The sequence below is a fragment of the Brassica napus genome, chromosome A4, assembly GCF_020379485.1.
Source record: "Brassica napus cultivar Da-Ae chromosome A4, Da-Ae, whole genome shotgun sequence".
Classification (NCBI taxonomy): Eukaryota; Viridiplantae; Streptophyta; class Magnoliopsida; order Brassicales; family Brassicaceae; genus Brassica; species Brassica napus.
Window position 1 is genome coordinate 2,488,597 of NC_063437.1, and position 53,609 is coordinate 2,542,205.

At 33.6% G+C, this 53,609-nt stretch overlaps 6 protein-coding genes, 1 long non-coding RNA gene and 1 pseudogene across 10 annotated transcripts; 3 read left to right on the top strand and 5 right to left on the bottom strand.

The window, feature by feature from the left end:
* Positions 1 to 241: 241 nt before the first annotated feature.
* On the top strand, positions 242 to 4,697 carry LOC106445378 (jasmonate-induced oxygenase 3). Of its 2 annotated transcripts, XM_022717937.2 has the most exons (4): positions 242 to 843; positions 1,480 to 1,816; positions 4,159 to 4,170; positions 4,246 to 4,697. In XM_022717937.2, exons 1-4 carry the CDS (start codon positions 329 to 331, stop codon positions 4,492 to 4,494), a joined length of 1,113 nt encoding a protein of 370 aa, XP_022573658.1. In that variant the 5' UTR covers positions 242 to 328; the 3' UTR covers positions 4,495 to 4,697. The 2 variants fall into 2 exon arrangements, with proteins under 2 accessions (XP_022573658.1, XP_013742374.1); XM_013886920.3 differs by lacking the exon at positions 4,159 to 4,170 and having other exon boundaries at positions 255 to 843.
* Positions 4,698 to 15,867: 11,170 nt separating this feature from the next.
* Positions 15,868 to 17,659, bottom strand: LOC106409200. Of its 2 annotated transcripts, XR_001281971.3 has the most exons (3): positions 17,334 to 17,659; positions 17,184 to 17,254; positions 15,868 to 16,979 (listed from the first exon to the last, which is right to left on the bottom strand). It is a non-coding gene; the product is annotated as an uncharacterized LOC106409200 (long non-coding RNA). The 2 variants fall into 2 exon arrangements; XR_007339157.1 differs by having other exon boundaries at positions 15,868 to 17,254; positions 17,334 to 17,653.
* A 657-nt stretch (positions 17,660 to 18,316) lies between these two features.
* On the top strand, positions 18,317 to 20,477 carry LOC106447942. Its single transcript, XM_022718578.2, has 6 exons — positions 18,317 to 18,493; positions 18,701 to 18,904; positions 18,978 to 19,271; positions 19,351 to 19,527; positions 19,633 to 19,923; positions 20,018 to 20,477. The coding sequence occupies exons 1-6, from the start codon at positions 18,448 to 18,450 to the stop codon at positions 20,248 to 20,250; spliced, it is 1,245 nt and encodes a 414-aa protein (XP_022574299.2). The 5' UTR covers positions 18,317 to 18,447; the 3' UTR covers positions 20,251 to 20,477.
* Positions 20,478 to 27,152: 6,675 nt separating this feature from the next.
* Positions 27,153 to 30,716, top strand: LOC106445377 (protein LONG AFTER FAR-RED 3). Its single transcript, XM_013886919.3, has 15 exons — positions 27,153 to 27,311; positions 27,404 to 27,567; positions 27,671 to 27,772; positions 27,866 to 27,938; positions 28,341 to 28,447; positions 28,516 to 28,639; positions 28,769 to 28,963; positions 29,055 to 29,140; positions 29,252 to 29,359; positions 29,468 to 29,563; positions 29,641 to 29,739; positions 29,814 to 29,888; positions 29,976 to 30,107; positions 30,199 to 30,314; positions 30,385 to 30,716. Exons 1-15 carry the CDS (start codon positions 27,233 to 27,235, stop codon positions 30,557 to 30,559), a joined length of 1,731 nt encoding a protein of 576 aa, XP_013742373.1. The 5' UTR covers positions 27,153 to 27,232; the 3' UTR covers positions 30,560 to 30,716.
* An 811-nt stretch (positions 30,717 to 31,527) lies between these two features.
* LOC106445372 (sedoheptulose-1,7-bisphosphatase, chloroplastic-like) lies at positions 31,528 to 33,715 on the bottom strand. 2 transcript variants are annotated; one of them, XM_013886914.3, is made up of 7 exons: positions 33,457 to 33,715; positions 33,195 to 33,320; positions 32,925 to 33,110; positions 32,534 to 32,837; positions 32,359 to 32,459; positions 32,205 to 32,276; positions 31,528 to 31,958 (listed from the first exon to the last, which is right to left on the bottom strand). In XM_013886914.3, the coding sequence occupies exons 1-7, from the start codon at positions 33,571 to 33,573 to the stop codon at positions 31,680 to 31,682; spliced, it is 1,185 nt and encodes a 394-aa protein (XP_013742368.1). In that variant the 5' UTR covers positions 33,574 to 33,715; the 3' UTR covers positions 31,528 to 31,679. The 2 variants fall into 2 exon arrangements, with proteins under 2 accessions (XP_013742368.1, XP_013742367.1); XM_013886913.3 differs by having other exon boundaries at positions 33,195 to 33,323; positions 33,457 to 33,691.
* Positions 33,716 to 34,204: 489 nt separating this feature from the next.
* LOC106445374 lies at positions 34,205 to 36,451 on the bottom strand (annotated as a pseudogene).
* An 839-nt stretch (positions 36,452 to 37,290) lies between these two features.
* Positions 37,291 to 38,608, bottom strand: LOC106445376 (60S ribosomal protein L35a-1-like). Its single transcript, XM_013886918.3, has 5 exons — positions 38,485 to 38,608; positions 38,341 to 38,376; positions 37,899 to 38,127; positions 37,747 to 37,790; positions 37,291 to 37,487 (listed from the first exon to the last, which is right to left on the bottom strand). The coding sequence occupies exons 1-4, from the start codon at positions 38,511 to 38,513 to the stop codon at positions 37,749 to 37,751; spliced, it is 336 nt and encodes a 111-aa protein (XP_013742372.1). The 5' UTR covers positions 38,514 to 38,608; the 3' UTR covers positions 37,291 to 37,487; positions 37,747 to 37,748.
* Positions 38,609 to 40,096: 1,488 nt separating this feature from the next.
* Positions 40,097 to 42,725, bottom strand: LOC106445371 (proline transporter 2). Its single transcript, XM_013886912.3, has 6 exons — positions 42,366 to 42,725; positions 41,633 to 41,952; positions 41,362 to 41,551; positions 41,164 to 41,288; positions 40,865 to 41,080; positions 40,097 to 40,616 (listed from the first exon to the last, which is right to left on the bottom strand). Exons 1-6 carry the CDS (start codon positions 42,454 to 42,456, stop codon positions 40,239 to 40,241), a joined length of 1,320 nt encoding a protein of 439 aa, XP_013742366.2. The 5' UTR covers positions 42,457 to 42,725; the 3' UTR covers positions 40,097 to 40,238.
* Between the last annotated feature and the right edge of the window lie 10,884 nt (positions 42,726 to 53,609).

Here is a 53,609-nt window from a genome sequence, read left to right on the forward strand (position 1 = left end):
AACATTTTCTTTGGTCCTAAGGAAATAATAAAATACGTTGCATAACATTTAATCATATTTACCTTTTCAACTTTTTGCAATGTTTCGATAAGATGAGTTTTCAACCGTTGGGCGAATATTATAATTGATTATTATTATTATTATTATTATTATTTTGTAACTGTTGATAATTTCTTCATATTTATTATAATTAAGTTTTATAAAAGCATTAACTATGCATGCTTCTAGCTCTCTCCTTTCTGTCTATATATAACTTCCTTAATACACCTCCTTTTATCCTCACCCTCCTCCTTTCATCTCTTTGGGCCCCTTAAAAATAACCAAAGCCATGAACATATTCCAAGACTGGCCTGAGCCTATTGTCCGTGTTCAATCCTTATCCGAAAGCAACCTCCAAGCCATACCAAACCGCTACGTCAAGCCTCTGTCTCAACGTCCAAACTTACTCTCTGAAAACTACCATACCAAAAACAACCCTCACACCGCCGCCATACCAATCATTGACTTAGGCGGCATATACACAAACGACATAACTCTACAGGCCAAAACGTTTGACGAGATCTCGAAAGCTTGTAGAGAATTGGGATTCTTTCAAGTGGTGAACCATGGGATGAGTCCTCAGCTCATGGAACGAGCTAAAGAAATATGGAGAGAGTTCTTTCATCTTCCCATGGAGCTTAAGAACATGCATGCTAATTCGCCAAAAACTTACGAGGGATATGGAAGCCGACTTGGCGTAGAGAAGGGTGCTATTCTAGATTGGAGCGACTACTATTATCTTCATTATCAGCCTTTGTCTTTGAAGGATTACACCAAGTGGCCATCTTTGCCTCTTCATTGCCGGTATATTATATTCAGAAATTCTTACTTAAGCATTTGAAAAGCTTTAATTCACGTTCGATAAGTTCATCGCTTTTGTTAAATTAAACTTTGTAATCCTATGTATATAACTTTGTAATCCTACATATATATAACTATTACGTCGAGCTACATCGGATCCTGAAATTTTAGGAGTTATAGATAATTTAGTAAAAAGATAATATTTAAAGTAAGAAAATTTGAGGGCGTATATTTATTGAAAATATTTCTTAAAACTTAAGGACCATAAACTGATATTTCAGTTGCCGATTCACCCAGAAGTAGTCTATATATCAAACCTAAGATTTTTTCATTTATTAGAATTATCTTCTTCTTCTTTGTTTAACGTCTGAGAAATTCTCTTTGTTATACAAAACAAACATCTAATTAAAAAAACCAACGTACTAGTACAAATTGATATCTCACTTTGGAAGATAAATCAAGTATTGAATCAGTTTAAAAAACATACTAGTACTGTTCAGTGGGTTATATAATCCACGACGAGAACATGTTAATAAAATACTAGTTTCTGGGTCAAACTATTTATTTTAAAATATATTTTCAAAACTAGTGACATGATAAAACAACTTTCTGCTTGTTATAATAATTCAAATTATGTAGAGAAACTTTGGAGGATTACTGCAAGGAAATGGTGAAATTGTGCGAGAACTTGATGATGATATTATCGAGAAACTTAGGATTACAAGAAGATAGACTTCAAAATGCGTTTGGTGGTAAAGATGAAGCAGGAGGATGCTTGAGGGTTAATTACTACCCAAAATGCCCTCAGCCGGAGTTGACTCTAGGCCTCTCACCGCACTCTGATCCCGGAGGATTGACCATTCTATTGCCGGACGAACATGTCGCTGGCCTTCAGGTCCGTGGATCCGACGATGCTTGGATCACAGTTGAACCAGCTCCCCATGCTCTCATCGTTAACATTGGTGACCAAATTCAAGTGAGTATCTATGATGTTTATTTCATTATTACTTCTTTTATATAACCGGGTCATTTGAACCGCAACTCGAACTAATATCAGATTATTTTGTTTGTAACTTTGCATGCTAACCATAATCTATCTTTTCACTATTAACTAAATGATAATAGTATCTTGTACAAGTCTTTCAACTATAAATAAAAATAAAATTAAACTATGCAGTAATTTTAAATTTTTTTTATTAAACCATTCACAACTTCACACTTAGTTTTAGAATTAACTCATAATTATTTGAGAAATTCTCATACAAAAGATTTATCTTGTTCCCTCTCTTATCTTTTCTTGTTCTCTTCATTTTTTATTCTAATGGAAAATTAATAAAAAGCCTTGGTGAGATATTCTTATTTTTAAGAAGTATGTGATTTTCATTAGAGAAATAATGATACAGGGATACATATAGTTTTGAAAAACAAAGCCTAATGTATCTAGAGATATTCCCATTAATAATTCTCTATAAAAGAACCAAATGGAAGAAGATGCCCCCGGGGGGGGGGGGGGGGGGGGGGGGGGGGGGGAGGGGTTTGATTTCGTCTTCCTTTTTTATTTATTTTTGAACAAAGATTTCGTCTTCCTTTTTTCCTTGAAGTTGTTAGTTTTGAACTTTTGATAAAGTACGTGCATGAATCTATGTACTTCTTCTTTTCAGTCTTACTAAAGTTAATATAAAATTGATGGGACTGGTGAAGCCACGTCGTTGCCCATCAATTTAATTCAACATGTGCCTCTGTAATAGAAAAAGATAAAGTCCAGAAACAAGAAAAAACAATTTCAACGACGTGTTCTGTGCTCACTAATATTCACATATTTCAAACGTGCCGAAACCAAAACGTCTACCAAGTCAAGCAGTATTGTCCTTTTAAAAAAAATAAATCGTTAAGTTTCAGTTTGACCCATAGTCTCTTTCTTTCTCTCTCTTTTTTTTTCTTCATATGTACAATTCGTCTGCACTATTTTCAAAAAACTCCGCCAATAATTTAGACATATATCTATACTATTATGTGAGAAGTGAATTTGTTTACTTGTCATATTCTTCATGATTTTAGTTAATTTGATTACTTGTCATCTTTTCCATGATTTTAGGATAAGTTATTAGTTTAATTCATATTATTATTTATTTTTTATTAGATATATATATATATATATTTATATTTATCATGATATTTAAGATAATTAATAACCATTAAACTATTCTATTGATATATATGTATATATATATATATCTATACTATTATTTAAAAAAATAGTTTTTAATATATAATTATCATGATATTTATCACATTTATTTAATAAATTGATAATAACCATATCTACCGATAATATCTTCATTAATTTTATCTTATATTTAGTTTATAATTTTAGTGACTAAAATCATAGCCAGTTTCTCTGATTTTTATTTGAAATATTGATCAAATACATATTATTATAAAATATCTATATGAGTATACTAATTTATCTGAACAAATCGGGTTTTTTTGGTTTATTCGATTTGATTGCTTAATATATAGAACCATATCTATATACTGTGGTTCGGTTTTACTGGATTGAACATCCTAGACTATCGTTATTTTGTTAATGTGTTATATTTGTGATTTTTATAATCTTTTCACTGCCACATGATTTCTTTTCAGTCCAAATACAATGTGTGTTTAATTTCAAATACAACTTTTCTAATTTAATTATTACTATTAGAATTTTGATTCAAAATCTACATCACATAAATAAAAATAAAACTTTGAAACAAAAGAACATAATTTAATACATTGATTACTAATATGAATATTGAAATTTTATAATTTATAATAATTTAAAATTTGTATCTAATTTAATAATTATATTTTGTTAAAAAGAAACATTAGAATTAACAAAATGTTAGGTATATATATATATATGTATTAATCCGCACATAGTGCGGGACATCAACTAGTAGATGAGTATATATATAACAAAAGTAGCCTTAAAATGCTTTCATTTATATAATTTCTTCATCTCAAAGTATTGAATATGAAATGCAATAAAATTAATACATTTTGTTAGCTTAGTAACAAATAAGATCAGAATATATATATTACGAAGATAAACTATATCAAGAACCTTCTAAGTTTTGTGGAATCATAATTGTTTTAACATAAATTATAATAATATTTTACAATTTGAGGACGATAAGACATGTAAATTATTAATTATTTTTTAAAAAAATTTGAGAGAACAATTTCAAAACTGGTTATGAACTTTTTAGAAAAATGGGTTTGACCATATCTCATAATCGTTTGTATTTTTTTTTACGATAACGACGCGACCATGAGGTTATTTTGCAGGTGAATATTCAATATCTCACTCTATTTGCATTGATATACTTATTAACATACGTTGAACCTTTTCTTACTGGTTAGATGCTAAGCAATTCAGTATTCAAAAGCATAGAGCACAGAGTGATTGTAAGCCCTGCAGAAGAGAGGTTGTCATTGGCATTTTTCTACAACCCAAAGGGTAATGTTCCGATCGAGCCACTGAAGGAACTAGTGACCGTAGATTCACCAGCTCTCTACACCTCCACGACCTACGATCAATACCGTCAATTCATTCGTACGCAGGGTCCACGCAACAAATCTCATATCGACGAACTTAGATCCCCTCGATAGTGGAATGTGCTTACACGAAAATATATATAATGAATTGATGTTTTTGTCTATATTGAAGCGCGCTTCTTCTTTTTGTGTAAAATAATGAACTATTTATCGTATTGTTTTGTTATAATGTTTACATCATATTAAAAAACTACATGTTTTATCATAAAATGTTTTTTTTTCTGATAATAATGAACTACGCTCCTCTCTTTTTTTAATCATCCTCTTTAATCAATCTCGTAGTATTTGATTGATGATTGCGTTCTCATTGGTTAATTTCGTGGTCTTGTTCTAATAAATTAATTGTAGTCTAAGTATTGGTATTGATTAGAAGTATATTTGCCGGTTAGACCAGAATTTTGTTGATCACCTGCTGTTTGTGTGTACGATCATCTCCAAAATAAATTTTATAATTCTAAATATAGAATTTTTGCTCTCTAAAAAGAAATTTCAAAACTTTAAATTTTAAATTTTAAAGAATAAAACTTCAAATATGAAATTTCACAATTCAAAACTTTCATCTATTTATTTGTATTTTGATCTTTACAATTACAAATCACATCTATAATTCTTAAACTAGATACAGACCCGCGCTATGCGCAAATTTTGTTTTACAAAACCTTCATTAAAAATTATTCAAATTATATTATACGATACAAATTTGTTGTTTTCTTTATTTTTTGTTATATAATATGTGGATATATATACATATATTGGACATCTCTAGATGCAAGGAAGTATTTGTATTATTTGTCCATGATGGTTTTCGGTAATTTTTGTTTCATTGGTAGATGATTTTACATATACTAGCATTGCCCCATGCCACGCATGTCGGATATTTTTTCTATTATATATACTAGCATTTACCTTTTATTCATTTTTACCACCAGAAAATTGACATTTTCAAAAGAAAAAAATCATTAAGTGTTAAAAGACTCTTGTATCTTTGTTATCTATATATATATAATAAGTAATTATTTAAATGAATAAAAAATAAAATAAAATATTTTTATGTTTCGAATTACAATTTTCCAAATTTGATTTATTTAATAAATTTATTATTTATTATTTTCTTTTTCAAATTTGTTTTTTCAAAATTTCTTTTTGAAAATCGAAAATTATGTTTGAAACTGTTTTTAAAAAAATTAAGTATTTATTTATATATTTATTAGAATTCTAAATTTCACATTCCAAAAACTCTACCTCACCCCTCAGCTCTAAACCCTAGGTCTAAATTAGTAATCTTAGGACTATAAATATATTTTACCTTTCACTAAAGTGAGGATAAAAGTGGTTAGTTTAAACATGAAAAATGGTACTATGAATATGGTATTTAAGACAGTTTCTCGAGAATAAATCGCTCTCAAATAATATCTAGGAGATTATATAGAAAAATTTAATTGGTCAAGTGACTTGTGATTTAACATATAAAAGATAAATATTTTTTTATTAACTTAACTTAAGTTGACTGGTTACAAAAACATTAAGTTAATGAAAAAGTTAAGTTATTTTTAGGGAGAATTTTACTTCTACACTTTCTTTGGTACCACATTTTAAGTATACCACTAGTATGAAGACATTATCATAAATACACTTTTCATTAATGACCAAAAGACCATACTAGCCCTAACTTTATCTCTCTCTCACGATCCTCTTTTCTTCCTCTCTCTCTCTCTCGCGATCTTTTTTCTTCCTCTCTGCCTCCGATTCACCGGAGATCCACCATCTCTCTCTCGCGATATTTTTTCTTCCTCTCTGCCTCCGATTCACCGGAAATCCACCATCTCTCTCTCATTCCACCGGTTCTCTGCGGTTCACACTGTCGACTCCTACTTCTGTACAAGATCCCAACTGGTATGCATCTAATTTCTCCTTTTTTGTTTGTGTCGATTAATTTTGCGAAATTTCAATTTTGTGGTTACTCTAGTCGAAAAATCAAACAAGGTTGCTTTAGACTTCTAATCCGTACAGGTCGATCTAAGATAAACAGTTTTGATTGTGAAAACATTGAGTTTTTGACAACTTAAGACCCTTTATAACCCTTTGTAAATCTAAGTTATTTTGTAATGTAATTGATATGTTCAGTTCCCGAGAAGTTGTGTTCAAGCTTATATGAGAGCCACAACCCTGCCAGCACAGATTTGCTTTGATGTACAATGGTAATCACCATTTTCATCATTGACTCTTGTTTTTCTCTTAAATCTTATTGAACAATCATTGAGATTTTTTTTTTGTTTCTTCTTGTGCCTTAAATTGCAGAATCTGTTCCCTTTAGCGAACTAATCTCCTCTGATTCCTTGATTGCGAAACCTCTGTTTCTCAGTTGTTGATTTTGTTCCATTTACTTTTTTACTTGCTCTCTCTCACATACAAAGACCATAGCTTTTCCACAAGTTTTGTGGCACAAAATTTTCAGGCTTTCTATATCAGATTTTGAGTGTTTGGTTACTTTAACAGCCTGCTTCTGCTGATGGATCTGGAAACTGAAAATCAAATAGCTTCGGTTCTGTTGAGAAAAGCAGCAGAGTTGAGGAGACAAGCTGAAAAAGATGGTGTTCGAGCTTATCTTGAGAAGCCTAATGTAAGGCATCGACCTAACTCGAGGTTTCTCACAGCAACTGTCCTTGGTGTTCAACAATGTAATGCTTTTCTTTCCACCCTTTACTTATTTTCGTTTTACAAAAGTTAAGATTAAAAAGGATAAGCCTTTGCATTGCTATAGTGTGTGATATTCTTTTGTTCGTTGAAGCAATAGCTGTATGTTTTTGGAAGAGGATTATTTTAATTGTTGGTGAATGGTCGATTCACAATAAGAAAGTTGGCAGAATCTGAAAGTTTTGTTTTGGGTTCTGCATTTCTTAACAGTTCAATATTGTGACTTACGTTTCTGTCTAGTACTCAATGTAGCTCAATATGTTAATTATTTACTCTAATCTCTTGCATGTTTCTTAACCATAATACAACAAACAGAGCGGTAGAAACCAATGAGATGTGGAAGGCTCAGGAGCAAGAAAACGAAAGGCTCAAAAGAAAATCAAGAGAGGAAAGCAGCAGCAGCAGTAGCCAAATGAAGCGGAGTAGTAGTTTCTCGAAAAGGAGTTTGGATAAGAAATGTAGCTCCATTAATGAGGAGAGAAAGATCACTCATCAATCACCATTGGACAAAAGACTGTACTTGGATGATGATGATGAATGTTTAGGAGATGATGAGAATTGAGTCTTTTCTCCAATTACGGTATATATGTCTATTTGCTATAGCTTCTGTTACCTTTAGCTTTCTTCATCTTCTGAGTCTCTTTGTAAATGACAGGAACAAACGTGGGAGAGGCTCTGTTGGTCCTAGGATGGATGAAACTGTCCCTTATCTTCCCACCGAGAAGGTTGATCAATTGCAAAGTTCTGATACAAGGGAAAGGAAGGTAGTCTTGCTGCAGCTTGGGCTCTAGCTAATCTATATTATCTTGCATGTTAGAAACCTCTTATAAGGGTTTATAAAACTATTTATAAGAACTTATAAATCATTTTTAAGGTTTTAAAAATATATTTATAAAAGTTTATGAATCTGTATATAAGGGTTTGTAAAAATATTATAAGAGTTTAATAATCTTCATAGCACAATTTATAAGAGTTCATAAATTTTTTTCAAGAGTTTATAAATCTTTACAAACATTTAGAAGTAAAATATTCATAAAGCTATTATAAGTGTCTATAATTCTAATATAAATGTTTGTAAATTATTGTTAATAAATAAAAGATTATTTATAATGGTTTATAAAACAATTAATAAGACTTTATAAAATCAGTCTATAAGGTTTTTTAAATATATTATTAAAATATAATTCATTTATAAGAGTTTATAAAAAATCAGTTTATAAGGATTATAAATAAGTAATAAATGTTTATGAATGATTTATGAAGATTTAGAAATCATTTATAAACCTTTATCAATAGTTTATATATATTCCTCATGTGGTGGAAAACAGCGAGATGAGGCAGCAGAGGTTCGTGGGGATATTGAGTTTGCTGTATAGTTCTTAGCTAAGAATAAGAGCGAGTGTCTCCAAGAAGAATGGGGAGTGTTGGAGAAGTCTCTAGAGGCGGCTTTAGATGTGGATCAGACGATCTTCGTGGTTGTGGCGGAAGACGTGGAGAGGAGCAAAACGACGGTGTTATGGGCGGCAAGAAACTTCTCCGGCAAGAAGATTTGCTCGCTTTACGTCCATCGTCCTGCTCGGCCTGCCTCCTGCAGTGAGAATCTTCTGCTTCTCTTTCTCTCTGACTTAACTGTTTTGTGGTGAATTATAGAATATTTATGGATGTTGAATTGTTCTTGAGTGTAGATTTGCTCATGAATCATGATTGAATCTTACCGAGTCTATATATGTATCCTTTAGTTGATTGTGGATGATGTTAATGATGTACCTCTGTTTGCTAAGAAAATCTGAGAAATGATATAATTGTTTTATAAAGAAGAGGCAGAGAAACCATATCAAATTATATCATCTTAATAAAATTCGTATAAGGCTTTATAAAGATAATAAATAATTTATAAATGTCTATAAATCATTTATGAAAATTAAGAAATCATTTATAAACTTTTATCAATAGTTTATATATATTCCTATAAATGATTTATAAACCTTTATAAAATCACTTATAAGAATATACCAAATATTTATAAGGTTTTATAAAATCATTTATAAATATTTAGAAAGGTAATTTCATTTATAAAGTCTTAAAAATCATTTATATGAATATATAGAAACTTTTTATAGGGGTCTATAAATCATTTATAAGAATTTTTAGAATATCAAAAGGTAATTATTTTATGAAGTCTTATAACATTTTATAGAGGCTTATAAATCTGTATATAAGGGTTTATAAAAATATTATAAGAGTTTAATAATCTTCATCGCATAATTTGTAAGAGAAAATAAATCTTTTACAAGAGTTTATAAATCTTTTATAAGATTTTATAAATCTTTACATTTAGAAGTAAAATATTCATAAAGCTATTATAAGTTTAAAAAGTTTAAAAAGTAAAATCGGTGATATAAATACATGAAGATGCTCGTTACTAATTTTCTTAAAAAAGAAACTAGAGTAAATGTAAAGTACAAATAATTTACAGCTTACAATCACTTATAAGAATACGTGTTACACATATAGATTACAGAAAGACATGTGTCTTGTTTCTCTTATATGTGTCAAGAACATATATATTACATATAAAAACACGTGTCTTCTCTCTCTTTCTGCAATTCCAATCTTCTTGAAAATTGTGTTTCCTTCTGAAAACATAAAAACATAAGGCTATATATATATATATTATTTTACGGTTTCTTTTATAAGGCCTTATAAATATAAAAATTATAATAAATACCTCAAGCGGGTTACCTTTATAAAAACACTTATAAATTATATAAGAGCTTATAAAACCTGTATCAACCATCTATAAAGTTTTTAAAACATATATAAATATTTATAAAACTATTTAAAATGGTTTATAAAACTATTTAAAATGGTTTATAAAACTATTTACAAGAACTTATAAGCTATTTATAAGAGTTTTTACATTTATTTATAAGTGTTCATAAATTAATTTACAAGGTTTATAAATCTATTTATAAGAGTTTATGAATCACTAAATTAACCAACTTTTCACCATTTCCTTGCTTATTAAAGAACATCATTCTTTTACAGTTTCTTTTATAAGGCCTTATAAAAAGGTATAATTGAGCATTGAGATGATTGAGCATTGAGAGATACTTGGGATTTCTGAATTTATAATGGTTTATAAAATTTTATAAAGGGTTTACAAAACCACAATGTTAGATGAACGCCTCAGTTCTGCAGATGCACCTAATGTATCCAGACCATATATAGAGCCTTCTAGGACCTTTCTCATAGCAATAGCAAAAGCTTGATTGACAAGAGTATAGTGGCTCTTGTTATTGGCTTTTTCATTTTCACCTACTTTACAGCTCCCCCTTCTCCCTCAACTTCCAACTTGAAGTTCATGAAATGGGTCTACGAAGTTATGGAGAAGAAAGACCAAAGAACCAAAACAGCCTATGTTTCAAAGAATTTGTTCCAAGGCGTCAGTGCTTGATAACCGATGCCACAAGCTCAGACTTTGGTGGGTTGTCCTATCAGCTGGCTCAGAGAATAATCCATAAGAGAGCTTCTGTATGCTAATAAGAGAAGAACACCTTGCAGGGCATTAAATGCCAACCTAACCAAGCTTAATTCCTATTAAAAAGCAACAAAATTGTCAGAGAATGTGGCCAAAAGTAGAAGTAGTCTCAATATACCTCTTTCATTTCATCTAAGCACTAAAGATATTCCATTGTTCTGTAATTAATTACTAAGAATAGAAATCTGAAAATATCACATCGTAATCTTCCCTAAGATAATGATTTCGTCGTAACTCAATACAGTACATCGAGTACTAAACTCAAATCAATAAAATTGATACTTCTTTTTCCCCAAATCATTTCCTATTAGGTTTCCGATCCTAGCCACTCAAGCAAAATGCAAAGCTCATGTTTCCACGCATACAAACATGAAAAGCGTAAATGGTGAACTTACAGAGACAAAGGAAGAAGACGGAGGAGAAGCACGAGTTGGAGGAGGAAATTGGCAGCTATGAGAATGTAAGGACTCTCAATTACTTGGTGGAAGGTAAAGCTCCTCCTGTTTGAGCTTCTCCAGAAGCGAATCAACGCTCGTCGCCACTGTCATGATTTCTCAATGGAGGAGAAAGTGAGAGATCGTCTTGTTCGCCTGAGCTTGTAGAGTTTTTCAGCTTCTTCGGAGAATTCGTCAGCGCCGTCAAATCCACCAAAGAACTCGCCAGTGCCGTCCGGAGAACTCGTCAGGATCGTCGGATTTGATCACCGTCGAATTCAAAATCAATCTGGGAACTCTCAGATTTGGAATTGAGGGAGAAAGAGAGTAATTTAGATTTAATTATTCAGGGGTATAATGGTACTTTGTTTATTAAAATTTTAATGGTAAACTTGAAAAGTGTAAAGTTGAAAAGTGGTATTAGGAAAGTGGTATTAGTGGCAATTCCCCTTATTTGGGATTATAACACGAAAAATTTAAGTTACTAGACCTTGGGTTTTAGTAGTTTTTGGTTTTAGATTTTAGTTTTTTTATTGTTAGGTCGGTGTTTTTATTTTTTATTTTGATTTTGAGTTTTTTGAGTTTTTCATTTTTGGATTTTTTGTTGGTTTTATTTTGGGCTATTTGGCTTAATATACATAGAATGGAAAATAATTAGGTAAGTAGCAAAAAATTATTATATTTGCATACCTGGTAACGCGAGGACTGTGAAAATTACGAGTGTCTCCCTTTCGTCTTGTGTAACCTCTCTTTTAAAAACAGCAGCTGTCAGATGTGGTGTCAGATTTTAATTCACTTAAATCTTCGTCTATAAGACCAAAAATATTTTAACAGAATATGGTTCTTTTGATCTGACTTTAGCATCAATTGGATAAAATGTTGACATCCAGACATATTTAGTACTAACCTATGATAACAAAATTTACAACTACATATACTTATGACATAATCCATCAATTTTACGAAGATAAGATCTTTTAACTTCTTCTTTTTCAAATAAATTCATTAAACCTCTCAACTGGGCAAATCAGAACAGTATAACCGGTGCCTGTGTGCCGAAGAAACAGTAAAGGCTAGGTTACAACAAGAAGGACAAGAAATCTACAAGCATAAAACATCAGCAGCATGAAGAGAGGTCATGGGAAAGAAGGCTCCGGAAGCTAGCTTCCCCTCCGGTGAACACAATGGTTTTTTCAATCGGGTTCCTAGAGCTTCATGGGGTGTCCAAGCCCAATTCGCCTCAGTCCCCGTCAAAGAGAACCCACCCAAAGGCGCCCCACGACCACAAACACAGGCGTCACCACCGCATCTACGCAAGATCCTCGCCTACTCATGGGTCCGAGCTTCCACGTACGACCTCATCCGTCACGGCGGAGTAGAAAGGATCAAGACTGACGAGAAACAGTCTAAGGGAACCGCCATCCCTTTCAACAGATCCGCCGATACCAAAGCTTCTCTACAATCAGAGACGTCTCTGCGTCCTTAAACTAAAGAGAGCACGCCTTACTCCCATTGAGACACTCGAACGACGGAGCTCTCTTAGGGTCTTCGAAACATAGACCATCAGATTCGCTGAGAGAGAGAAGAAGTGCCTCCAGTACACGCGGCCAGTGCTATTCCGTCATGTGGCTCGAGATCCAGAAGGGGTGGGGGGGGGGGGGGGAACACGCTCCAGCTCAGGCGAAGGCGCCGTACACCGAAACATTTCCGAACTCTAAAAAATGCAGAGATGAAAATTTGTGAAAGTAGAGAGACACACATGAAACAAGAGTTGAAGAGAAAGATTATAAAAGAGATGAATCTGGAAAAAAAAGAGAGAGCTTGAAAGATGATTCTCTGAAAAAATCAAAGAAAGTGAGAAAAATAATAATCGTAAGAGAGAAAATCTGGGGGAAGATGACTCTTGAAAACGAAAAGCAAAACAATGTAAACACGTGTTGATTTAATACATATCTTATGTCTGAGAAAAGAAATATAATATTATTTATATCATATAGCTGGAGTAGGCTGCATGTGTAGAGATAAGGGTATGGCAGGTATATTTTAAAAAGTAACAGTACACATACCACATAGCTAAATATACTTTATTCTGTGTATATAGAATGCAATTACTCTTTTATTTTTCTGTAATTTCTAGTTTTCAAAAAATAACTGATAATTTATTTAATATAACACAACAAAACACCAATAAAATATTTAGAAGTCAACGTATCAAAATTGTGATTGTTATTTAAAAATAAAAGATACATTAACTTGTTTGCTGTAAAATTTATTATATTTTAAAAAGTTACACTACACTAAACTATAAATCATTAAATGTCTATACATTATACACAATAAAATTTTGGAAACTAATTATAAATTTGTTTTCATAATTTTGTAAACTTGAATGACAATCTGCATTTAAAAAAACTGATAGAATATATTATATTAATAAAACATTTATGTTTATTTATTTATTTTGTTGTTGTTTTATGTGTCTAAAAATTATTTAAATAATTAATAATTATTTTTGTAGAAATTAATAAGTGATTTTTTATTACTAGTAATATATATAAGTAACTTAATTTATTTTACAGAACTAAAAAAAATTATTTCACATTATTTTTAAAATGATATCTTCTATACAGAAATTACTACGAGATGTTCTTATATCTACTAGATCTTTTTTTTCCGCGCTTCGCGCGGATAATTGCTTTCTATATGTAATTGTTGATTTTTTATATGAATATCAAATATTATAGACTATAGTTGCTTTTTATATTTAATTGTTGATTTTGTTGTATTATTTTTATATAATCTCTTGTTATATTTAATTGTTGATTTTGTTTTATATTGAAAGTATTTAAATTCAAAGAAAGTGTTTTTTCTTGTTTTCTCTCGTTTAAAGGGTTTTCATAGTTTTATTTCAAAACACTTTTGATGAATTGTAATAGATAAGTTTTTATTTTTGTGGTATTGGACTTTTAATAAGCTAAGGTGGATCAATATATAATTAAATGTAAGAAATAGTAGTGTACATAATTTTTTTATAACGACTAATTTTATTAAACTTAGGTGGAGTTTACATAATCCTTCATGAAGAGGATGAACAATTAAAGTAAGTACATTGTAATAACATACAAATAAATTGTCATTCGGAATTCTAGCTTTAGACAAAAGATCCACCACCTAATTTGTCTTTCTTCGCGTCCAAGTAAATGAGATATCTTCAAATCTTTGCACCCACCAGCATTTTTCCATGATCCAGTTATAAGCTCCAAAGTGAAGATTACCACTCTTTATAACATAATATGAAGTCAGTAGCTAAGGTGTAACATAATATGAAGTTCGTAGCTTATAACCTATTAATAGGCTTGTGGTTAAAAAAACATAATAATAAGCTAAGGTAGATCAATAGCTAGTTAAGAAGTTCGAAGCTTTTGTTCGTGCATTTAAAAGCAAATAATTATTTTAATCCATAAATCTCGAATCAAAGCAACATATTTTTGTATCTCTTACCAATCTTTTCAAGTTGTAAAGCCATTGTATATATATATATATATACTTTTAACTATCTTCTTAACTCTTATCAGAATTTTGGGTTTCTTCTATGATTTTCATCAATGAAGTAATGTTTGGTAGAGAAACATATAGTTGTTCCTAAATGAACAATGGTTTTGAGAAGTACAAAAGAACAGCTATTAACTTTTGACCTTGGCTTTTGTTAATCATCATAAGCTTGTAGATTTTCATCTTATAATTTATCCATATCTAGCTTGTTCAGACTTAAGAGTACACACAAAAAATAAGATGATGACTACATAACCTGACAGATTTCTATTTGTTTCATGAACTATTCTTGGACCATCAAGAGATGCAAGTCCAAACACGGACCATCAAGAGAAAGCAATGGTGATCGGTCTCTTGTGGTGCCTCTTTGATCGTGCTACTACCAATGAGGAGGACCCTGGCCGAATCCACATAATACTTGCAACGATAGGACTGGTTTATGTAGTGCAACATGTCTCGACATATGTTGTGATACGAACTGCCATAAAAGTTTAGTGGTAGCATGGGGTTTGTTTCTTCGTCGGTGCTTTTCATTTGTGCCAATGCCATGCCATGACCCTTGGTAAAGCCGGTTTACAAAATTGTAAGCGGATTGCTTTTATTATTAGTTATTTAAATAGTGTGATGATAAATATAATATTTATTTTAACTATTAGCCCTTTCAAAGTCTAAAGGTCATTACTAATTTTTAATTTGGTAGCCTGCGGTACAAACATCCACTTACCATTTAATCCAATTTCTAATCGTTTTATTATTGGGTTATGGTGGCAAAGTTTCGATAATAACCTGGATGGTTTTTGTTGGACAGACTAAGTATATTATTTTGAAACTCTTACTGAACATAGGGCGGGGAACATAGGGACATATGGGGTCAAGTGATCCCACTAAATTGGAAAAAAAAAATCTTTAGTGTATTTAAAAAAAACAAATACTATAATATTTAGTTAAAATTTGGCATTTGACTCCATTAATTTATGTCAAAGTTCTCATATACCTCCAATAATTTATAAAAAAGTTTATTTTTGTTATAATAATACATATATTTTTAATTTAAATATTAAATTTAAATATTATAACTCCAGTTAAAAATATTTCCTCAGGTACTAACTGAACGTATGTTTTGTTTGCTAACATGACATGAGAGAGAACAATCTTAAAATAACCTTTAAGAGCCCGAGTGCATGAGTTATTTTTAATTTGGCTGGATGTTGGGAAAACTAATGAAATTAACCGTTTATGACTACAATGACTACAACAAAATTCTCTCAAATTCATCCTTATGAGTATTCCCTCTCCCTATTCTTACACAGCACAGCCTCTCTCTCCCCCACACACACTCTTCTTAATCTCCTAATTGGTTTGCATTGAACTTGATACTCCTTGTCGCTACCGGCACAACTGATCGGTGGGATGAGAAAATCTCATGTCATACGTCTAAGCATAAGAGGCTACATGAAGCATCAGATTTTCCCTCGATCTAGCCAAAGATGCCATTTCATTGCTCTTTACTTCATCTCCAGCTTATGATTCTCAACTACTTGTCCACCGTCTTTTCCGTGCTGGCCGCTTTGGTTTCACCTCTGAATCCATCCACGAAGCCTTCAATTTTTGCAGAAGACAGTGTCTCAAGCACCATGTTCTTTACTCCTGTGGTGTATTTCTCCGTGGGCATTAGAAGTTTGAAAAGTTTACTAACTGCGTTTCTCAACCGTGTTTCCATATTTGGTTTCTGCAAGGTCAAAGCTACTCTTCTCCTCAGTTACATCTCGGTTCTTGCCAATAGAACCATGAACAGGCTCCCCAACTCGGCCATTAGTGCCCTTTCCCTTCTCTTAAAATTTTCAAGATGTCGATAATGCTTGGCAGTGACAGCATCATCTCTCTCTTTGTGGACTGCCCAACTCTTCAAATTCGTTTGTCATCCCTTTGATTTTGTAGCTCATCACCACTCACCAGAGGAAGCCTTTTACTTGCGTCTTTTGGTGGCGTTAGGCTGTTGTGGGATCCGTTCCTGTAATTTCTTGCTTCATTCGTTCCTTTTGAGCCTGAAAATGGCGTGATGAATGAAAGAAACATTACTGACTATGAGGCACAATAAAAGTGACCAAAACAAAATTATGAGACATATTATTAGGTGAGACAGGCGATAGAACAATAAACAGCGCAAGGTATATTGCATTCACGATAACCATCCTACGTTAAGTCTGTAAACTTTTTTTTTAAGCCTGTAAACTTGTATGAGATTAATAAAGTAAATTCGTTGGCTGGATATTGCTTCTATGCTTTCATGGCGATCTCACCCAAGCTCCGGTAGTTTCCTGAAATGGATTCCGTTAGTGTTTATGGTACTTAAAAAGCAGCATTATTTATAGGTAGTTTTTAGTATATGACAAAATATGAATGCTATATATACATCTCAACATATTTTGTGAAAAACCTATATGCTTGTCTTTGGAAATTAGCTAATAACTTGAAACTCTTTGGAAATTAGCTAATAACTTGAAATTGAGACCTAAGTGAACCTGCTTCGTTGCGGATTTGGTTTAAAGGTGTTAAGACGGTGAACATTGATAAAGACGTGGATGAGCTTTGCCTGAGAAGGAAAATAATGAACCGGATTAAGAAAAAAAACTCAAAATCTGGAACCAAATACTAAAATAAGGATCCAGAACCTTGGATCAATAAGTAGCATATCCACGCCCATCAGCTCACGCCGCGTGAGTGGCAGTAAACGACGGCGGAGATGGGCTGGTGGAAGTAGCGGCGGCTGAGATCCTCGGAGATGAGCTGGTTTGGTTTGCACTCAAGAGAGAAAATCAGTATATAGGAAAGAGTAAACGGAATCGAAATCATAAAGAAGAGATTGATGGATCGAGATGTAATGGAGTATTGATTATGGAGATGAGGATCGAGAGAACTGAAACGATAGAGAGGAAACGGCGAAGACGAAGAGATAGAGGAGAGAGCATCGTGTTATCCGTCTCAGGTTTTTTTTTTCTAATTGTACCAGTAGATTGAAACCGTGAAGCCCAATAAAACCACATTAAAGCCCATACAAAAGCAACATCTTTAGGAGATCATACGTGTATTATTGAAATGTTTTGATTGGCCGAATAAATTTGTCGACGTGGACACTGTGAAATCACTCTATATCGGGCTTTTAGTATAGGATAGATTCATTAATTAGAATGTAGTAATTTCTTCCCAAAAAAACTCTATGTGAGTTCTTATATTTATTTATTAATTAAATTTATTTTGATTAAAAATCTACAAAAAGTTGGGGTTTTTTTTTCATTAATTGATCAAAATTTTTGTTTTGATTGGTGACCTTATGAACTGAAAAATGAACAAAAATAATGAAAAAATCATTTGAAGTATTAAATAAAAATGTATATGAATTTCTGTTCAATCTATTCCTCATCAAAATTGGAGGATGGTTTTCATCTTCATAGATATTTTTTCTTCATAAATAAATTAGTGGAATAGATTGGGATCCATATGTTTTTATTTTGTCAAGAAATCAACAAAACTGGTATAAAATTTGAAGAACTAAAAATTCACCATTATTTTTCCTAAAATATGGTTATCAATTAAAGCCAAAATAAGTTTTCCTAAAAATCTTGATTGACAAATAAAGTGATTTTAAAGAACAAAATCTAAATTTAAATCTTATTGTGTTTTTCTAAAATCAAAATCCATTTTAATATCTGCAAATAATCAACACCAGTCTGGTAGTTTACCAGTGCTCTTGTCTCCATAATATCCTAATTTTTCTTCTTCTTTCTGATGGAACCCGAATTTTCCTTGGAAATTATGACCAAAGAACACATCGGTATGATATCTGTCTTGTTCGAAACGAAACTGAAGCTTGTTTGATATTTATTTCCTCTTGTTTAACTATAGATAATATAAGTATATACTTATATTATCTATATTAACAATCTAGATCGGGATGAATGATAACAGTAATTTTTTTCGATTGTTTTGTCTCTCTCTCTATATATTGTTTGTTCTTATAACTTTTCTGAAACACTGGCAGTGGCTAATATTGGAGTCTTCTGGAACATGGATGACAGTCCCATCCCTGACGGTCTCGATCCTACTTCTGTTAAGGAGTTCATCGAAGGGGCTTTTGAAAGTATGGGCTATCTTGGTAGACTTATTAAAGTTAGGGCTTATTGTGAGGATAGGTCAAAACTTATTTCTTACTGTGATGCTGCCGGAATCCTTTTACAAAACCGAGGTGAATTACATTTTTTTTTCTGGCGTAGTTTATGTATATCTTCGTCTAAATCTCTTTTGATATATATATATAGTGTCCAAAGTTGGATATGCTGAAGTTGACTATATGTTGGTGGACATTCTTACGTGGGGACAGTACAACGAGGCACCCTCAAACTTGATGGTAATCTCGAAAAACATCTCAGAAGGAACGGAGCTATTTGGTGTACTTGAAGATTTGAAATTGTTGAATTACAATATTCTTGTTTCATCTCTTGGGAAAGACGCAACAGTAGACTTAGTTTGTTTGTCCACATACCTATTTGGTGGAGGAAAGCCTGTCGACCAAAGCATAAGCTCACATGGTGTCTCCAAAAAGCTGGCAAATGGTAAACTAGTTGATCTTGTTTGCCTCTTTTTTTTTTCTTGATGATATTTGTGATTTGATTTTGCGCTCTCTTTTGGCAGTGGCTAAAACAGGCGTCTTCTGGAACTTGGACGACTGTGAAATCCCTGATGATATTGATATCTATCAGAAAGTCAAATCAGCTCTTGCAAATCAAGGTTGCCATGGTCAAATGTCAATCTGGGCTTATTGTGAGGAGGACAAGGAGCCCCTCCCTGGTATCACCCTTGTATCCGTAGGTGAGTTTCCTCTAGGTCCTTTGGTATAAAAATAAAAAAAGCAATCGACTACATGTCTTTTGTTTCATTTATGTATGTACATTTGTCCCTTGTATGTGAATTTAGGCGATGAAACTGCGAGATTCAAGAAAATGCTTAGGGACATTCTTTTCTGGGCGTTGCAAAATCCTGTCCCCTATCCGAGAACAACAGTACCCAGCTTAATGGTAATCTCAAACATCTCAAGGAACATTGAATTTGCCCATGTTCTTCAACGATTGTCTTCGAGAGATTACAATGTGCTCCTTACGGTTCCTGATGAGAAAGAATATATATGCTCCGTATGGCTCTATCCAAGCCTAATAGAAAGCCGAACAAAATTTCCCATTTGTACAAGATCGGACAAGAGCTTGCATGGTAATTAGATCTTATCTCCCTCCCTCTTGTTTACTTTTCTAGACTTCGTATTGTAATTTGTTTATGTGTTCTGTGTGTTTGTGAAACTTCGCAGATATCAAAACAGGCATCTTTTGGAACATTACGGGCTGCACATTCCCAAATGATGATATTCATCTCGATGAACTAAATCAGAATTTCAAATTAGCTATTGAAAATCAGGGCCATCATGGTGAAGTGTCAATCAAAGCTTATTGGCACGGGAGTAGTGGATTATACGATTGGCTCCACGGAACCATCACCTTACAAAACAGAGGTAGTTTTAAAAAAAAAAAAAAAAAAATCTAAATCACTCACTCGTTTCGTTGCTTTATATTTGGCAATGTCTATGTATGTATGTAACAAGTATAGAATCACAATAATAAGAAGTCCTTCTCTTATTCAATCACAATAATCGCAATCACAAATCGCAAGTCTCAAAATCACACATTATGCATCACACATTGCATCCATATATATAGGACTCTAAATATCCTAAAACACTTAGTATTATCATATCTCCTAATCCTAAAGATAATCACACTTATAATAGGAAAAGGAAACTTGTATTTTCAAGTTTATCCAACAATCTCCCCCTTAAGCTTGAACTCATCTTCACACACTTCTTGGACTCCGATAAGCTCTCTCATTTCTCTGAACTTTATTCTCCCAAGTGACTTTGTAAGAATGTCTGCCTTCTGTTCACTTCCTGGAATGTGCTCAACTTCAATTTGCTCGTTTTCTACACACTCTCGTATAAAGTGAAACCTCCTATGGATGTGCTTACTTCTGCCATGAAACACTGGATTTCTTGTAAGTGCGATTGCGGATTTGTTATCAACTTTGAGCACCACACGTTTGCTTTCTTCCCCAAGTGCCTCGCCTAACAGTTCCTGCAACCAAATAGCTTGTTTTGCTGCTTCTGTTGCAGCCATAAACTCGGCTTCACATGACGATAGAGCTACTATTTCTTGCTTCGTTGAACTCCAAGTCACAGGACTCTTACCGTAATAAAATATGTGACCTGAAGTGCTTTTGCCATCATCTGTATCGACATTATGGGAGCTATCGCTATACCCCATTAACCTTACTTCTTTCCCACGCAAATATTGAAGTCCGAGTGTGCAAGTGCCTCGAAGATACCTCAATATCTGTTTCAAGGCTGCGCCGTGAGAAGCCTTTGGCTCTTGCATGTACCTGCTAAGGACCCCAACAGAGAACGATAGGTCTGGTCGCGTATGGATCAAGTAACGAAGACATCCTATGATCCGACGGTACTCCTTTTCATCAATTGCTTCTTCACCGGGAGCAATAGAGAACTTTGCGTTGATCTCCATTGGCACATGAGTTAGATTGCACAAATCCATTCCAGTCTCTTCAAGTATCTTGCGTGCGTATCTATCCTGCTTGAGCACAATTCCTCCTTCATGCTGCACAACTTCTATTCCCAAGTAATATGTTAGTTTACCCAGGTCGCTCATCTCGAACTTTGATGACATCTCTCGCTTAAATTCAAGTATGGCTTTAAGAGAGGATCCTGTAACCAATAGATCATCTACATAGACCACTATAAGAAGGATCTCGTTATCTTCTTCCTTCCGGTAGAGAGAGGGTTCTTTTGAACAACGTTTGAAGTTTAAGCCTCGCAGAATCCCATTAAGCTTCAAGTTCCAGGCTCTAGGTGCTTGACGAAGTCCGTAAAGGGCTTTCTTAAGCTTGTAGACCTTATGCTCTTCTCCACTCACGATGAAACCCTCCGGTTGAGTGACATAAACATCTTCTTTTAACTCGCCATGAAGAAAAGCTGTCTTAACGTCTAGGTGGTGTATTTCCCACCCGTAAGAGCCTGCTAGTGCAATAATCAATCTAATTGTCTCAATGCGAGCCACCGGAGCGAACACTTCATCATAATCTATGCCATGTCGTTGAACGTATCCTTTGGCTACTAATCTTGCTTTGTATTTACTTATGGTGCCGTCGGCATTACGCTTTATTTTGAACACCCATTTGAGTCCAATAGGTTTGATACCCGTAGGAAGTTCGAAAAGATCCCATGTGTCATTCTTCTCTATTAAGAATATTTCATCTTTGCATGCGTCGATCCACACCTTTAGTTCCTTAGCGTCGTCAAAGTTCCAAGGTTCGTTGTTTATAACCATTAGTAATCTCTCTCCTTCTACTTCTGCTAAGAGAACATAATCATCGAGGTAGGAGGGCAACGTTGAGGTTCTCGTAGATCGTCTAGGAGCTTGCTGGGAATCACCAGGTTCCTCGTCACCATTGTTATCTTCATCGCTTGATTCTTCATCATCATTATTGCCATTATGCTCTGTTTCTGAGACAGAGCTTTCATCATCGCCATTATTACTTATGCGTCTTAAACTCAACTCAAATCCACTTGTTTCTTTTGCATCATCCTTCTTGCTCCAGTTCCACCTTTTATTTTCTTCGAATATTACATCTCGGCTAATAACGATACGTTCACTCGAAGGATCAACTAACCGATATGCTTTTGATCCCGGTTCAGTTCCGAGATGGACCAGAACTCTAGACCTATCATCAAGTTTTTTCCTTCCGACTGATTCTGTTCTTGCGTAGCACGTACACCCAAATACCTTTAGATGAGAGAGATTTGGTTTTCTACCCCTTAAAGCTTCATATGGAGTTTTGTCATCCAATGTTCTTGTTCCAACTCTATTTATCAAGTATGTGGAGTGTCTTATCGCTTCACCCCAAAGGTGATCCGGCATATCCATGTGTTTTAGAACACTCCTTGTCATCTCTAGGAGAGTTCTGTTACGTCGTTCTACCACCCCATTCTGTTGGGGTGAGTATGGCGCTGTTAAGTCTCGCTTGATCCCGTGTTTCTCGCAGTAGGCATGGAACTCATGAGAAGTGAACTCACCTCCTCTGTCAGTTCGGAGGGTTTTCAGTTTTGCTTGTGTTTCTTGTTCAACAAGTATTTTGAAGTTTTTAAACTTCTCGAAAGCTTCATCTTTTGTCTTCAACAGTACCGTCCACATGTAACGTGTGTGATCATCAATCAAGACGAAGATATATCTTTTGTGGGATGGCGTTGATGGCGTAATAGGTCCACAAAGATCAGCATGTACCAGTTCAAGAGGTGTTGTTGCTCGATAGCGGGTAGCTTGTGGGAAAGGCTTTCTCGTATGTTTTCCTCTTAGGCAGGACGCGCAGACTTCAGTACTACGACTCAGAGAGGGTAAGCCTACAACTAGCTCCTTATTGGCCATTAATCTCATTGTTTCGGGGTTAACATGACCTAACCGAGCGTGCCATAAATTGCCTTCTCCACAGCTCTCGATTTGTAGACATTGAGCATAATCAACCACCAGAGTCACTTTGTAAAGACGATTCTTTGCTCGTGTGGTCTTTACCATTAGTTGTCCTCCTCGATCATATAGACTTAACGTGTCGTCTTTCATACGTACTTCACATCCTACCTCCGTAGCCTGTCCTAGACTGACAATATTGCTACGCAATGCTGGTATGTAATAGACGCCTTTCAATACCTTTTTCTCTCCACTCTTGGCAATAAACCTAATTGATCCTTTGCCCATTATATCTATCTTTGAGTTGTCCCCGAACCGAATCTTTCCAGTGACTGTGTCGTCAAGTTCATAAAAGAACATACGGTTACCACTCATGTGGTTACTAGCTCCGTTATCAAGATACCACACGTCAATAGAGTCTGAATCAGCTTCAAACTTCTTAGGATCTACTTTCCTCTCATTCAAGTAAACCACTTCATGCATCATGAGGGTATCAGCTTCAGTAGTATCTTCTTCTTTCTTCTCAATAGTTTCTTGGAGCTTTAGATGTTTATCGGGACAATCGGTCGCGTAGTGTCCAATTTTATCGCACTTGAAACAAGTGATATGAGATGCATCTCCTCCTCGACCTTGTCGATATGCTTCTCTTTGTTGTTGGAATGTTCCACGACCACGTCCTCTTCCTCTCCAGTTTGACCTTCCTCCGCGTCCTCGGCCTCTACCATAACCTTCAGAGTTTGAATCAGCATACATTAATTTTCCGGTTTCATCAAGCGAGTCTTCTTCTTCTTCTTCAGCAATTCTTTCTTCGTACGCCTTTAGTCTCCCGACAATATCCTCAAAACTCGTTGTCTTAAGATCAAGCATCTGTTCAAGGGATGCAACCATGTGAATAAATTTCTTTCTTGGTAAACTTTTCAAGAATTTCTTCACTAGTTTAGTTTCTTCTATTATTTCTCCTAGAGAAGAAGATTTTGAAGCGATTTCGGATAGCTTGCCGGCAAAGACATCAATTGTGTCTCCATCTTTCATCTTGAGTCTATCAAACTCTGCCATTAAGGTCTGTAACCTAGCTTCTTTTACTCTTTCTGCTCCAACATGTCTTGCTTTTATCGCTTCCCAAACTGCTTTTGCTGTATCCAACTCCCCAACCTGTAGTATCAAGGCCTCCGGAATAGATTGAAATAGAAGCGCAACAGCCATATTGTTTTTCTTCATATCTTCAGCTCCAGGATCTATTGCTTCCCAGACTTCGCTAACCTTAAGTGCTATCTTCATTCTCATGGCCCAAACGGTGTAGTTTGAAGATGTTAACATCGGGTATTTAATGGAAGCTCGACCACCATCTTTGTGTAACACGATTGCATTCTTATCATCACTCATGGTTATTTGCCTTAGGCTCTGATACCAAATATAGAATCACAATAATAAGAAGTCCTTCTCTTATTCAATCACAATAATCGCAATCACAAATCGCAAGTCTCAAAATCACACATTATGCATCACACATTGCATCCATATATATAGGACTCTAAATATCCTAAAACACTTAGTATTATCATATCTCCTAATCCTAAAGATAATCACACTTATAATAGGAAAAGGAAACTTGTATTTTCAAGCTTATCCAACAACAAGTGTGTTTTTTTCGTTGATATAGTGTCAGGTGATCCTGGTATGAAACATAATACAATGTTTTTGGACATCCTTTTATGGGCATTGGACAATCCTGCACCATCAAATTTGATGGTAATCTCCAATACAATCTCAGAAGAAACGGAGCTCTCAAGTCTTCTTCAAGATTTGGAATCAAAAGGCTACAATATTTTTGTTGCACACGCTGAAGAAGCTGCTTCACCCGTGCTACCTCCTGCATGCTTGGAATGGCATTTTAATACCCTAATAGCTGGAGGGAACCCTAACAACCGTACCAACTACTCACGAGATGTCCTCAATATGATTCAGAATGATCTCTCTTTTCGGAGGAAGGGCTGCCATGGTAAACTAGTCGTTTTAGTTCATATATATATCTCATAGTTATTTATTTTGTGGATTATTAATCTAATCAATTGTTTTTGCGTGCTACTTTTTGTGAAACCTTGTAGAGGCTAATACAGCCGTCTTCTGGGACATCGAGGACTGCCCAATACCTGGTGGTATGGATCCTCTTACGTTTCTTCAGAATATCAAATTAGCTCTTGTGAATCATGGTTGTCATGGTAACGTGTCAATTATGGCTTATTGTGACAAGAATAGGAGCCTTGATGACTTCTCCCTCAGTGATACCTCACCCATCACCTTGGTACCCACAGGTGAATATTCCTTCACTTCTTTAACACCGTTGTCTTTTTGTTTATTTTTATATGTATGTAATCTAAAGATCTATGTTTATTATATATGGTTTCAGGCAATAAAGATGCGAGGATTAAGAAAATGTTTACGGATATTTTTTATTGGGCACTGGAAAATCCCCAAACATCAAGTGTGATGGTGGTGATCACAAAAAACTTCCCATGGCACCTTTCAGATCTTCTTTGTGATGCTTTTGAGTCAAGAAATTACAATCTTCTCTTAGCAGATCCTTATGCAGTCGGATATGTAGACTCTGTATGGCTTTCGACAAGCTTATTTGGTGGAGGCAACCCTATCAACCTAAAGGAAAGAAAGGATCATAGGTCGCCCATAATGCTTTCATCAGTCTGATCATGCCTGCCTTTGAGGAATTGCTTATGTGGGTAGTGGAAGGTTTACACCAAGGGACACTGTGCATAGCTGATCATGCATGGTTCGACCATAATGCTTTTATCAGTCTCACATTTTTTTTCTTTTGAACTAATCTGAGTCAGTCTCACTTTGCTTTATGTCAAAAAGTCTTTTGAGTTTGTGTATGGACATTGACGTGACATCTGATCAAGTTATATATACTATATATATAGTGGATTCGGTCAGCTTTTCCTATCGGTTATTCTTTTTATCCACTATTAGCAAAACATACTTTCATTTGCGCCTTACATTAGAAGTCGAATCATTATTTCGAAAAATGATCAAACATAATATGTACTTCATTTTAATTGTTGTTCTAGGTTTATGCACATGAATTAAAAAAAACATATGATTTTATATATTTTTAAAAGAAAAACGCAATTACCTATACACCTAACTATTTTTCAACCAATAGAAAAATAAAATAAAAAATCTTATTAAAATTTTTTGAATTGAAACTTAAAAAAAATACTTATTTTGAAACGAAATTTTTTCTCTACAACGAGAATTAAATTGAAACAGATGGAGTAAATAACAAGGCTACTGCATCGGGCACCAAATATATTATGAATTACAATAAGCTAAGGTCGAAGACATGTATATTTTAAAAGAAATCTGTGAAGAAAAGGAAAAATGCTTATAAGAGTTAGAGAAATTTCCTATAATAGTTTTTTAAAGTTTTTTTCATAAAAATATCTTTCAATGAAGAAAATGACTAAAATAAATTTTATTAAAAGATTGTAAAAATTTTTAAAATAGTAAAAATGTACTTTTATCATAGGCTCAACTAATCTAAACTTAAGGTTTAGAGTTAAGGGGTGAAGTTTTGGATATACGGTTTCAAATTTAAAAAAGTAAAAAATAAATATTAAAAATTTTAAAATAAAAAAAGTTATTTTAGTCATTTTCTTTTTTGGGAGCTATTTTTGTGACAAATTTTTTAAAAATGTCTATACGAGAGAATTATCATCTGAATGATGTAACTATTAAAAAAAAAGGTTATATTAAACCAAAAGTCGTGGATTTGGTAGTATAGAGGTAAAAGAGAGAACCGTTTCAAGTTATTATAACCAAACCAAATCACTTATTTCGGTTATATTCGGTTTAAAAAGAGAGAACCGTTTCAAGTTATTATAACCAAACCAAATAACTTATATCGGTTATATTCGGTTTAAGTTTATTTTGTTCCCATTCCTCGTGGCTTTATCCGTTTTCGAGAACTATCACCGGCGACTATGAACCGCTTCGTCGTCGTTTCAGCTGCCGTCTTCCTCCTCATCTCCCTCGCCTATCTTCCTCTCCTCAACCAACTATGTAATAATTACTCCGTCGTTAAATCAAAACTCCTACTGTTAAACAGTTTGACTTCGATTACGAAAGTTATCGACTTTGATTCTTGTTCGTAGATTGGTCAACGCTGACATCTCTCATACCACCGGTTAGGGTCGTTGCGGATTTGCTAGTCACGAATGGAACAATCTTCACCAGCGACAAATCTTTACCCTTTGCTGATTCCATGGCCATTCGCAACGGCAGGATCCTCAAAGTCGGAAGCTTTACCACTCTCAAGGTTTTTTATCACTCTGTTTTCTTTAGTGTTCAATGTGTTTGATGAATCTTGGAGTTTGATAGAATGTTATTACTCAAGTAGTTCATGATTTGGTGAAAGACAGGATTTTGTAGGAGATGGGACTGTGGGGGTGAATCTGGAAGGGAAGGTTGTAGTGCCTGGACTTATTGATTCACATGTTCATTTGATTTCTGGGGGACTGCAGGTGATAACACAGACTTATATACATACTGCCAAGTGAAGACATTGTTGATCACATAGAGTTTACTCCTTTTTATGTTCTTTTGATTGAGTGCAGATGGCTCAAGTTGGACTCAGAGGAGTGAGTCAAAAGGAAGAGTTTTGCAAAATGGTTAAAGACGCCGTGCAGAGTAATGTTGTTGATCTTATTGTAATGGTTGCATCTTTAAGTTTCTGGTTGCTAGGCCTGAGGGTTTGGTTTTCGGTTTTCTTGGTTCTAGAGATTTAGGAATATTTCGGTTATTTATAAAATTTGGTTCAGTTATTTCGGTTTTCCGGTTCTAGAGACTTAGGAATCTTTCAGTTATTTATAAAATTTGGTTTGGTTATTTCGTCGGTTCGGTGTGTGCAGTAAAGTTGAGAACCGGCTAATATCGGAAAAAAAAATCGGGTCTTAAATTTTGGTTTGGTATAGTTCGGTTCTTAGGTTCCGGATAAATGTGCCCATGCCTAGTGGTTACATTCATTTCATCATTGTTTGTTCTATCTGTAGTGGGAGATTGTTTTTATTCATTATGCTGGTTTTTATTCAGATGCAAAAGAAGGCTTATGGATTCTTGGTGGTGGATGGAACAATGATTTCTGGGGAGGAGAGTTGCCCTCTGCTTCTTGGATTGATGAAATCTCTCCTCATAATCCTGTAAGAGAAGAAACCTGCTGTCAATAGTTAACATCATTCCCTTATTAACTTGTTTCCCTGTGATGTAGGTTTGGTTGATTAGGATGGATGGTCATATGGCTTTGGCGAATTCCCTCACCCTTAAGATTGCTGGTGTTACCAGTTTCACGGAAGATCCAGTTGGCGGAACCATAATGAGATTGCCTAGTGGCGGTAATGCTTAATGTATATTTTGATATAGCAACTTAACCTGCTTACCAATGCTTTGAATTGTAGATAAGGTTTCTTCTATGTTGTGATTTGTATACGAAAATCAAATGGTATTTTGTTTTATGAATGCAGAGCCTACAGGTCTTTTGATAGATGCTGCTATGGAGCTTGTCACTTCCTTCGTTAAAGAAGTGTCAGTGGATGAACGTAGGGAAGCACTTGTTAGAGCTAGCAAGTATGCTTTGACTAGAGGCGTGACAACTGTTGTTGATGTCGGAAGATATTATCCTGGCACTACAGATGAGCTCTCCTGGAAAGACTTTGAAGGTGCAGTACACAGTTTTTTGTTAACCTTGTGTGGAATGACTAGCTAACATTCATACTTGCATGCTGCTTTGGTTTTTAATTTATGGTACAGATGTCTATCTATGGGCTGACTCAACGAATAAGATGATGATACGGACTTGCTTGTTTTTCCCCATCACCACATGGTCACGTTTATCGGTATGAGTCTTCTTCAGAAGCTGCTCTTGCAGAATTGTTAATGTTCTTTTTTTTACTGCATTTTCTTGAAAGTCTACTTGTGCTCCATCTTCGTTGACTTGATGCTTCTAGGATCTTAAGCTTCAGAAGGGACATGTACTAAGTGAATGGTTGTACCTCGGTGGCGTCAAAGCATTTATTGATGGCTCTCTAGGTTCCAACAGTGCTCTTTTCTACGAGGTGAAGATTACTTTAAATTCATCTGTTATACATTAATTAAACATATTATTGAAACACACATTATAGCATTTCATAAGCAACAATCACACGGTTTGTATCTTTCTGCAGGAATATATTGACACACCTAACAATCATGGGTTAGAAGTGATGGATCCTGAGATACTTTCAAACCTCACAATGGCAGCAGACAAATCAGGGCTTCAGGTGCTCCATTGCTTACTTCTGTCCATTGCATTTAACAACTCAGATAAGTTGCTTATTTACCTGTCTTGTTGATCAAGGTTGCTATCCATGCTATAGGAGACAAAGCAAATGACATGATTCTTGACATGTACGAATCTGTTGCTGCAGCCAATGGAGAACGGGATAGAAGATTCAGGGTGAAGATTCATCTTTCTTCTCTTAGCTATTTACTTCTATCATTACTTAGTATCTCTGAGATACTGCCTTACAGATTGAGCATGCGCAACATTTGGCACCAGGATCTTCCGCCCGGTTTGGTCGACATCACATTGTAGCCTCAGTGCAGGTCAGTCACTTCCCACCCAGCATTTGCTGCATTTGGACATTCAGACTTATATGCTTGATCTAACATATCTAAGGCTCTTGTGAACAGCCAGATCATTTGCTTGATGATGCTGATACTGCTCCTAAGAAGCTCGGTTTTGACAGAGCTGAAAAGGAGTCTTATCTATTTCATTCTCTCTTAAATGGAAATGCACTTGTGGCTTTTGGTTCAGACTGGCCTGTACGTCCATCTATATAACCTGCAACATAGAAACTTTTACATGTTTTCAAACTAAAAGAACTGAAGCTTACTTCGTTCGTATTTGCTTCAGGTGGCTGACATTAACCCGTTGCACAGTATCAGAACCGCGGTTAAACGAATACCTCCCAAGTGGGATCACGCTTGGATTCCATCTGAATGCATCTCTTTCACCGATGCCTTGACTGCGTAATAAGCCTCTTCTCTAGCCTTTTGAAAGTATTAATAATAGTTGATCTTTGTCAAATGCAAATGGCAGGCACACGATATCAGCGGCACGAGCAGCCTTTCTTGATGATCACTTGGGGTCTTTATCTCCAGGGAAGCTTGCGGATTTTGTAATATTGTCAACGAATTCGTGGGACGAGTTCTCAAAAGACGGCTCTGCTTCGGTGTTAGCAACGTACGTAGGAGGAAAGCAAGTGCACCCTTGAGTTGATGAAATCCATATTCCATACACAAGTGTTGTGAACTAAGTATCTGACAAGTCAGTTCTCTGTTTGCCTATGCGCCTTGTGTAGTATGTACCGATATAAACTTTAGCCCACCAGTTACAGTATAATCGATATATAAACACCAGTTTTGCTCAAAGATTTTCACAAAATCAGATGTTACATTAATGTTACAAAAGGTACATTATACACTACTAGGCTACTACACCTCTTTGTAAAGCTTCTATGAGGATAAATCTAGTATTCACAAGTTACAAGAAACAGTCCAAACAGAGGAGATTTGCTCTTAGTGATCACAGATTATCAGAATCATATGGAAAAAATACGAGTTTAAAGAGTTTCTTCCGGTTGAAAATTACCTTTAACCCATATGGGAGGAGCGTTTGTAGCATTTGCAAGCTCCTGTTTTTAGATGCATCTCATGATTAGGATTATGTCTTTTAATCTCATAACACGAGATACAAAGAACACAAAGAGAGGGAACTAAACCTGTTATTGGTTGTGAACTCTCTGATAGATGCCGGCATGTCGTTTGTGTAAAGGCTGCGGTACTTTTTTTTGTGGAAGAAGGCTGCCTTTGAGAGTATCATGCTATATGTACCACTCCACCAAACCGACCACCATCCACTGTAGCTGTAGTAATTGGCTTTTATCATTTTGCAAAAATTGAAGTCTGACATAATGTAAGAAAGATAATTCCAAACATCATCTACTGAGTCGTCCAAATAGCATAAAAATATGTTTGTTCATTTATTTTTTAATCTTTAAAATTTTGTATAAATTTTGACCTATAAAACTGATAGGATTTATCGCATGTTAGTCATGTTCTTGTTTAACGAATAATGAAAGTTTTTTTTTAACGTCTGAACTCAATTAAGAAGTGAGAAGTGAGAACCAAAGTTCAAAGGGTACAACAAAGGTAAAACAAACCGAAATAGAAGACAGAGGAAAAGCGCAAACACCAACAATATGATCTTTAAGGGAATGACTTAACAACTGTTGGTAATAGTTTTGTTGCTTCTCATATAACCCAATAGAAAAAAAAATTAATCATCCCGCTTATGGAAAATTAACATGCTTTCAGTTTTATTATAAAAAGTTTCTAAGCATTAGCTCCAATGGGAACATTCTTGAGTCTTGATGTTCCGTAAAGGGTTTCTTCAAAGCGGATGATCTCGTTCTTTGAGCCATAAGCAACTTGAGTTCTATCGTCGAGGTTGACGATGGTCTTGTCAAGCACAGACTTGTATCCATCACTGCTGAATCCACCAGCATTCTCAATGAGTAGGCCTAAAGGAGCCACTTCGAACAAGAGTCTCAACTTTGCCTTAGCCGTAGGAGAAGTCACGTTTGTGAAGATTCCTTTCTCCTTCACAATAATCTGCATGCCACACACAAAAAAAAAAGGGTTTAAGTCAAGTTTCATTCACAAGTAGAAATCTGGAATAAAATAGTCGAATTTAAGATTTAAGGAGTATAAACATTTTTGAGTTAATCTTGATACAAAATTTCCCCCAACAGTTTGGGGTTATGCGATTTATGTTTAATAGTTCTAAAATATTTGGGAGGTAATGCATGTTTTATCCGGCTATACCTAGAAGAACTAGCTTGCCAGAGAAGAACAAACCTGGTTAACGTCAGGAACCATTCCTCCTGTATATCTCAATGTGTACTTCTCTTTCACGTAGTAATCAATCAGCTGATTTTAACAGTGAATAAGAAAAACATTCAAAGATTTGTATAGAATAGTGATTAGATTAAAGCAGAACAAAAGCAAGAACCTTGCTGTATTCAGAATTGTCAAACGTGGCTCTCAAGTTTCCTGGTGAGAACATTTTCCCTTCATTAATCTCTGTGGTCTCCTTAACATGCTGCCATTTACCTGAGAAACATTTTGACCTTAAGTCTAAAACTACCAGAGAGTGAATCTTGGTTGGACCAAAAGCAGAGGAGTACCTTCATCAAGAAGCAAGAACTCATGAGTTCCTGGAAACCCTTTAACAGCCAAAACATAAGTGGTTCTTGGACCATAGATTCCCATGGCTGCAGCCACTTGATCTCCTCCCGTGACTCCGGTTAACTTATCACCAGGCCAAACCCCAAATATGGTTCCCACAGTGAAGTTTGTATCCACAATGCTGGATCCATCCAATGGATCAAATGCCACACTAAACCCACCTTCCACTGGACCTCCCATGTCTTGAAGCTCAGGTACTTCTTCAGAGCAAGCGTATTTACACACATGCGAGTATTGCAAAGCCTAGAAAAACAAAAACAAAAAAAAAAATATTAATCAAACCCTAATGATCCTTGTGACATAAGTTACTCAAAATATAAAGAAAACAACCTCAAAGAGAAGCTTATCGGCGAGCATATCGACAGCGAGTTGTTCATCGCCAAAGGAATTAACACAAGCAGTCCCACCACAAGAAGCTGTCCTAACTTTGAAAGCTATTGTCCTCAACGCTTCTCCCATACACATCAGCAAAGTTCTCAATCCCTTGTCAGGTGTTGCTTCTCTCAAAAACTCTTCCTATACACTCAAACTCAATAATTGAATCATCAACAAGATTTTTAGATAAAAGAATTGAGTAATGTTATTGCTCTGGAGACTTACCAAGCTTTGACCAATCTCACATTTGGTCACAGTCGAACCACCATTGTTCTTAGCCTTGGTGGCTTTCAATTGCGATCTTGGTGCTACTCTTAGTGACTCTCCGAAGATTGAGCTAGACTTCAGACGCTGCTGAGATCAAATGTTAAGTACCCTTTTACAGTTAAGAACACATTCGTTATAATGAATCACACTCACTAGAACTAGAAGTGAACATATCACACGTGCGCGCTTTGCATGTGTGCGTGTAGAGGATACTACTAACCTTGAAGCTGGATGATGCGGAGAAGGAATAAGGAGGAGAAACCAATGTAGATGATCGTTGAGAAGAAACGCTTGGGAGGATGATCCCACGTGAGTAGCATGTGACGCTGGTCTCCATGGCTTAATTATGTTTCTGAAGTTTGAGGTTGATAAAAGAAGAAGAGCTCTCTACAGAGGATAAAGGTGGAAACAAAAGATCAAACTCAAGTGGTGTGGTGTATGTAGGAGAAGATAAAGTGATCATTTATTGTGTGGTTATGGTCTTTTTAACGTATTTTTCCATTTTGAGATGATATCATCAACATCAGTTACTCAAAAATAAATGTTTTTTTTTATTGAAAATTTTCAAAAATAGTATCAGAGCCAGGTTTCGATCCTGGGACCTGTGGGTTATGGGCCCACCACGCTTCCGCTGCGCCACTCTGATTTATTGATAATAACTACAAGATTAAAATATATAACAGACAACTAGAAGATATTGTAGAAATGTTACTTTACAATTCGTGTTATACGACTTTATATAGTTTTCTAACAAGACCCATTTAAGATTATAACAGGCCTGTTACTCTAGCTTTAATGGCCCAAAATAGATTTCTTGTTCTCCAAGGATTAGACGCACACCAAAAGAATCTAAACCTATTTTTTTTCCTCCTCGTCTCTTTCTTTCACATGTTCTCAGAGATAAGCTGAGATGCAATTCGTGAAGGCAAGAACGCAAGTGTTCTGAAACGGTTGTTTTCCAAAAGGAATGTATCAGATTTTTTTATAGATAATAACACAAAAAGACTTCAGGAGACATCAATGGAAACATTAATGGATAGATTACACACTTCACACACAAAGATACCAAGAGAAAACAAACTGAATCAGTCTGGCATTAACTTCAATTTAGACTAGAGAGAGGAGATAATTCTTGAGTTTAAGATTCAGGAACCGCCGTTGCTGGTGTACCAGCGGCTACTGCGGCGGCTGCAGAGCGTTTGATGGAAGCGGATTTGATCAAGTGGTTGTAGCTACCCTTTTCCTTGAAAGGCTGAGCGAAATGGTGCTTGCAGTACAAGATTCCTTCAAGAGCTGCGTAGTTTGAAGGCGAAATAGGGCAGCCTCCATGTGAGCACTTGAAGCAGGACTTGTGATATGTCTGGCTCTCCACTGTTACCTGCAGTTTTCCCAGAAAGATGTTTGTCACCAACAAAAGAGCTTTCAAAACCTTTTCTCTTGTGTGCCAGAGAACATGCCAGCAACTCGGCTAGGAGTCCTTGTCTGAGAACAAACGAAGAAGTTCAATCTGAGTAAACGTATCTAAAGAGATTCTGTAGAAACCAGATAAAAGAAACATTTATACCAGCTCAGGACTTGATTTCTCAGCTGGTTTTGCAGCTGTAAGGAGAGAAAAGTTCCAAGATTAATAGGAAAGCCACAACAAGAAAGGCAAAGCTTAAAGTCTAGATGGAAAGAAGCAGCAGGAACAAGGAGAAGAGGAAGTACATACGTGACTGAAAGTTTTTGGTGAAGCTACCAGACTCCTTGAAGAGCTGCTCATAATGAGGCTTACAGTACAACACTCCTTCCATCGATGAATATCTACTCAGCTGTACAAAAAATTCATACTTTATCAGGATCACTAGAGAAACTTTGAAATCAAACAGTTAAGATACCTGAAGCCTGGATTTGCAGTGGGTGCATTTGAAGCAAGACTTGTGATAGCTAACTCCATCAGCAGAGAGAAGCTCCACAGGGTAGACAGTCTTCTCGCAAGCCTTGCACTTCTGCTGAGTTCCTGTGAAAGAAGACATCCTTCCTTCAACCCCCTTTTGCCTTTGACCTTTCTTCTCCTTTAAAATATCAAAGTCAAGAAACAATGAGGTTAAGCTATGTTACATGGAAACGGAAGCGGGTACGCGGAAGCGGAAACGTAAAGAAGCGCAGAAGCGAATTTTTTTAAAATATTAGGAAGCGGGTACGTGTTGGAAGCGTATATCTATATATATATATATATAAATATATAAATATATATATATTTTTTTAGAAAAAATAGGACTAAAATTTTTATGATTTATATCTGAAATAAAACATTTATTCATTTACAATAATTTTGAAATGATTTTATATTAAAACTGTAAAAATACACATAAATTAAGTTTACAAAAAAATATTATATTAATTATTTTTAATACTTCATAAATAATTGACACAATATATTTCAATGTGTGCTATATCTTTAATAAAAAATCTCAATGCACAAAGATAATTTATAGCTTTATTTTTAATATTTGTATATTTATAACTCAATATTCATTACTATTAATTTTTTTATTTTATAAAGATTAAAACTATGGTTTTATATTTTATTGGTATACATTGCATTTTTCTTAAAAACGGAAGCGTGATTCCAAAACGGAATCGTAAGCTTCCAACAGGTTTTTAAAGAGAATATTTTAGAAACGTTTTGGAAGCGAGATTCCGCAAGCTTCCACAAGGTTCCGATTCCGATTCTGCTTCCGAAGCGGGAAGCGGACGTCCGATGAAGCTTCCGTGCAACGTAGAGGTTAAGTGATCAGATCAAAAAGCACTCAGAATGAGATTGTAAGAACATCGAGAGAAATAGATGGATCTATTACCTCTCTCTGAGCTGATAACGTCCAAGATCTGACGAAAACTGCAAAAAAAAACATACAGAAAAAGAAGAAGAAGAAGGCTTAACAAACTAGAGGAAGACTTGGGAGATGCATAATGCCAAAAACTCAAGTTAGTAGAGAAGCTATTACGTACTCTTGCGTCTATTCACGAAAATGGAGGATCTGTGTGAGGATCAAAGCGATGAAGATGAAGAAGAAGAATAAAAATGGGAGATATGGTTAAATCTTCCTTTTATGTTTTTCTTTTTTAGCTGGAGGAGACAAACAGTGGGGTTCCACTTTGGCTTGTCTGTTTTTTCTTTTGTAATAACAGCAAAATATTTGAAGATTAGAGAATTCTCTGAAGATTATATTTACAATAATAAAACAACAACGAATGGATGTTCTTATCTTATCTTACTGTATCATTTTACCAAATAAAGGGATAATTGATCTGTTTAAATTTTTTATTGAGAAAAATACTAGTATAGCACCAAACTAAGTTTTTGTTCCCAAAGTAGCACTCAATGCTCAAAATCATAAAAATAAGTTTTATTAAAGAGGTAAATATACATTTATATCCCTTGGGTTAATTAATCCAAACCTTAGGGTTTAGAGTTAAGGGGTAGGTTTTGGAATTAGGGTTTAAAATTTTATAAAAAATAAATACTAAAACAAAAATAAAAATTTTTAAAACAGTTTCAAAAAGTATTTTTAAATTATAAAAAGAAAATTTGAAAAAAAAATAAAAAAAGTTTCAAAAAAAAATTATAAAAATTTCGAATCTGAAAACATATAATCTGAAATTATAAAATAAATTTTTTATTTTTTTATTTTAGTTATTTTTATTTATTTTTATTTATTTATTTAATTTCAAACCAAGGGTATCAGGGATATTTTACCCTTTAATGAATGTTATTTTTGTGACTTTTTCTTTCTAGTGCTATTTTTGACACATAAACTTCAAAAGTTGCTATTATTGACAATTGCTCTTTTTTATTCTCCTCGAATATGCTAAATAAAAATATCTAACATATCCATTGCTGTCCACACCACCTATTATAGATTCCTAAACAAATAGATATGCGACGACAAGTAAAGCGTCTTTTGCATAATAAATTGTTTTACTATTGCATGTCATAATCAGTAGAATAATATAATTAAATATCATTAAAAGGTTTTGATATTCATAGAAACTATATCACTGGAGTGCTAAGTGGAGAAAATAAATTGGCAACTCATTTTTGTTTTGCAATCCCATCAAATTAATGTTTTAATTCGTCTAGAGATAAACAAATCTGACAAAAAAAAAGTGAAAAAAGGATTAAAACTATTAGCTTCTGAGAAATATGATAATGGGAGCTTCCTTCTGATGCTTGTGAAATGAACTCCACGTCTTGAATCTAGCCTCCTCCTGCATCAGGAAATCAAATCAGGATACGTGTTGACTCGGACAACACATAAAACAAGATCCTAGAAGAATAATACATTACATTACAGGGATGAGTCTAAGACCTCACAACTACAATATCCATCCTTTCAATTGCTAATACAAGTCAGGCCAAAACAGGCTAATCTAATTTGAGTTAATAGACAATAATCATTAATAATCCTTAACACTAATGAGACTTAAATTTTGGACAAAGCTACAAAGATGGGTGCATATTATTTACTCTTATATGTTGCTTGGGTACATGAACACTCTGACTCTAGCTCCCTGAGAGTAACACAACAGAAAACAAATGATGAGTCACACACTTGAGCATTTACAAAGAAAAAAAACATCATATTAACGAAGAGATGCGTTCCAAGGAAACGAAGTTACCATTGACTTTGGTGGTAGGTTTGAAGTGAACTTGGCACGGACAACACCGCTGTTACCATGAGGCCTAGCGACTTTGCCCCAGATGCAACGGTAGTGAGAACCGTTCTTCTTTGTCTTCGCCTTGTAGATATAAGCCATGCGCTTTCCCTTGTACCAAGTAACCTCCTCTGTTGTGTTCACTCCTTCGATCTGGATTAGAGATGTGTTTGGGTACTGGTTCGACTTCGACCTGAAAATGTACATTAACAGTCACTAATCAAGCTTAAGATTAAGATTGCTACTTAAGATTTTCAAACACTTCTTGGTACGCAAGTAACTGCACCAGAAGCTCAAAATGTAATCATTTCAAGAACCATAAATCAAGAACAAAAGACGCAATCTTTCACACGGACAACTAGACTAAAACACAGATAAAGACAGGATCAAAGTTGTGCAAAAGTACCTCTTGTAACCGAGGACTGTTCCTCGAACATACAATCTGCAAAAACAGCAAACAAATAAAGGTTTTGTCAGATGAATAAACCATTAGTTACTCGAATCGGAGATTCAGAGAGAGAAGTCTGTTTATGTTAGAACCGTTAGTTACCTAACTCTTTCTCCTTGGCGTCCTTTCATTTTCGATTCTGATACTGTGTCTTCTTCTTCGTCTTTGACTCTTTTATGCCGGCGAGTGAAGTACAGAGAAGAGCCCTAGCTAGCTTTCGATATTAGGTTAAACAATATATATGTGGATTCATAAATAAGCCCATTATGAATCCCTATTAGGCCTACATTTGGCCCAGGCACTTACAGTTAACAAGTAAATGAACCGGAGAAAACCATATAAGACAGAGTTTTCAACAATTTAAAGTCATCATTTCAAATTTTAAACACGAGAATTCAAGATCAATCTAAATTTTGAATTGATTTACACTAAATCCGTTTTTATCACTTTTCTTTTTTTTTAAAAAAAATCAGTGATAATGAACTTGTTATTTTAAAATGTATTTTTTATCAAAAGTATTTAAGGAATTAGATTCTTAAGTTTAAGAGATGTTCATTGTGGTTTATGGTGTTTAATATATAACTAGATTTTGACCCGCGCTTTCAAAGCGCGGGTTTATTTTTGTTTTTTTTTCAATTGACAAATATTTAGTAAATGTCACATTTTCATATATTTGTGTTTTATTTTATAAAAGACTTAAAAATTTTATTTTTATTTATCGTATTTCATTTTAAATGACTATTTATGTTAAAAAAATTAAACTTTATTTTTTTAATGAATTAAGTTGGTATAACTCTGATAAATTAATTTTATTATGGGGTTAATATTTTAATTAAAAAATTATATACTTTTAATAAAGATTTATACTTTTCAATAAAAAAATTTAATTATTTTTATGAATGCTTAAATTATATTAAGAAAAAAAAATAATAATTAAGAATAGTTGAAAAAAAAATTATTTGAACTTGGACTCAATGGCCCAAAGAAAAAAAAAAGTGAGAATTGAATCTGATTTTTTAATAGGCCCAAATGGCCCAAGAGAGATTTGATTTGGGCTGGATCCAAAAATAATGACCCAATATAGATTTGTTATTAATATTACTTAATTGCCCTTAATGAAACATGCAATGTTAATGAAGGAAACATGCCCCTAAGGTAATTATGACAATAGGATCCTGATTTAATAGTATAGATTATAATAATTTCTCTAATTGACTTAAGATGGTTTAAAGTAGGTTCTAAAAATCAGTCTAGGCGGCGCCTAGGTTGCAACTCGATCTTAGCCAAAACGATTTTTCTATAATCCTATTCATACGATTCAAATTGGTTTAAAATGCTATAAATAGATTAAAATCTGTTTAAATCAGATCTAAACTAGTCTAAATATGTTAAAAGTAATCGTGTTAGTATAAATCCACAAATTTGTCTGATTTATTTTGTTTTGGATATATCACAATATTTTATAATTAAACTTAAAAATAAAAATATTTCATACAAACATAAAAAATATAAAAAATAAATTAATAATTTGTTTACAACTAGGCTTTGTCTAGGCCCCGAATTATCTGCCAAGTCGATAGTTTTCTATAAAGCACCTAGTTGCCGTCTAGCGATTTCTTGAACAACTTTAAACTCAGTTAAATCGCTTCAATTCTTTTCACATACTAGAAGTCTAGAATACATATTCAATGTTGTTTTGTTAATTAAACTAAAATTGTCAAACCAAACCGGAAACGGTTATAAGTCTTTTTGATTTGTAAGCGAAGTACAAGTAACAATAAAATGGATTACAGTTGTTTCGCTATAAGGAGATTACAACATAAACAATGTCGTAGACGACAAAGATATAGCACTTTTCAGACATCAGCAAAAACATGGAAGTTCTTGGAGTCAACAGCAATGAGTCTAACAGCAGCAATTGCAGCAGCAAGAGACATTAACCCAAAGAAGCAAACGTTAAGCCAATGCCATAGCTTTTGAACAGGACTAAGCTTATCGTTCATAGCTACGACATACATGTGATTTGCTAATATGAACGTGAGAGGGAAAGTGCTTATAGCTCCCGTGAGGCTCATGAAATCTCCAAGAAACGGTAAAAGCGCTGAGAGAAGAGTGCTCACCGCGATGTAGCTTCCTCGCGCTACTGTTCTAAACAACAGATTCTTCAGTGCTAATGGACTTCCTTTGATTCCATACTTTGTGTCCATAAACTCATACGTCGGACTTGCAAAAATCTACAAAGGAAGTAAACAAGTTTCATAGAAATAGAGCACGTCCTAAAGACATAGACAAAATGAAACATTCGGCTATCACTCTCAAAACATATTTTGTAGTTAATATGTATATATCATTCGTTTTTCAAATAGTTAAAATTATAAATATTTATTAATTATTTCAAACTCCATAAATTTTAAGACCGGCTCTACATATAAACAAAACGATCAAAGAGTATACAACGGTCAAGGAAGAAAGATTAACTTACGTGTAAAGAGATAACGGATTGGAGAAAGGCTGAAATGTTAGCTAGAGCTTTAACCCAGAGAGGTCCACTGACACTGTTTAACAGATAAGTTGATGTTGAGGAGCCGTAAGCCCAATAACCGATGAATGTAACGGTATACATTGGTAATACACCAGCAGTGAATTGAAAATACAGAGCCTTCATCATGTTTTTAACCACCGGTTGCTTCACAGTGGCCTAGTCATTGCACAAAGATTAGTGTCATGAACAGAGAAAAAGATTAGAGTATGAATAGATTGGCGTTTATCCATGAGACTGACCTGTATTTCTGGGAGCATACCCGTGTTGAATGCGAAAACTAGATTTGCTGCTGCTCCTGTTATGGTAAAGATTTTGTCTACTGATGATCCTTGTATGTTGTAATCTCTTGAAGGTTTGTTTACTCCTACAAAAAAAATCAACTTATAAGTAGTTCTTTTGGTTTATAAGGTTGCATTTTGAGGTTTGTAGATTGTTACCATCTTTAACTGATAGAACTATTGCAACAACAATGTAAATCAGGCTGAGGATTGTTGATACTCCTAGCCATATTCCAAGAGCTGATAAATGAGGAATACCGATTGCGAAAAGCGCACATACAACACCCGCAATGGCGATAAAGTGAGGCAGTTTCATTACACTGTCATCTCTAAAAAGTACATAAACCGCCTGCACACGTTGCAAAATCACATCAATGAGGGAAACTAACTTAAAATGTTTTTGCAACATGTCAGGTTGTTATTGTTGTACCTTTAAAGCGGAACCAGCAAGTATGATGTAGCCACAATTAATCATGAAAAGATTGACATATTGCAATCCCCATGTAACACGATACATCTTTTTACCGTAGATGAAGCCAGCGAGATCTCTATAACGAATGTGTCGTTTTCCACCAAACTCATGAAGCTTGGCTATAAGAGAGTTTGCGTAAAGGGATATTGCGGTAGCGAGAAGGAGACCAACCACACCACCAATCCAACCCAAAGGAACCATGACTGTCCCGGAATATCCCAACACATAGGCGCTGTTTATACCGGTTGTTAGTACAAATGCTACCTGAAACCATGAATCTGTACAATTTCGCCAACAGTTAAAGTTCACACGCAGTTATCTATCAACGCATATAACTCACTCTCAATGCCAATTGTTACCCTCAAGGGAATATAAGCAAAATAAAACAGTCATTATTTCTGTTGATTGATGTTTAAGTTTTCAGCAGCGCAAATATAGATAACAATTGCTATGTAGAACATCAGTGACATATATGTGTAAAATAAAGTGCAAAAAGTTAATTAAAAAACTGAGCACCAGTCCCCAATTGAGTATACACTTTCCAAAGACAAAGCAAAAGTGTTCTCTAGATCACGCAATAAACGACAAGTTGATTCATTGTAACAACCAAAAAGAGAAACAAAACAGGACAAAAATATATAATGAGAAATAAATAAAAATATACAAAGAGAAAGATAAGAAGAGTCCGAACCGCTGCTGATCTGATGAGCAGTCTCAGGGATTTCAAGATCGAACTTTTCCACTGAGACGACTTTACGGTTCCTAGCCTCACTCGTATCCATGGCTTCCAACAAGAATTAACCAGTTAGTTCTTGTCTCTCTGCCTCCAAAAACCCTCCACTTTCTTCTCTAATTCTTTGTTTTAGAGTCGATGTCTTCCTCCTCAAAATACAGACTTTTTTAATCTGCTAGAACAAGATTCGTGACAGACAAATATATTCCATAGAAAAAGTGTGAAATGGAATCGTTGAGGATGAAAAGATGGATTCTGTTTTCTTCCAAGTGTTTTATCTTTTTTTTCAGTCAAATTTAAATTGATAGGTCAGAAAGATGGATACGTTTCTCTGTATGTTAATTGTGTATTTAATTACTTGGCACGCGATCCTATAAATTGGGCAACTTAACGTTTTGTCAGTGTATTTTTTTATGAAAAAAATAATATTTGTGTTGTTTTCTCTCAAGTAGAAAATGATCTTTGACATTAAAATAAAGATATCAAGGATCTCATAATTGGTTTATATTTGGAAAGTCAATGGTTTGTTCCAGACTTCCAGTTGATGATGTCTTGGTATGAACAGCTTATGAAAAAGCAAAACACGCTTTCTTGAATTTGTTACGATGTTAGAATTACGTAGGCTCTTTTCTTTCGAATAGTCCATTCCAACTATTTTTTTCTAAAGACCACTGTAAGTATAAACTTATAAAGAACTTTTATTAATTAATTTAAACTTTGCAAGAGAAGTTGAAAAGTCAAAGAATAGTAGGTGAGGCATAAACGCTAGCTTACATATTATTTTGTTCGGATTATATTCCTTTTGACTTCTCATGACATTATCTTAAAAAAGGTTGAAATGTATTCTCTTTTTTTTTAGCAAATAGATTCGTGAGACTATAAACCATACAGTATTTCCTATAGTTAGCATAATCCCGAAGCATATCCTAATTTCCAACCCACCATTGGTAAACGCAAAATGAAGGTGCAGTTAGAGCTGATAACCCAACACCCTGCTCTAGTTTCAAATTATCAATTTAAATGAAAATTCATTCCGAAATCCAAATATTACAGTTTTAATTGATGCTAAGCTGAGAACAAATGCTCAGACGTTCGGCTACCCGTTTAGGTTCGAATCGGGTATTTCAGATTTTTAGATATTTTGGTTTACAAATCTAGTATATGTTCGGGTCATTTTGAAAATAAGGTCGGATTCGGATATTTAAACTTCGGGTTCGATTATTCCAAATCAGGTTTAACTATTTAGATTTTGGATTTCTTCTTTCAAAATTTGCATGGTTCAAAGCTCCTAAGAATTTACCAATAATTAATTAATTTTCAAAATTTTAATAGGTTAAAGGATTAATAGTTGACAAACAACATGCAGGGCTCAAAGACTCTCAAGGTGCTTGTATGCTTTGAAGATCAGTATGACCTCCTCTCTTTGCTGACTTGCGTCTATCGCCCTAGTCTACGTTCCAACTTCCGCTTGTTTATGTTTAGGTGTTGTCAGGGCTTTGGTTACTGGAAAACTTTTTCTCATCAGCAATGTCACTGGAGTCATCACTTTGTACTGCCAGATGTGTATTTCAGAGATGTGATTCACCTTTGTATTGTATCTCTCCAATGTTCAACAAATTTTAGTTTGGAAATATTAGTGGGTTCGAAGACAAAACTTTGAATACAATTTGGTTGCGGTTTTAATAATTTGGACACCGATTTTGTTTGATGATAATGCGTGAAACAATTTTGCATGCATATTTAAGTAAGTAGCACAAATTCATATTTCCCTGATTACTACCTACCATATAGTGTATTATCTGACTTTATGCCATGTGCAGCAACAATATAAAATATTTTCCACTTATACAACACCATTACATTCAAGAAACAGAACAAGCCTGAAACCCAAATAATTATAAATACAAAAATAATTTGTCTTTTCAACAATAACCAAGTCTATCTTTCTTGCAGTTGTAATACAAAGACACAACATTAGCAAAACAATAAGAGAACCACAAATCTCTAAGGCAATCAATCTTTATGAATGAGAAAATTATATTCAAAATATAAAATTAAATATATTCAGTTATGTTTGGATATCCGTAAATTGGTTTTGGGTTCGGATATCAGTTCCGGATAAAATGTATAGGCCTAGAAGATATAATGGAAAGTCTAAGGAATCTTATATATTAAAATAGAAGTCATGACTTCTTTCATGTGTGATTTTTTTAATTTGGACCATCACTTACAAATTTTATTAAATATATTTTATTAAGACTAATACTACGTAGAATATTTAAAATACTTTAATCATAATATTGTTTGATATCTTTTCATTTTAAATAAAATTCTAAAAAATCTGTTTCAAAAGTTTTTTTACAAGATCTTCATTTTCGAAATTATATTTAAATATTTTCACTAATTTCAAAATTAGTTTGAAATATTATCATACATTAACATATTCAGTTATCATTTATAAAATAAAAAAATAAAAAATTCTATAATATTTTATCTATTATAAAATCATAATCAATCATATTAAAAACATTATTATATTAAGCTAAATATAATAATATTGTATAATATCTATAAATTTTATATATTTTATTTTCGTAAGTATAAAATATTTATGTTCAAAAATAAAATATAATATGTTGGTAAGATGGGTTAATATTAGCAAACTATATAATACATGTATAAAAATTAACATATATTTCTTTAAAGCTAATAATATAAAATCTTTGTAACTACTTTAATCATAATATATTTTCATTTTAAATATAATATATATATATATATATTATATTTTTAAAATTCTAATAAATCTGTGTAAAAATATTTTAAGAATAACTTAATATATTTTAAGTTATCGTTTATAAAATGAAAAATAAATAAATTATATATTATTTTATCTACTTTATAGTCATGATTATGTTAAAATATAATTATTATACTTAAATAAATATGATGAAAGTATATTCAATTGATAAATTTATAAATTTTATTCAACTGACAAATACATACGGTCTTAAACAATTGATTAATTATAACATTTAAATTATAAAATTATTGTATTTAAAATAGTTATATAAATATTTAACTATATGATTAACGTTAAAAATATATACGACTTATGTTATAAAACAATAATTTATGTATCAAAAAATAAAAACAAATATACGCGCGGTTGCACGAATCAAAATCTAGTGAAGATTAAAATCAAAACCAGCCTTTGCGCAACCTACACGCATGGCTTGACTTTGTGGCAAAAAAACCAACACTAATACGACACTTTATTACATTTTTCAACATTATGATTTACGGTGGACTATTCAGTCATGACTTTGGGATTTGATTTTCGTGGAGTTGGTAATTCTTCCCAAAAATAAATATAGATATTCTATCGAGTTCACAGGCATTCGAAGTTCATTATTGACAAGATCAAGATTCCGGTATACAACACATTTGATTGAGTCATTTAATATATGGCATAAAAAAATTAGGTCATGTAAAATATAAATTTATATAAAGATTAATGAATCTAAATCTAATTCTTAAATGCAAAACAAATAAAAAAAATGTGAAGTATGCATAAGGCTAAACTCACAAAAACGCATTCATCTCATGTTGAATTAATAAATCTCTAAATTTAATTCACACTGATTTATGTGATCTAAAATATATACAAAGTAGAGATGGTAAAAAGTACATTGTGACCTTCATAGATGACTGCACAAAATATTGTTATGTATATTGTGATTTTCATAGATAACTGCATAAAATATTGTTATGTATATTTATTACATAGCAAAAATAAAACCTTACAAAAATTCAAAGAATTTAAATCCGAGGTCGAAAATCAGCTTAAAACAATTATCAAAGTAGTTAGAAGCGACAGAAGAGGCAGGTATGATGGTCCATTAAATGCATTTTGTAAAGAATATGGAATAATCCATCAAACTACAGCTCCTTACTCACCAGAATCTAATGGAGTTGCGGAACACAAAAATCGAACTCTAAAAAAGATGATGAATGCAATCTTGCAGGAATCTTGGTTACCTCAGAACATGTGGAGGGAAAGTGTTGCTTACCAAAAATTATATCCTTAACAAAATTCCACACAATGTAACTGGTAAAATTCCATATGAATTATGGAAATGTAATTTATCTTCGCATGAATAACTCAAAGTGCTTGGGTGCTTGGAAGAAATTGTGGTTCCGCCACCAAAGAAGGTCACTATTGGACATAAAACAATGGATTGCATCTTCATCGGATATGCACATAACAATAGTGCTTATCAATTTCTAGTACATAAATCTGAAATATCAGTCATTCATGTTAATCCAGTCATAGAATCTATAAATGCATCTTTCTTCGAAAATATTTTTTCATGTAAGGAAAAACAAGGTTTAAAACGAACTCGAAAAGAAAGAGACGACGACAATGACTCAGTAACTGAGATAAACGTCTAGATTTCTATAAATGATATTTCAAAAAATGAAGAAAAAGATGAACCGCGAAGAAGCAAAAGAGCTCGAAAGAAAAAATTCTTTGGTGAAGATTTCCTAATGACATTTTTAGTAGAAAATGTTCCAAAAAATTTGGCAGAAGCCATGACTTCACCAGAAGCTCCATTTTGGAACGCAATTGTCAGAAGTAAATTTGATTCTATCATGCAAAATTATACATGGTTCGTAACTGATTTACCACCTAGCTGCAAAGCATTAGGGAATAGATGGATAATGACTCGAAAACCTGGTGGAAAATATAAATCTAAGCTTATAGTTCAAGGATTCTGACAAAAGGAAGGCTTTGACTATTTCGATACATATTTTCCGGTAACAAGAATAACATCAATAAGATTGATGATAGCAATCACAGCCTTAAGATACCTAAAAATCCATCAAATAGATGTAAAAATAGCATTTCTAAATGGTGATTTAGAAGAGAAAATTTACATGAAACAACCTGAGGGTTTTGTCATTCTTGGACAGGAAGACAAAGTATGTCCGACTTGTTAAGTCACTGTATGGGCTTTAAACAAGCTCCTAAACAATGACACGAAAAATTTGACAATACAATGATGTCAAATGGTTTTAAAATTAATGAATGTGACAAATGCATATACTACAAAACTACTAAAAATGTGTATGTTTTGCTATGTCTATATGTAGATGATATGCTCATTATTGGAAGCAATAAAGTCATTATCAATCAAACAAAGAACATGCTCAAAGGGAAATTTGAGATGAAAGGCTTGAGATTAGTAGATGTAATTCTCGGGGTTAAAGTCACCAGAAATTCAAACGGAATTATCTTAACCCAGTCTCAGTATGCTCAAACAATATTATAGAGGTTTAAAAATTACTCTAATAGTAGGGCAAAAACTACGTTAGATTCCCAAATGTACTTGACAAAGAATTCAGGTGAAGCGGTTTCACAAAACAAGTATTCACGTGTGATCGGAAGTCTCATGTACTTGACCAATTGTACCAGACTAGATCTAGTGCATGCAGTAAACATACTTAGTCGATATACAAGTAATCCATGTCATACACACTGGAAAGCTATAACGAGAGTACTCAATTACTTGACTTACACCAAAGATTTTGGGTTTCATTATGGTAAAGAACCATCAGTTTTAGAAGGATACAAAGATGCTAACTGGATATCAGATTCTAAAAGCTCAATATCCACAAGTGGATATGTCTTTACACTAGAAGGAGCAACAATATCATATAAATCTACCAAAGAAAGTGTTAGCCAGATCCACCATGGAATCTGAGTTCATAGCCTTAGACAAAGTTGCAGAAGAAGCTGAATGGCTTAAAAAAATTTTGAAAGATATTCCTATATGGAAGAAACCTGTGCCAGCTATACGCATACACTGTGATAGTCAATCAGCTATAGCTCGGGCTCAGAATAATCTCTACAATGGTAAATCTTGTCACATCAGAAGACAACATAAAACCATTAGAGAACTTATCTTAACTGGTGTAATCACAATAGACTACATCAAATCGGTTGATAACCTAGCGGATCTATTTACTAAAGGTTTGCCATAATGTTGTTGCTAAATCATCAAAAAGAATGGGTTTAAAGCCTATAACGAATGAGAACGCTTGATTGCAACCCTACCTATCATGACTGGAGATCCCAAGACGCAAATTCAAAGGGAATAAAAATCAAACTAAATTTAACCAAAGCACTTTGAGACAAAGTAATCTATTCCGAGCTCATATGATGATAAAAGTGCTAACGAATATAAGAAGGATAAGCATATGCTTTTAATGATTCCATAGCTTCTAAAGCGAAGTATTACTCAATATTTTTCATGGTCAATCACCTAATGAGTGTAAAATGGGGCCGTTTCTAGGAGAATGAATACAATGCTATATTCTCTAAGTTCACTCATGAAAACCAAGAATTGTTCAGGGCCATAATGAACACAATAGAGAACTAAGTTCTACGAGAAAATGAAGTTGTGCTATGCATGTTGTCTCAGTTTACATAAAACACTGGTTGGTTCAAGACATCATGTTCACCTTATGGTAAAGTAAACCCGACAGATATTAACTATTAGTGGTTCAAGGCTTAAAAATGTCACCAACTCAAACACAATGAATTTTTCGCAAACACTCTCGATAAGTCTGTCTGTCTAATCAGAAATAGTTTAAGTTTAGTAACTAGAGTCTATCGAATCTACATTTAGTCTGCATATGTGTAGAGTCATTTTTATTCATGTGAGGGATTGTTGGATCAATTATTTAAATTCCAATACTTACATAGATAATTGTAATTAAGTGAAAAGAAATAGTCTAGTTATGGCCTTTAGTGAGTAAATGAAGATAAGAGGAAGTTTGTCCCACATCGATAAGATTGAGAATATCTGAGCTGTATATATATGACCATGTGTTATCATGGTTCAAACGGCTAAGTAGAAGAGTAGACTCAAAAGAAATGTAAAAATATTTTAGACAAATATCAAAAGTACTATTTTAGGAAGAAAATAAATAAAATATATTTTTGTTGAATTTGGAAGATTAAGTAATAAAAATAATATGGTGACAAAAATATTACAATAATTATAGTATTTAGATTTTATAATTTAGTATATTTACATATACTACAAAAGTGTAGTTTTCAAAAAAACAAAGTGTAATTTTGAAATTAAAATCATATATAAATGTATTTATACAAATTTTCCCATTTCTTCTGTTTATTTATCATATTGTATGTGGTTCTAGTTACTTTATTTAAAATTTTTAATTTATAACCTATTCATAGTAAAATCAAATGATTAAACAATGCTCTGATGTAAAAGAACTAACATAGAGAGCAGAGGCAGACCTATGTCAGTCAATGGGGAGTCGGTGACACACCTTTTATTTTAAAAAGAAAAATTTAATATATATATATATATATATATATATATATATCACATCTAATTTTGACACACCTTTGATCTCTAACTTTTTTTTTTTTGCCAACTGATTTTTTATTTTATTAAACAAACTTTTACAACATAAAACCCAAAAAACAAATGGGCAACCAACATACAGGCCCAGTCGACACACACTAAAAGAACAAGACCCAATGACCCAAGTAACACCCAAATCAGAGGAAGAAAAACGGTGACGAGCCACATCCACGTGTTTGCCGCTTGAGGACGAAGCAACAGGTGTTGGAATAACCTTCACCGTCTTCACCGACTTTGTCGTTGCCGGGACTGAACGGCAATCACCAGAACTGAACAGCTACCACCGGAACCTACCGGGAACACGATCACAATCAACGAACCACCATCTTCGAATCATACTCCTTCATCGCTTGAAACTCCATCCCATGGAGAGCATCACTCGACCAATCGAGAGCTCATCCACACACCAATCACCAAACACACAGAGTCCAGACCATGCCACAGATTATACGCTTTAAGAGACAAATACTAGATGAGAACATAAGCTAGCGAGTTATACCAAACTCCTAGAAACTAAGCCAACAGGAATAAAAGATATCCCTTTGGAGACATAAGCCGGCTGAGACCAAACTGAATCACCGGAGACATAGAACCAAACAACCTAAAACAAAGGGCTGAGAGACTTAAGACCCTTTCAAAAAAAACATGCAAGCCTATAACACGAAAGAGAACCAGAACCGGACCGACGGTGGCTTTGGAAGCCCACTGTGTCGGCCAGTGGATCAAAAAATCAAAGAGAAATACGCAGATGAATCTAGAGAGAAGAGAGAGCTTTTCTAGAGAGATGGAATCTAATGCTATGTTCGATATACCTTTGATCTCTAACCCACTAACTCTCTTATTATTAATTACAGAAAATTTTACTACAAATCCAGTAACTAATCCATGTATTTTACAAGTATATTTAATTAATAATTACCTTAAACTTAAAAGCCCACATAAATTTAGGTTAGAAAATTGTACCTTACTCTGTTATCGAAAACGTTTGTCATCTTCTTTGAGAAAATATCAAGCATTGACTATCTGATAGAGTGAGTCAAATTAGACGCATACCTGGCCCTGCTATCTGTGAAGTGCAAACGGCCCACAAAGTACACAAATGTTCATCTAGAAAATAGCAAACGGAGCATTGACCATTGGAGAAAATTTAGTTTCCAGACAGAACTTTTTAAAACCTGACGTGTATTAGATGTTTTGTTCCAGTTTCGTTTTGATCAGCAAGTCTGGGAACCAGCCCCGTTCATGAGAACCTTTTCACCCATCTACTGGGGGATTTTGCAATAGGATGGCAAAACTGTGAGCGAACTCACAACCTAAGCAGATTTAGCACTTATAAATTGCATGGCACCTATGAACAGAAAGGAATAACAAGATCTTCGGCAGAAAAATATTTTAAGGTGGACGAAATTTTTTTAAAGGAAATTGCAAGCTCAAATTTCAAAAAGACAAAAAACAACGCCGGTGGGCTAAACTATAGAGGCTAGCACTGCGACCGTTCAAAGGCGATGATATTATAATTTTAATTTTTTGGAAAATATTTTTTTAGAAATTAAATTGATTAAGGGAAAATATAAAATATAAATATATTTTAACTAAATTTAATAAAATTTAATAAAATTTCGGTACAAAATAGTTTACAAATAATGCCAGTTTTAAATTAAAAGACCTAAAAATATTTCTGATTAAGAGCATTTCCAAAAGCAATCTATTTGAGGTTTGCTAAACCTTATATTTGAGGTTTGAGAGTGTGCTTCTTCAATAGTAAACCTCAAAACAAACTTTAAAAGTTTTAGATTTTTACATTATAGTCCTTATTTTTGGAAAAAACAAATAAAAACATAAAACTGTTATAACAACTAAAAACATACAATAAAATATTATAAACAAATTTTATTAATAAACTGTTACATTCTAATAGAAATTACCTATAAATAAAAGACTAATTATAAACGAAATCATTTTTCTAAAAATACATAGTTGCTCATTGTTACTTTCAATAATGCTCTCATACATGATTAATTAGTGTATTTCAAATTGATAAGTGAGTATATATTTATTTAAATTTATATGTAAAAGTTAAATTTATAAGAACATATATAAAATATATAAAAGATATAAAATTGTATGGATTAAAATGATAAACAAAAAAGTTATCAACACTATTTAAAAGACAAACAAGTACAAGGACAAAAACAATAAAATAAAATGTTTTGTATAGTAAAACTTTATATTTGAGGTTTCACTGTACGTAACCTTATAATTTAAAGTTTTAAAGTTTACATAAAACCTTATATTTGAGGTTTTAAAGTTGCTCTTCGAGATGTCCTAAAGGCCCTTAAAACCATGAGCTGAGCCGGACTTGCAAAAAAACTTCACAAAAAGTAATAATGTTTTAATTTATAATTTTTTTGGTCAAAAATATTTTAATTTATACCTTATAGAATTCTAATCATACTACAATATCACTTTTCAAACTTAGCTTTGAAGGATGACTATTTTCATAAATAACCTAAATTTATGATGAAAAAATAACTAGACTAACCCTTCTAATCACATATAAATGTTTTAGAATTATTAACAGAAGTTTATAAACCTAACTTCATCCTTTAAATACTAAATCCTAAACAATAATTATTAAATTCTAAATTCAAATGTTAGAGAATGTTTACTTTAAGGTATTTTTGAAAATAGATATATAATCGGGGTTTTTGCCAAAACTAACCCACAACTTGATTTTAATCCCAAACATATACTCAAACTTGAATCAAATGCAAAACTAACCTAAAAGCCTAGTGAAATTACAGTTCAATCCCTTGTGACCAAACAAAAAAACAGAAGCCATTTTTACGAATATAGCCCCAGTAAATCGTCTGAGTCGTCTGAAATGTTGGAAGTCGTCTGGACGACTGAAGTGTAAGTCGTCTGGTACCAGTTTATTTTAAAAATAATTTATAAATCTTGTAAAAAAATATTTTGATGCGTGAAAAATAAAAATCAAGTAATTATAAACAATTTTAAGTGATATAAATTAAGATATGATAAAATTGATTTGTTTTGAAGATAGATGAGTGGAAGTAGTGAATCATGAAATACTTTGGTTTAGGAGTTTGGCAAACATATGTTGTAGTATTGTATGTATTGTTAGGGTTAGATTTTGGAAAACTAAAATGTTTTTTTTTTCAAAAATTAGTTTTCACCTATATGTGTTTATTTCCGTGTATAGTAAACACTTTTCAAGTTTGATTTGGTTTTATGAAGTGTTTAATTAGATAATTAAATTTAGGGGTTATGTTTAGGGTGTGGACGACTTATATTTCAGTCGTCTGTTGAATAATTTACTCGGACGACGTATATTTCAGTCGTCCACATCGTACCGAACCTTTAATTTTACCAATGTACGTTTTAACCTAACCGGATCATTTTACTCGGACGACTTACATTTCAGTCGTCTGGTGAAGAAATTAAAACAGACGACTTACAGGTAAGTCGTCCAAATATTCCCGCCTAAATTTTTTTTTAAAATTATTTTTCCGCTTAAATAATTTAAACTAAGTCGTCTGGAAAGTCTTCTATTTTAGTTTCCCGCTAAAAATATTTAATTTCCCGCTAAAAATATTAAACTCTTCTGGACGACTTACATGTAAGTCGTCTGTTTTAATTTCTTCACCAGACGACTGAAATGTAAGTCGTCCAGGAAGTCGTCTGAGTCAAAAATATTTAACCTAATTGGATTTTTTGT

Bases quoted from the DNA above. Each gene is read 5' to 3' on its own strand.
- LOC106445378 (XM_022717937.2), top strand. From the start codon at position 329: ATGAACATATTCCAAGACTGGCCTGAGCCTATTGTCCGTGTTCAATCC. The intron at 844-1,479 runs GTATATTATATT...CAAATTATGTAG, and splicing joins TCTTTGCCTCTTCATTGCCG to AGAAACTTTGGAGGATTACT.
- LOC106447942 (XM_022718578.2), top strand. From the start codon at position 18,448: ATGGAACCCGAATTTTCCTTGGAAATTATGACCAAAGAACACATCG. The intron at 18,905-18,977 runs GTGAATTACATT...ATATATATATAG, and splicing joins AATCCTTTTACAAAACCGAG to TGTCCAAAGTTGGATATGCT. The intron at 19,272-19,350 runs GTAAACTAGTTG...CTCTTTTGGCAG, and splicing joins CTCCAAAAAGCTGGCAAATG to TGGCTAAAACAGGCGTCTTC.
- LOC106445377 (XM_013886919.3), top strand. From the start codon at position 27,233: ATGAACCGCTTCGTCGTCGTTTCAGCTGCCGTCTTCCTCCTCATCTCC. The intron at 27,773-27,865 runs GTGATAACACAG...GATTGAGTGCAG, and splicing joins TGATTTCTGGGGGACTGCAG to ATGGCTCAAGTTGGACTCAG. The intron at 29,740-29,813 runs GTGAAGATTCAT...ACTGCCTTACAG, and splicing joins AACGGGATAGAAGATTCAGG to ATTGAGCATGCGCAACATTT.
- LOC106445372 (XM_013886913.3), bottom strand. From the start codon at position 33,573: ATGGAGACCAGCGTCACATGCTACTCACGTGGGATCATCCTCCCAAGC. The intron at 33,324-33,456 runs GTTAGTAGTATC...ATTTGATCTCAG, and splicing joins CCGCATCATCCAGCTTCAAG to CAGCGTCTGAAGTCTAGCTC. The intron at 31,959-32,204 runs GTTTGTTCTTCT...TGTGGCATGCAG, and splicing joins TGGTTCCTGACGTTAACCAG to ATTATTGTGAAGGAGAAAGG.
- LOC106445376 (XM_013886918.3), bottom strand. From the start codon at position 38,513: ATGAAAGGACGCCAAGGAGAAAGAGTTAG. The intron at 38,377-38,484 runs GTAACTAACGGT...CTGTTTTTGCAG, and splicing joins CGCCAAGGAGAAAGAGTTAG to ATTGTATGTTCGAGGAACAG. The intron at 37,791-37,898 runs GTAACTTCGTTT...TGTTACTCTCAG, and splicing joins ACCTACCACCAAAGTCAATG to GGAGCTAGAGTCAGAGTGTT.
- LOC106445371 (XM_013886912.3), bottom strand. From the start codon at position 42,456: ATGGATACGAGTGAGGCTAGGAACCGTAAAGTCGTCTCAGTGGAAAAG. The intron at 41,552-41,632 runs GTACAACAATAA...CAACGTGTGCAG, and splicing joins TTGCTGGTTCCGCTTTAAAG to GCGGTTTATGTACTTTTTAG. The intron at 40,617-40,864 runs GTAAGTTAATCT...CTTCCTTTGTAG, and splicing joins AATCCGTTATCTCTTTACAC to ATTTTTGCAAGTCCGACGTA.